The 72,089-nt window shown below is 38.8% G+C and overlaps 2 non-coding genes across 2 annotated transcripts; both read right to left on the bottom strand.

The window, feature by feature from the left end:
• Window positions 1–25,604: 25,604 nt before the first annotated feature.
• On the bottom strand, window positions 25,605–25,710 carry LOC113461650 (small nucleolar RNA R71). Its single transcript, XR_005510241.1, has one exon. It is a non-coding gene; the product is annotated as a small nucleolar RNA R71 (small nucleolar RNA).
• A 5,284-nt stretch (window positions 25,711–30,994) lies between these two features.
• Window positions 30,995–31,101, bottom strand: LOC113461408 (small nucleolar RNA R71). The gene has a single exon (XR_003383667.3). It is a non-coding gene; the product is annotated as a small nucleolar RNA R71 (small nucleolar RNA).
• Window positions 31,102–72,089: the final 40,988 nt, after the last annotated feature.

The following is a 72,089-nucleotide window of genomic DNA, read 5'->3' as shown; positions in this document are numbered from 1 at the left end:
TAATTGGATTAGGATTGAAGAGTTCAATTGAGTCATGGTTCATTCAAATCCTAATTGGATTAGGACTAGCATAGATTGAACCCAATTTGGCTAATCCTAATTGGATTGGGATTAAACCATAAGAGAGGCACCCAATCCTCTTTGGAAGAGGATTAGGGCATCACAAGAAGGAGGGTTCACGCCCCTCCTCCTCTCCTTGTGTGCGGCATGAAGAGAAGGGCCGGCGCCCCCCTTCCCTCTTAGGCAATATGTCTAGGGCTCCTAGATTGTAGGAGCCCTAGATGGCTTTATAAGGAGGCATGAGGCCGGCGCCCTAGCTAAGAGCTCTCTTCCTCCTCTTGCTGCCGCCACCAGCCCCCTCCTCTCTTGGTTCAGCCGCAAGCAAAGGGAGAGCAAAGTCCAAGCGTTGGCGTCATCCTCTTCCTCCAATCCTTCTTCCAACGCAGGGAAAAGAAAGAAGGCTGCAGAAGCTGTGTTCTTCTTCCTTGAGTTCCTTCTTCTTCTTCCTCCTCTCAAGCACTTTCAAGAGTTGAAAGAAAGAGAAGAGATCAGCCATCAAAGGAGTCTTTGCAAGGGAGCTAGCACCCCGGGAGACAAGAAAGCTTTGATCGGTTCTCTACTTCGTGTGGATACCCGTAGAGGCCGGACGTTTGAACGGCTTCAAACGAACCCTCTTCCAAAACCACGAATTCAGATTCGCGGTGATCATCTACCCGCGCAAGGTGAAGATTTGATCTTCCTATTAGTTCTAAAAGTTTCAATTCTTACCTAATTACGAAAGGTCTCGAAACAAGCGTTCATGCGATGAACGTCGAACCCGTGCATGCCGATTCCGCTGCCATCTGAAAAATTTTTGAAATATCAGCGGCATGGGCGGGTTCCCAACAAAGATATCCTAAAACTACACCCTAAAACAAAAATCTATTCACAATCAAACATGCAACTAAACATTACACCTCAATTTCTAATGTTTTTCTTAAATTTCTAGACATCTCCTAACTGGTTTGAAGAGGGCACCTAAGCCTCCAATCCGGTCTAATGAACCGAGTTGACCAGGTAAGCTCCCAGGTAAGTGGAGGGGTCACGATGCATTCGCAAAGGTCCCACTTAAAACCCACTTGCCTCGAACAGATGAACTGTCTCCCTTATATGGATAAAGCTTGCCTAGACATCAACTAAGCCACAGAGCGAAATTGGTGCAACTTTCGGTGGTCTTCGTCCAGCTCGAATGTCCTTAGGGGCCAACGTCTAGTTGATTTTAATTAAGCTTAGGATACTTATGCAATGGGGTAATTTTTGGGCTAAGGACGTGAAAGAGTAGATGCCCTACAAGCCAATCGCAATATGTATTGCGAAGGATTTTTCTTTTGATTTGTCCAAATCATGTACATGACATTTAAATATGAATAAAGGCGTTATGTTTTATCATATGCTGTTGATTATATTTATGATAAACTCCTTAGATTAGGGCAATGGTTTTAAGACTATGATGAGATCATACTAGTGAGACTTAAAATCCTAAAATCCTAATCTTAAATATTCCCAGTCATTGGTACATTGAGTCGGGGATCAATGATTACCGGAAAGACTGGCATGTCTTATGTATGCTCGATGCAGAGGATGATTGATCTCACAATCATTTGTGTGGAGACACTAATACAAAGATATGGGTGCTCATTAGAAGAATGAGTTCACTGAATTGACCTACAAAGAGAAATCTTATGAAGTCTTACTTACATGTCAAAAGATGATTCTCTTAGTGGGAGTTGTGCAACTGATCCTATGACCTGAGATCACCATGGTATCTTGTGCACATGAACCCATATTTTGGTTTACACTCATTCATGACAATAAGTTATGTACGAGGTCTTCTGGATATGGTGAATTGTGTACGAAGATTATGAGTAGGTCAACAAGGAATTAATCACTTCTAGTAAGAGAAGATAGCATCCTATTTATTCTAATCATATGATAATTCAGGAAGCCTTTGATCAAAGCAGAATGAAAATTAGAAAGAGTTTCTAATGTTTCATTATTTGAATTATCATTAAAAGATTGAGAAAAATATGAATATGAAATTGAGTTTGACATATATTCATACTCATATACATATTTGGGATGCAGTTTGATTAAAGGATTGAATTGCATGGTAACTTGCCACTAAAGGGTATTTTTGGTATTTCTACCAAATTCCATATTTTTCGGGTAGACATGACACGTTGCTAGACGTCAATCTTGTCTTATAGGTTTGATCGAATTAAAGAGTTTAATTCGATCACCAATTAGAAAGGATTCTAATTGTTAAGTTTGGGTTCGCGCAGTTTGGACTTAAATCGATTAGAAGAGTTCTAATCAAGTTGGGTCAACTTGCACTCACACCTATTGCTGGCTAAGTATGGAACCCAATGGGTCACACACAAGAAAACTTATTAAGGATCTAATTGGATTAGATCATGTTTGCAAGATAGACATCCTAGCAGGTGTTGCAAACCCTTAGCTCTTGATTCGAATTGAATTCGAATCTGATTCTTAATTGATCTAATTTGATTAGATCATCTTCTAATATGGGTTAGCCAAGAGTTGGCACCTAATTGGCTTGGTTTGAGTCTAATTGGATTAGATTTAATAAATCATTCAATCTAGACCGTTAGATCTTGATCTACCGTTGGATGAAGACATAATGGAGAGTTGGTTTAACCCAATTGGATTGGGTTAGAGGATGGCTATCATAATTGACCATTGGATCTTAATCCCACCATTGGATGAAGACATAATGGGTCAAGTAAATGGCGCCTTGCATTGGAGCCCTTGGATCATCATCATGAAAGATCAAGAGGTGAGGCATGATGGACATGTGATTAGCATGTGATGTTGACTTGGTCAAAATATGGCACCACATGAAAGGACATATCATTTGATACACCTCTTCACTTGATCTGCACCTCCTCTTATTTGATATGGCCCTTAGATGATGTCCTTTCATGAAAGGATGTGTGGATGGAATGCATCCCTTGGAGATGCATCCCTACACCTATTATAAATAGGCTAGCACTCCATGGGTTTCATCATTCCAACTCCACCCCACTCCTCTCTTCTTTCTTTCTTACATTAGTTTCTTTCTTTCTAGCATTGCTTCTAGTGTGTCCTAAGCCAAGACAAGGTGGTCTTCTTTAGGACAAAAGGATTAGAAGTGATTCTAGAAGGTTAAAGAAAAATAGAAAGAAAGGAAAGCAAGCCATTAGAGTTCTTTAAGAATTCTGCATTAAGGATCAAAGTCTTTGGAGCTTAAGACTTAAATCAAGTTTTCGTGTGGATCAACGTTGGAGGGTGAACACTTGGGCACCTAGTGGAAATTCTGCATATTGGATTAGCGTTAGAGGTATTCTTCTATTTCTGTATTTATATTATATTATTTGATTGCTTCCATTAAGGTGATCTTGGCTTATAAGGGTTTTATGTTAAGGAACTTTATCAAGAAATTTTTAAAATTCCTAACTTCCGCTGCGCATTATAACATGCTAAAACCCTTCAAGTGGTATCAGAGCCATCCTTAATTGGTTCAATCAAATAATTATATATGATGTATGATTATTAATTTACTATGAGATAGTAATGTCATATGCTTAATGAAATGCTGAAATATATGATTCATATATGATATGATATGTAATAAAATGTCATGATATGAAATTTTCCATATGAAAATATGTTGAAGCATGTTAATTAGTTGCTTATGATTTATACATGCTATGAGATAGCTATGATGCATGATAGCTTATTTTAGATATGTTAAATGTATGTTACAATTAAAGAATGTGCTAGAGACTAGTAAGCCCTCAATAAAATTATATTAAGTCATAGTGTTGAAAAACTTTGAGCTAACCCATTCTAGAACAATTAATCTAATTGGTGTCTAAGGAAAGCACTAAAGGTGGTTACTTAATTAGGACCTTACTCTCTGAGTAAGGGGAGCCTCCCACCTGCTTACCTGGCCAATTGTTTGATTGCCTATTATGGATAAGTTTAATATTGATATAACACTATTGATAGCCTTCCTTCATGCCTCGATATTATTATGTCAAGATCCATGCTAGTTTGTTGTGCTAACACAAAACTTGCAATGGGGACTGATGTTATACTGTCTTGGTGCATTAAGATGCTTATGGCATATTTTAATATATTGTCTTATTGTGCAACCACAAGGGCAATATTATTCGAATATGACTATATGGAAATGAAGGGTTTGACTTAACTAAAATATTATTGTTTGTTGTGCTAACACAAGGCAATAAGTATTTTAAGAGGACAAGATAAAGTTGAGAATTGCATGAGATGCAATTGGAAAGAGGTTCCTACCTTTGAACTCATAAGAGTTTATTGTGTAAACACAAGGCTTTTTATGATGAATTAGGATCTCAACCCTACTAAGAAAAATTATATTTTCACGTTTATCATAGGAGAGGGCTATGATATTCGATAAAAATAGTAGGAGACAAATTAGATTAAAGTCCTTATCTAGTTGCAAACATGTCATCATGATTGGTCTGCTTATATTAGTTATGTTCTTGCATATGTAGAATTATTAAATGGCTTCTTCACTTTCACTAAGAGGCATCTTAGATGCCAACAAGTTGACCGGACCAAACTCTGTGGACTGGTTGAGGAATTTAAAGATAGTACTTACTCAGGAGAAAATTTCCTATATACTTGAAACCCCTGATCTTGGAGATCTAGGGGATGATGCTACAGAAGAGGAGGTTGCCACACATAAGATGTGGAAAAATGACAGTGTGACTGTCAAATGTATCATACTTGCCTCTATGAGCAATGAATTACAAAGGCAACATGAAGGCATGGACACTCAATCCATACTTCTCAATTTAAAAGAGTTGTATGGAGAACAAAGCAGGACTGCTAGGTATGAGATATCTAAGCAGTTGTTTCGTGCTAGAATGAATGAAGGAACTCCAGTGCAAAATCATGTTCTTATGGTTATAGACTTGATCACCAGATTAAGTCAATTAGGTTTTGCTATGGATAGTGAGCTCAGTCAGGATTTGATCCTGCAATCACTACCTGATTCATTCTCTCAGTTTGTTGTGAACTTTCACATGAACAAGCTGAACACCTCCCTGTCCGAGCTGTTAAATATGCTCAAAACAGCTGAAGGCCATATTAAGAAGGATAAAGGTCCACTCCTTCTTATAGATGGCACCTCTAAGAGAAAATCGGGCAATAAGGGTTCTAAGAAAAGATTGAACCCTAAGAGTAGCATCAAAAAGAAAAAAGGAAAGAAAAACTCCGGATCAAGTACCTGTTTTCATTGCGGCAAAGCTGGACACTGGAAAAGGAATTGCAAGAGTTTTCTTGCAAGTATGAAGACCGATGCAAGAGTTGCATCAAAAGGTATGTTTATGTTACATGCCAACTTGTCATTAAGTTCTTCAAATTCAAATTCATGGGTATTGGATACCGGCTGTGGTTTTCACATTTGCAAATCTTTGCATGGACTACAGAAAATTAAAATTTTGAAGAAAGGTGACTTCGAGCTGTATGGCGCTGGAGGAGAGTCCATCCAGGCTAAAGCTGTTGGAACCTACAACTTGGAATTGCCTTCGGAAAAGCTCCTACAATTAGAAGATTGTTATTATATGCCCAAAATTATTAAAAATGTAATTTCCATTCCTTTGTTGTTAAAGAAAGGTTTTGAAATTAATGGAAAGGGCAATGGTTGCTCTATTTATTTTTCTAATAAGCATCTTTGCAATGGCATTATGGAAAATGGTCTTCTAGTTTTATTACTTAATGACAATGTCTTTCATATTAATAAAAGCAATAAAAGAAAGAGAGAGGAAGTGAATAATACCCTCCTTTGGCATTGCCGACTTGGTCACATAAGTGAATCAAGAATCAACAAGTTATACAAAGAAGAGTTCTTTGATCCTTATGATTATGAATCATTAGGAACTTGTGAATCTTGTCTTATGGGAAAAATGACCAAGTCTCCATTCACTGGACATGGAGAAAGGGCAAGTGAGTTATTAGGACTTATACATACAGATGTATGTGGTCCTATGACAACTCCAGCTAGAGGTGGATACTCTTACTTCATCACATTCACTGATGATTTATCAAGGTTCGGATTTGTGTATCTTATGAAACATAAATACGAAGCCTTTGATAAGTTTAAAGAGTATCAAAGTATGGTTGAAAAACAAACCGGAAAGTGTATTAAAATCCTTCGATCTGATCAAGGAGGTGAATACCTTTCTAGTGAATTTTTAAATCATCTTAAAGAAAAGGGCATTCTCTCTGAATGGACACCTCCGTATACGCCACAACTAAATGGTGTAGCTGAACGGAGGAATCGTACTCTATTAGATATGGTAAGGTCCATGATGTGCTTTACAGATCTTCCTATTTCCTTCTGGGGTTATGCCTTAGAAACTGCTACATATGTGCTAAACAGGATACCTTCAAAATCTGTATCTAGTACTCCATATGAGATATGGAGAGGTAGAAAGCCCAATCTTAAATATTTTAAAATATGGGGCTGCCAAGCATATGTCAAAAAAAATTTTGGACATAAGCTAAGTGCTAGATCAGATAAATGTATATTTATAGGTTATTCCAAAGAAAGTATTGGATATCTCTTCTATCACCCTACTGAACAAAAGGTATTTGTTAGTAGGCATGCCACTTTCTTAGAAAAAGAGTTTATCTTAGAAAAGGGCAGTGAAAGAAGAATTGAACTTAATGAAGTTCAAGACCTACAAATAGAAACACAAGAAATTCTTCAACCAGATGTACCCATTGATGAAGTACAACCACAACACACATCTCCTCTCCAAAGGTCAGATAGAGTGCGAAATGCACCAAAGAGGTATGGGTTTATCATTGAGAATGATGAAGCCCACATCGTCGAAAATGATGATCCTTTGACCTATTCGGAAGCTATCATGAGTAATGACTCTAACAAATGGTTAGAAGCTATGAAATCCGAAATAGACTCTATGTATACCAATCAAGTATGGACTTTGGTTGATGCACCAGAAGGTGTAAACCCTATAGGTTGCAAATGGGTCTATAAGAAGAAGATTGGAGCAGATGGCCAAGTAGAAACCTACAAGGCTAGATTGGTGGCAAAAGGTTTCAGGCAAAAGCAAGGAATTGACTATGATGAAACTTTTTCACCAGTTGCCATGCTTAAATCTATTCGGATTTTGCTTGCAATAGCTGCATACTATGATTATGAAATTTGGCAGATGGATGTCAAAACCGCCTTCCTTAATGGTTATCTTGAGGAAGAGGTTTACGTGACACAGCCAGAAGGATTTGTCTCAAGTGGGAGAGCAAATCAAGTATGCAAGCTTAAGAGATCCATTTATGGATTAAAGCAAGCATCGAGGAGTTGGAACATCCGTTTTGATACAACAGTCAAAGAGTTTGGTTTTATCAAAAATGTGGATGAACCATGTGTGTACAAGAAGACTAGTGGGAGTGCCGTTGTCTTCTTAATATTGTATGTAGATGACATACTAATCATTGGAAATGATATTCCAATGTTACAATCGGTCAAGACTTGGCTATCAAAAAGCTTTTCCATGAAAGACTTGGGAGAAGCATCCTATATACTTGGTATAAAGATCTATAGGGATAGATCTAAAAGGATGCTAGGCTTGTCCCAGTCTAGGTACATAGATCATGTGCTAAAAAGATTCAGCATGGAAGGAAGTAAAAGAGGTTACTTACCTATGAGTCATGGCATACGTCTCTCTAAGAAGATGTCTCCTAAGACATCTGAAGAGAGGAATAGAATGAATTCTATTCCCTATGCTTCGGCAGTAGGATCAATTATGTATGCTATGCTATGTACTAGGCCTGATGTTGCTTATGCCTTAGGCATAACAAGTAGATTTCAGGCTGATCCAGGAGAGGATCATTGGATAGCTGTGAAAAATATTCTTAAGTACTTGAGAAGGACTAAAGATATTTTTTTAGTTTATGGAGGATCTGAGTTGAAACTAGAAGGATTTTCTGATTCTAGTTTTCAATCAGACCCAGATGATAGCAAGTCCACTTCAGGGTATGTCTTTACCCTAAATGGTGGTGCAGTGAGCTGGAAGAGTTCCAAACAACAAACTGTAGCTGACTCAACTACTGAGGCAGAATACATTGCTGTAAGTGAAGCCGCTAAGGAAGCTGTCTGGATAAAGAAGTTCATCTCTGAGTTAGGAGTAGTTCCCGAGATTGCTGGACCAGTCCCAGTTTATTGTGATAACACTGGAGCTGTTGCTCAAGCGAAGGAACCAAGGTCTCATCACAAATCCAAGCACATTCTAAGACGCTTCCATCTTGTTCGAGAGATTGTCGAGAGACAAGACATAGTCATTGAACGAGTAGACACCAAGAACAACCTAGCAGACCCGTTCACTAAAGCTCTACCACAACAGCAGTTCGATCGCCACCTCGATTGTATGGGGATAAAATATAAGAGCGATTGGCTTTAGTGCAAGTGGGAGATTGAAAGAGTAGATGCCCTACAAGCCAATTGCAATATGTATTGCGAAGGATTTTTCTTTTGATTTGTCCAAATCATGTACATGACATTTAAATATGAATAAAGGCGTTATGTTTTATCATATGCTGTTGATTATATTTATGATAAACTCCTTAGATTAGGGCAATGGTTTTAAGACTATGATGAGATCATACTAGTGAGACTTAAAATCCTAAAATCCTAATCTTAAATATTCCCAGTCATTGGTATATTGAGTCGGGGATCAATGATTACCGGAAAGACTGGCATGTCTTATGTATGCTCGATGCAGAGGATGATTGATCTCACAATCATTTGTGTGGAGACACTAATACAAAGATATGGGTGCTCATTAGAAGAATGAGTTCACTGAATTGACCTACAAAGAGAAATCTTATGAAGTCTTACTTACATGTCAAAAGATGATTCTCTTAGTGGGAGTTGTGCAACTGATCCTATGACCTGAGATCACCATGGTATCTTGTGCACATGAACCCATATTTTGGTTTACACTCATTCATGACAATAAGTTACGTACGAGGTCTTCTGGATATGGTGAATTGTGTACGAAGATTATGAGTAGGTCAACAAGGAATTAATCACTTCTAGTAAGAGAAGATAGCATCCTATTTATTCTAATCATATGATAATTCAGGAAGCCTTTGATCAAAGCAGAATGAAAATTAGAAAGAGTTTCTAATGTTTCATTATTTGAATTATCATTAAAAGATTGAGAAAAATATGAATATGAAATTGAGTTTGACATATATTCATACTCATATACATATTTGGGATGCAGTTTGATTAAAGGATTGAATTGCATGGTAACTTGCCACTGAAGGGTATTTTTGGTATTTCCACCAAATTCCATATTTTTCGGGTAGACATGACACGTTGCTAGACGTCAATCTTGTCTTATAGGTTTGATCGAATTAAAGAGTTTAATTCGATCACCAATTAGAAAGGATTCTAATTGTTAAGTTTGGGTTCGCGCAGTTTGGACTTAAATCGATTAGAAGAGTTCTAATCAAGTTGGGTCAACTTGCACTCACACCTATTGCTGGCTAAGTATGGAACCCAATGGGTCACACACAAGAAAACTTATTAAGGGTCTAATTGGATTAGATCATGTTTGCAAGATAGACATCCTAGCAGGTGTTGCAAACCCTTAGCTCTTGATTCGAATTGGATTCGAATCTGATTCTTAATTGATCTAATTTGATTAGATCATCTTCTAATATGGGTTAGCCAAGAGTTGGCACCTAATTGGCTTGGTTTGAGTCTAATTGGATTAGATTTAATAAATCATTCAATCTAGACCGTTAGATCTTGATCTACCGTTGGATGAAGACATAATGGAGAGTTGGTTTAACCCAATTGGATTGGGTTAGAGGATGGCTATCATAATTGACTATTGGATCTTAATCCCACCATTGGATGAAGACATAATGGGTCAAGTAAATGGCGCCTTGCATTGGAGCCCTTGGATCATCATCATGAAAGATCAAGAGGTGAGGCATGATGGACATGTGATTAGCATGTGATGTTGACTTGGTCAAAATATGGCACCACATGAAAGGACATATCATTTGATACACCTCTTCACTTGATCTGCACCTCCTCTTATTTGATATGGCCCTTAGATGATGTCCTTTCATGAAAGGATGTGTGGATGGGATGCATCCCTACACCTATTATAACTAGGCTAGCACTCCATGGGTTTCATCATTCCAACTCCACCCCACTCCTCTCTTCTTTCTTTCTTACATTAGTTTCTTTCTTTCTAGCATTGCTTCTAGTGTGTCCTAAGCCAAGACAAGGTGGTCTTCTTTAGGACAAAAGGATTAGAAGTGATTCTAGAAGGTTAAAGAAAAATAGAAAGAAAGGAAAGCAAGCCATTAGAGTTTTTTAAGAATTCTGCATTAAGGATCAAAGTCTTTGGAGCTTAAGACTTAAATTAAGTTTTCGTGTGGATCAACGTTGGAGGGTGAACACTTGGGCACCTAGTGGAAATTCTGCATATTGGATTAGCGTTAGAGGTATTCTTCTATTTCTGCATTTATATTATATTATTTGATTGCTTCCATTAAGGTGATCTTGGCTTATAAGGGTTTTATGTTAAGGAACTTTATCAAGAAATTTTTAAAATTCCTAACTTCCGCTGCGCATTATAACATGCTAAAACCCTTCAGGACGAGTGATGAAATTCCGACCTTATCTTTTTAAATGGGTTCAGCCCTTAGAATATTTTATGCTGATGCCTTATACTATATGCAACAATCAAGAGATTTTTTTTTTTAATGTTTTATGACATGGCATTAAATTTCATTGAATAGGTGATCAAGCAAATTATTTATTTATTATTATTTTTTTTTAAATTTTATGAGTTGAAGTTTGAAATTTGAATTCTGAAATTTGAAATTTGAAATTTTAGGTTTTTCCTCTTTATTTTTTTTAAATTTTTGAATAATCACCCTTGATCTTTTCTTAAAGTTTTTTTTCTTAAATTTTCAATTAGCAACAAGGGTTAATGAGATATGATAACACTAAAATTCTGATTCTAAAAAAGATTAAATGCAGAAAATTAAAAACAGGAAGCAACAAGATTTCGTATTAATCTAATGGTCTTAAAAATTTCAGAATCTCAATCAAACCGTTCAGATGAAAGCCTTCGCACTGACTATAATCTTTCACCATTAGCCTTGCCTTATAGGTCTCTATCTAGCCATCCAAACTTAATTCTTCTCTTGTAGATCCATTTACACCCAATAGGTACTATACCTTCTGGTGGATCTACCAAGGGCCAGACTTGGTTGGAATGCATGGAGTCCTTCTCTGACTTCATCACTTCTAGCCATCTCTCGAAATCGATGTCTAACATCGCCTCGTTGTAGGTATTGGGATCCTTACCTTGATCCCCATCTCCCATGAGGAACACTTCCTCTACGAGGTGGAGAAGGTACTACGTGTACTGGCTTAATAGGTTATATAGGCACAATGGCTCGTTGCTCTTTAGAGACTTTCTCTTCAAGCTCAATTTTCCTCCCACTGTCTCTGTCAAGGATAAACTATTTTCCATGAAGATAGCATCTAGGCTCACAAACACTTTGTGATCCTTTGGGACAAAAAGTTGTATCCTAATGACTCTTTAGGATATCCTATAAAACGAGCATTAATTGTCCTATCCTCTAACTTGTCCGCCTATTGTCGCTTGAGTTGAGCTGGACATCCCTAAATCTTGAGATTACCAATACTCGGCTTCTTACCATGTCATATCTCATATGGTGTGGTAGGAACGGACTTTAGAGGATGTTGCCCAAGGTGACAATCCAAGAGGGGGGGTGAATTGGATTTTTCTAAATTTTAGTGCTTTTAAAAACTTTCGTAATTAAGTGCGGTGAATGCTTTCATAAATTACTTGAATGAATTAAACTAGAGTAAAGATGAAAGATAATGCAAGAATAAGCGTAAGAACAAGCACAACACAAACACAGCGATATATAGTGGTTCGGTGCACCCCAAGGCACCTACGTCCACTCCCCAAGCGTCCCCTTGGGAATTTTACTATAACCCCTCGGATTACAGTAGGATTGTTTTCCGGGCTCACAATCCAAAACCTTTACAATTTGGTTTTTCGGGATCACCAAGAACCTATGTTGGTTTTACGGGCTCACCAACAAACCTTCACAATTGGTTTTACGGGCTTACCAAGAACCTATGTTGGTTTTACGGGGTTTCCAACAACCTACGTTGGTTTTACGGGCTTACCAACAACCTACGTTGGTTTTACGGGGTTACCAACAACCTACGTTGGTTTTACGGGCTTACCAACAACCTACGTTGGTTTTACGGGCTTACCAACAACCTACGTTGGTTTTACGGGCTTACCAACAACCTACAATGTTGGTTTTACGGGCTTACCAACAAACCTTACAACAAGTAGTTTGACAAACAAAAAGAAAGATTCAAACTCCTAAATGAGCATATAAAACAATATAAACTACAAAGAAGAGTTAGAAAATATTTATCGCTTTGAAGTGGCTTCTCTCTTCTTTGTCAAGGATGCTTCACTTCTTCAAGGAAGGATGGAGCTCTTGATGACTCTTTGAATCTGCTCAATCCCTTTCTTTGATTCTTGAATGAAGCCCTTGGATGAAGCTTGCCTTGCTAGGGTTCTCTCTTGAATGCACTTAATGTATTTTCCCAAAAGCTTGCTTCCTCTGATGAATACTCCCTCTTAAATACTTCTCCAACCTCCAAATAGTCCTTTCTGACCGTTGGATTGAAGAAACTAGCTGTTTATAGCCGTTGGGAGTCCAAAAAGCATTTCTGCACAACTAGCCGTTATGTTCAGCCCGTGTTTGGGTCGGCTCAACCTGTCCTTGGGTCGACCCAACCTTCACTTGGGTCGACTCAAACATTCCTTGGGTCGACCCTCTCAGAAAACACAGAAACTTGAAATTCAGCCTTCTGTTGCCTTGGGTCGACCCAACCTTTCTTTGGGTCGACTCAAACCTTGGGTCAGCTCAACATTTTTCTTGGGTCGACCCAAGGTCAGCTTCAGAAAATTCAGAGCCTTGAATTTCAGCCTTTCTTCACTTGGGTCGACTCAACCTTTCTTTGGGTCGACTCAAGCTTGGGTCGACTCAACTTCATCTTGGGTCGACCCTCTCAGTAAATCCAGAGAACCATTTTTCCTTCATGTTTTGAGGTTCTTGAAGTTTGGGTCGACTCATGCTTACCTTGGGTCGACCCAACCAACTGTTCATCTGTGCCATTTTTGCAGGAGTGTGCCAAATGATTTCTTGATGTGCCGGGGTCGACTCAAACAATCTTTGGGTCGACTCAATCCACACTTTGCTGCATTCTCAAGGTTAGATCCATTCAAATGAACAAGAACATATATATATTTTCAATTTAAACAAATATACTGAGAGTAATGAACTTATAAATGAAGTATCAATTTAACTTATAGCATGCTCTAGATAATTGCTTGTTAATCATCAAAATAACACTATCATCCTCAATCTCCCCCTTTTTGATGATTACAAAATAAAGAGTATAAGCCTATTGATACTTGTCTTTAAAATCAGTTTATAAAAGGGATTAAGTTGCTGAATTTCAGCTTTTCATATATCCTTGTGAAATCTCCCCCTATATCATTCAAATGTTGCCAATTTGACTTTTTGAATTGCTCCTCCTTTCATTTATAATTCATTAGCAATGAAACTTGAAAAATTTGGGATAAAATATGAGTTTCAGCTTATGTATCGGGGTGCTAGAGGTGCGTGCCAAATTCTGAATTTTTATTTGCCAAATTCTGAATTGTGATAGAAATTTTTGATTTGATGATTTTCATTGTTACAAATTGCTCCCCCTTAAATGTATAAGCTTTCTTATATGATTTCCAATTTGTTTGCCCATTTATTCCTCTTTTCTTAACATACTCTAAACACTATTTTTACTTCTCCCCTTTTTGTTATACATATCTTTACTTCTCCCAAAATTAATACTCTTTCTTTACTTCTCAAATGAAGTGCTCTTTCTTTTCTTAAATTGAATACTCTATCTTTTCTTCTCCCCCTTTATATACTCTTTTCTTCTCCCCCTTTATATACTCTTTTCTTCTCTTCTCCCCCTTTTTGTTATCATCAAAAACATATATATGGGAAAGGATGCAATAAGGAACAAACTTCAGACTTCATTGATCAAAATAGGAACATTTTCATACATTAATGCCCAAAATAAAGATAAGTACAATGTTCCTCAATCAAGATTTAAAGATATAAGGAAAAAAACAAGATACATATGAGAACTAGATATCTAGCCTAGGCTCTAAACATAGATCGTGAGACTCTCTCGGATTGCTTGGCTACGGCTCTCTCGGGTCCCATTTCTCCAAGATATTGAAGTAATCTACTGTTTGGAGATGATTGGAGAAGATTTGAGAGTGGGAAATAGGGTTTTCGGAAGAAGACAAAGGGTAAACAGTGCCCTAGATAGCTCACGGGTCCCCCTTTTAACAGTGGGATCCCGACGTTGGGTCGACTCAAGAAACTTCTTGGGTCGACTCAACGTTGGGTCGACCCTATTCTGGGTTGGGTTGACCCAAGTGCAGAATTTTTCTTTTCTCTTCCTTTTTGCTTCTAAAAATTTTCCTTGCTTCCGATCCTTATAAATTCTTTCTGGGACAATGATACATGAGTAAGGAATCTATAGATAACAAGTTTGACTCATGTTTCATAGATTTTTAGAAATTGGAGGAATGTATCATGAGACTACTTGCTCCCTTTTATATTTCTTCAATAAAAAGGATCACATATACCTAATTCTCTCCTTAGCGTGCAGAATCTATCTTCACTCAAGGGTTTTGTGAGTATGTCGGCTAATTGTTTTTCAGTGCATATATGCTCAACACATATGTTTCCATTTTGCACATGATCCCTAATAAAGTGACATCTTATTTCTCTTTGTTTGGCTTTAGGAATGAGATATTTACGATGTAAGCCGGAAGTGATCTCTAAATGTAGATTCCAAGGATAGTTTTGAAATCAAGTGTAGATGGAATCTTTTTCAAGTTATTTTAGGGAGTATCAAGAATAATATTCAAAGAAAGGCACGGATGAAAATCCAACATTTTTTTTTTAATATATTAAGTATATAGCAAAATGAGAGCAATCTAATTAATTTTCAGAGTATAGTATAAGATCAAATATAGATCAAACCTTATATACTTGAAAAACATAAGATTATGTTGAATCCTTAATTCTTAATGACTTTAAAGTTCTTTCATGATATAAAAGTATTGGGGCATAGACAACAAGACATGAATTTATGCAATGTAGGATATATAAAATTCAGGGCTTTGAAAGTTCTTTTAAACCTCTCTTAAAGACTTTCTTTTACTCCTTTAAAGATCATAGCATCAAAATCAATTAAAATGAATTGGCTCATGATTGAAACACTAAAGTGCAAGCCAATAAGAACTCATTAGTAGATTCCAAAGTAAATTTCCAATACTAAGACAAATGGAATCCTTTTCACTTAGTTTTCAAAACAAGTGATTTACCAATTAAGTACAGATAAAAATCCAATTTTCAAAAGATATTCAACGAAGCACAAAGTTTAATACCACTTCACATTTAGTATTCTTTCTCTTATCTTTAGTTGAATTTCAGATTTTAATGATAAACGTGAATAAAACTGAACCTTTATGATATCAAGAATGTAGAGTGATCTAGAATTATTCAAAATTTATAGCAATCACTCTTTTTAATCTTTTAAGAACAAGTTATGCTTCCTCTTAATCTTTGAGAAAATGTACTGAAATATTAATCAGAAAATGATTCATTTGAAGCTCAAATTCTTTCAAAAGCATTTACATTTTCTTTCTTTTAAGAATCATTTGAGTGAGCTGAAATATTTCTAGACTTGAGATCATTCACTCTTTTAATAATATATATACATATATATTTTGATGAAAGTCTTTAACAATGTAGGAGAGGAAAAAATATATAGATGATCATTGAAATATATGTATTTATAGAACTCAATTTCTTAATCAAGGTTTTTCAGCAATATAATATATGAAGCACAATAAATCTTTTCAATATCAAAATAAAATCATATATTAAAAATATTTGTTTGCAATCAAGATCATCAAAAGACACATCATTCAGACCAATATTAGTACACTTTGAAGATAAGAAATGATATGTTTCAGATGCGTATCGGGGCAAGCAATCAAGGCATCAGAATTATTCTATTTTTCTTAAGCTGTAATTTTATCTAGAAATTCATGTTGAGTTTAAGCTTTTATATAAAATCAGATTCTGAATTTCATAAAGATTCTCAAGGAGGCTTTCAAAGTTGTAATTTGAGATATGTATCTTCACATTGTAGCTCATCTTAAATCATTAAGATTGAAAACACATATTTCAAAAACATTAGAGCACATCCAGAATCTTTGTAATTCATATTGAATTTTGGTACAAATTGGAGGACATTATGTACTAATGTTAGGCAAGTTGAAAGATAAATTATAATCAATTCATTCTGCCTAATTTGCAAATTCAGATTATCCTTTTCTTCTTCTTTTTATAAATATATTCAACTTTCAGATTTCAAAGGTGATCATGAACGACAAATCTAAAATTTCTTTCAAAAATATTTTTAGAAAAATTCTTTATGTAATTTTTCAAACATTCAAGCATTGGAACCGATTTAATAAGAAATTTTATTTTTGATCAAGAGAGTACAAGAGAAATCCAACATATCATTGATGAGTATAGAATACAAGTAAAACAATTTTCATTAGGCTTTGAGGCACAAGTTATTTCGAAGTCAAAGGTGAAGCAAAAACTTGTATACAAAGTTAAAGCCTATTCCAAATTATGAGTGTTATAAAGAAAAATAAATTTGCTATTGGTAGAAACATGTTTCAATCAAATTATTCAAGCATGAAGCATTTCAAACTGAATATTGAAAATATATAATTCAAAGTATGCAAAACATAACAAGCATGTCATGGATCAAAATCAATTCTTTTCAAAAAAAATTTTTTTTTTATTTAAATACAATTTAGCACTGATTTTATCCTTAAGGTGTGTTTTCAAGTGATTGAAACTTCATTTGATTTTTCACAACCTTCTTATATATTTTCATTTATTTATCATTCATTCCCCAAATTTTTAATTTCTTTCTTTAACCATTCAATGAACATTTTGATTATCTTCATTTATTTTTCGGTTTTACTTTTCTATGCTCCATATTCTATTTGCTCCCTATCCGGTGGAGTTGGAAGGGGCACGAGGTACTACCACTAGCCTCCCTCTTGTGCCGTCCCTAATATGCCCTACACCGAATAGTTGGGTCAAATAGTGCCGGGTACTACCACTAGCCTCCCCATTGGCACCATCCCTATAATGAGCAATGTAGAAATGTTAAACTGTTCTCTTTAGCAACAAGATATTCACTCCAAACTCTCCCTAGTTAAATATAATTAATTACGGATTTTATCCCTTCCAAAAGAATGTTCACACAAGTCTCACAAATATGCTGAATATATTATGCTTGCGCTGCTTTTACTTAAGATTGGAGTATTTACTTAGCTTTTACTTCTTCTGAGCAATGTTCATTTTCTTTTTTTTTCTTTATCTCTCTCTCTTTTTGTTATTTTCAAGTAGTTACATGAAAGAGCAGAATAAAGAATTAATCTAATATGCTGCATATAAATATATATCATGCAAACAGCATTTTCATTATGCCCAATGATTCATAGCTTATCACAAGTTATTTTGAATTAGAAACTTGAGGCATAAACTTGTGTATTTCATGGTTATGCATTATACAGGCAAAAGTGAACTTCAATTTAATCATACCATGAAACAATTATCATTAGCATGAGAATGAAGCATGATATCAAGAAGATTAGCAATTAAATGTTTAATCATGCTACCATATAATTTTAGACTATTAATTTTGCTCAACTAACTCACAAGAGAAGGGTTTAGATTACCAATGCATTTAGCATTCTTCAAGCCAAATACCTTTTAGATTCTTTACACCCTTGGCTGAAGAAAATCTCCTTTTTTTTTGTTTGCAAGGGAATGTTTATTGTATCTTTCATCGAGGTGTCCTTCAAGTTGAAATTTCTTGCTCATAAATCCTGTATCATTAATGAAATCTTTTTTTTTTTGAAGGAAAGTCATTAGTTTCTTCAAGATACAAAACATTCATACAATATATTTCTTAGCTAGATGACTCAACATAAGATATGACAATAATTGAACATTAAGTCACTTTACTCAAGAGATTGTCTAAATATAAGCAAGCACAAGTCACTTGAACTAAAGAGATAACTTCATTAAGTAAAATGGTTCAAGGACAAGCATGTGAGGCAATAGAAGGATTCATCAAGGTCAAAAATTTTTTTTTTTATTTTCAGAATTAATTTAGCTTAGATTCTATTTGCTTAAGATAATTATCAATAAGATATACAAGTTGAGTTTTAATCAAATTATCTTAAACAGTTGTTTCTATCAAAAATTTTGATTATGATTTAGTTTTCAACACTAATAATCATGTTTCAGGGAGTTGAGCAATCTTCTTTTAGAGCAATTAGGATTTTATTTTGACTTATGAGTGATAGTTTAAAAGAATTAATATTCATGCTTTAAAAGATTTTTATGATCAAGTTAAGCATGACATGTTACAATTAATCAGTAGAATTTGAGATAATTTTAGAGAAAGATATTAATCATGGATACAAAGATTATGCTCAATGAAGTTTTAACATGAAGGCATGAAATCAGCATCTATCATTTATACTAGAGAGAAAATTTAGATTTTGAAAACTTGAAGGAGAAAGTTATACATATTCATTCATTGTTTTCTTATCATCATGCAAGCACTAGAAAATTTCATGCTAAGATCGTGTAGATAAGATTTGTCATACATACAAGGCATTTAATAAATATTCAATAGCCTAACTGAATTTATAAAGTTAAGCATATCAAGACATAAAATGACAATTTAAATTACATTCACAAATGATGAAATAAAATTTATTTATAAGTCACGTGCCATGGCACCCAATTAAGAGTTTCACATGAGTTTCAAGGGCTGCTTTGACACATTTGCAAGATAATCTCAGTTTTTCATTTTAGGTACCCAAGCTTGCTTGGGTCTTTGGGAGTTAGTGCATATGGTTCCTTTTGGAATCCAAATCTGTTTAATTGTAATAATTTTATCATTTGATTTGCTTGTATTAGAACCATAGGTAAAGTTTTTATGCCCAATCTTTTTATGTTTGAAATAAGTTATCTTATTTGATGGTTTGCTTGGCGAATTGATAACCTTTTTCTTTAGGGGTTTATTATTGAGCAAAGGAATCCAACCAAGTCTTGATTTATCAAAAACAGCATGTTGGCTTTCAAACATCGTTTTTAATCTTTCTAAACTTACAGTGAATTTGTTAATAAAAGATTTCAATTGGTTAACTTCTTCACTTAAGTTTTGATTTTCTTTAATTAAATTCTGGTTTTTCTGAATCAATTCTTCCGAATTTAATCTTAAGCGTTCATTCTCAGAGTTTAATTTGTCTCTCATTTTAGCGGAAGAATTTCTTTCTTCTAATATTTCCAGATTTATCTTTTTAAGATTTTTATTTTTCGTAGCTAATTTTCTACATTCACCATACAAATCATGAAAAGCATTTAATAGTTCATCATAAGAGAATTCTTCCTGAAATTCATTAGGTGTGAAATCAGATTCAGATTTTACCTTATCTTCTTGTGCCATAAAGCATAAGTTAGTTACCTCTTGTAGTTCTTTGGAGCTAGTATCATTATTGTTGCTCCTCACTTTCATTTTCTTGCTTGACTCTTCCTTAGTCAAGGCTTTCTTGCTTTTTATCTCTTTCTTCCTTTCTTCTTGCTTCCTCTTCTTCTTTGTCTTTAGGAAGCTTTTGAATTTTTCGGTGTTTGGGCATGGATCCTTGTTTTCATCACCGAATTCTTCATTTGTTGTTCTTTCTTCTGGATTGGGAGATTCAACATCGTTTTCTGCAGGCTCACTGTTAGTATGTAATTGAAGCACATGTGAGCTAATCTGAATATTGTCATAGATATTTTCTAAAGTATCCCAGATTTCCTTAGCAGATAAGCATGCAGAGATTTTATTAAATTCAGTTTCATGGATAGCACAATATAGTATGTTCATAGCATTAGCATTCAATTGTGCTAAGTCTTTTTCATTAATAGTGTGAGAGAGTGAGTGAGGGCCTCTGGTAATGATGTACCATAATTCATAGTTTGAAGCTTGAATGAATATCCTCATTCTAGCTTTCCAATAAGTGTAGTTTGTGCCATTAAATAGAGGTGGTCTATCAATTAATTGTCCCTCTCGTATAGAACATCCCACTTGGGTTGTCATGATCTTTAACTCTTGATTGTGAGATCAATGGGTACTATTAGAGCACCTTGCTCTGATACCACTTGTTGCCCAAGGTGACAATCCAAGAGGGGGGGTGAATTGGATTTTTCTAAATTTTAGTGCTTTTAAAAACTTTCGTAATTAAGTGCGGTGAATGCTTTCATAAATTACTTGAATGAATTAAACTAGAGTAAAGATGAAAGATAATGCAAGAATAAGCATAAGAACAAGCACAACACAAACACAGCGATATATAGTGGTTCGGTGCACCCCAAGGCACCTACGTCCACTCCCCAAGCGTCCCCTTGGGAATTTTACTATAACCCCTCGGATTACAGTAGGATTGTTTTCCGGGCTCACAATCCAAAACCTTTACAATTTGGTTTTTCGGGATCACCAAGAACCTATGTTGGTTTTACGGGCTCACCAACAAACCTTCACAATTGGTTTTACGGGCTTACCAAGAACCTATGTTGGTTTTACGGGGTTTCCAACAACCTACGTTGGTTTTACGGGCTTACCAACAACCTACGTTGGTTTTACGGGGTTACCAACAACCTACGTTGGTTTTACGGGCTTACCAACAACCTACGTTGGTTTTACGGGCTTACCAACAACCTACGTTGGTTTTACGGGCTTACCAACAACCTACAATGTTGGTTTTACGGGCTTACCAACAAACCTTACAACAAGTAGTTTGACAAACAAAAAGAAAGATTCAAACTCCTAAATGAGCATATAAAACAATATAAACTACAAAGAAGAGTTAGAAAATATTTATCGCTTTGAAGTGGCTTCTCTCTTCTTTGTCAAGGATGCTTCACTTCTTCAAGGAAGGATGGAGCTCTTGATGACTCTTTGAATCTGCTCAATCCCTTTCTTTGATTCTTGAATGAAGCCCTTGGATGAAGCTTGCCTTGCTAGGGTTCTCTCTTGAATGCACTTAATGTATTTTCCCAAAAGCTTGCTTCCTCTGATGAATACTCCCTCTTAAATACTTCTCCAACCTCCAAATAGTCCTTTCTGACCGTTGGATTGAAGAAACTAGCTGTTTATAGCCGTTGGGAGTCCAAAAAGCATTTCTGCACAACTAGCCGTTATGTTCAGCCCGTGTTTGGGTCGGCTCAACCTGTCCTTGGGTCGACCCAACCTTCACTTGGGTCGACTCAAACATTCCTTGGGTCGACCCTCTCAGAAAACACAGAAACTTGAAATTCAGCCTTCTGTTGCCTTGGGTCGACCCAACCTTTCTTTGGGTCGACTCAAACCTTGGGTCAGCTCAACATTTTTCTTGGGTCGACCCAAGGTCAGCTTCAGAAAATTCAGAGCCTTGAATTTCAGCCTTTCTTCACTTGGGTCGACTCAACCTTTCTTTGGGTCGACTCAAGCTTGGGTCGACTCAACTTCATCTTGGGTCGACCCTCTCAGTAAATCCAGAGAACCATTTTTCCTTCATATTTTGAGGTTCTTGAAGTTTGGGTCGACTCATGCTTACCTTGGGTCGACCCAACCAACTGTTCATCTGTGCCATTTTTGCAGGAGTGTGCCAAATGATTTCTTGATGTGCCGGGGTCGACTCAAACAATCTTTGGGTCGACTCAATCCACACTTTGCTGCATTCTCAAGGTTAGATCCATTCAAATGAACAAGAACATATATATATTTTCAATTTAAACAAATATACTGAGAGTAATGAACTTATAAATGAAGTATCAATTTAACTTATAGCATGCTCTAGATAATTGCTTGTTAATCATCAAAATAACACTATCATCCTCAGAGGAAATTCTATTCAATAAGTAAATAGCTGAAAATAGAGTATTTATCTAAAGAAACAAGGATAAATCAGTGAAGCTCATCATGGACCGGACCATATCCAATAAAGTCTGATTCCTCCTTTCTGACACTTCGTTGAGCTGAGGTGTACCAGAAGGAGTCCATTATGAAACTACACCATTCTCCTTGAGATAATTACAGAACTCTCCACTAAGATATTCACTTCCTCGATCTAATCGAAGAACCTTAATGAGTTTTTCTGTTTATTTTTCTGCTTCATATCTCAACTCTTTGAACCTTTCAAAAATTTTAGATTTGTGTATCATACACATATCCATACCGTGAGTAATTATCGGTAGATGAAGTAAAAAATTACAACCCCTAGCCTGCACATCGAGTAGGCCACACACATCAGTGTGTACTAGGGTAAGTATTTCAGTGGACCTCCCTGTGTCCTACAAAGGATAATTTAGCCATCTTTCCTCGAAGGCAGAATTTACAAATCGAATATGACTCGAAAGTCAATGAGCCCAAAAGCTCATGTTTCTCCAATTTGTTTATTCTGTCTTCTCCTATATGGCCAAGCCTGAGGTGCCACAAATACTTTAAATTTATCTCATTTCTGGATCTATTAGATCCTATGGTATTCATTGTTTTCTCAGATACATTCATAGATACATCCATATGTATGTGATAGAGATTGTCAATCATAAAACCACGTTGAACCAATTTATTTCTCAAATAAATGGAACAGTAGTCTTATAAAAATCTTTTTGGGCTAAACAAGATACAGAAATTAAATTTCTGCTAGCAATAGGTAACAGTCCCTAAGTATCCTGAGCATTTCTGACATACCTTCTGAAGATCTGTCACCCTTCATGTTCTTTATGCTTCCCATGTATGTAGGACAGTTCCTCTTCCAATGGCCGTCCATTATGCAATGGAAACACTTTTTCTTGCAATTGGCCTTTTTCTTGGAACTTCCTTACTTGGCTTCTTGTTCTTTTTTTGCTTCTTTGCAGGCTTCTTTTTCTTCCAGATAGACTCTCTCTTGGAAGTAGAAACCAACTCGACAGCGAGAACGATGCCCCTTGAACTCTTCAAGGTCCCTAAGGTAGTTACCAATTTATTTAACAATTTTGTTTTGGTGCATACAATCTTGTTCATATGGTAGTCTACTATAAACTGTTCATATGAATCTAGAAGGGATTGTAGGATCAGATCTATTTGCAATTCCTTATACATGGTCATACCGAGCTTCTCAAGCTCCTCTATGTCTTTGATCATAGTCAAACAGTGATCGTGGACAGACTGCCCCTCACGTATCTTTGCCTTGAAGAGCCTCTTGGACACTTCAAAACATGCTGCACGACTCTGATCACCATACAACTCTTGCAGGTGATTTAATATGTCCCTGGCAGTCTCATGTTCTCATGCTGGCATTGTAATTCATTGGACATACATGCCATTGTGCAGCACCTAACTTTATTGTCATTGTTCGTCCACTTAACATGCGTCTTACGCTAATCAGTGATTGGACAGATTGGTAACACAGGGATTCCGTGGTCTAGCACATATCCTAATTTCTCATAATTCAAAACTATTTTGTAATTTGCTGAGCCAGTCTTTATAATTGGGTTTGGTCAAACGGTTGTTCTATAGGATATGAGTTAAAAATCTAGAAGCTGACTTTATAATCCTCAGAGAGTAAAGATTCTAGTTAGAATTTTGTACTTGATCCTAATTTGTTCTAGGGTCTTTTAGAACAAATGTACCTCCCACTATTTTCTCGAATTCCTCACACTCCCCTGGTAGGAAAATGGAAAACCTACACGACTAGGATTTCTAGTGGGTACTGCAGTCCCACCGATTTACATGCCACCTGACCTAACAGTTATTGGTGACACATAAATGGATGAGTGTACAACTGTTGTACAATGCTTCTCAAGCATGTTGCAGTGCTACTTGGTCTCTAAGTCATGAAGACCTCACCTAACAGTTATTGGTCCCATTCCTTAGTTAAGTCAGACCCACCGTATAACCATAGAAATAAAGTCGTCATTGGGTCCTCACCTAACAGTTATTGGTGCCCAACCCCACCTTTACCCCTACAACATCTCATATCTATAGAGAGGTCCAGCCCCCCGATGCAACTTGCCCACTGTGTCCAGCCGAGACAAGTCAACACCAGAAAGACCTTAGCAGCTCTACTACGGTGGAAGACCTATAGACTTAATATTGGTTAATCATATCTTAGTGTTTGCAACTTGAGCTCTTCATAAGAGATAATCGAACAATTGGCCAGGTAAGCAGGTGGGAGGCTCCCCTTACTCAGAGAGTAAGTGATAAGTGCTGAATAATTTATAATTTAGTTATCTTTCCATAGCACTTATCAATGTTCTTAAACTGATAAATACGTATTTTACCATGAAATTGAATAATCATTTAAATAAATTTAAAATATGGTAAGAAGTAGATAATTCTTTTCTTAAACCAGACTCTGAACTTGTCTCCCTCTTGGTTGCAATCTTGTTTTGACCCGGTTTGGTGACCTGATAGAGTTGTAATCAAACTAAGGTTATAATTAAATGGGTTTTGGTCCTGAGTAGATTGAAAGTTATAATTAATTATTTTTATATGGAAAAAATGTTTGATTAACCCTTCTTATTAAGTCATGGTCTTGTTTATTTTATCTGGTTGAGTTCAGTCTGAAGCAGTTTAGCGAGAATTAAATTTAAATGACGTTGGACTCGAGGACAAGTCAATGATCATGACCCACCTCCAATCCAAAGCCAATTCCCCTATTCTTCCCAGATCAGCAGCCATCCAACGGACTTGCCATTCTTTCTTTACTAGCTGAAACAGGGGAGACTTTTATGCCGTTGATTTCAAATCCTCCCCAGCACACCCAGATCCTCGTTTCAAAGCAACACACACAGATCCTCGTTTCAAAGTAACGCTCCCAAATCCTCCGCGATCGATTCCCAGCTCCAAGCCGTGATCGGCTCCCACCAGCCTTCCATTCCTCTTCTCCCGCGATGCATCCCGCCAGGCGTTTTCCGCATCCAGGTAGCTACGACATCGTCTTCATCCCCATGTGATCCAAATGCTCCCATCTTTTTATCGGCTCACCAACGAAGAATCATATAAACACCTAGATGAATTCCTTGAGATTTGCACCACTGTCAAGATTCAGAACTTCACTGATGATGCTCTGAAACTTAGATTATTCCCTTTCTCCCTTAAAGATAGAGCCAAACAATGGCTGAATTCTTTAAAAGCTAATTGATTCATTCTTGGGATCAAATGCAACAAGAATTCCTTAAAAAATACTTTCCCATAGGAAGAACGAACCAGTTTAGACGTGCCATTACAAGCTTCTCCCAAACTGAGGGAGAAGAATTTCATGAAACTTGGGAGAGATTTCGGGACCTAATCCGTAAATGCCCTCATCATCAAATACCTAAGTGGTAGCTAGTGCAATGTTTCTATGACGGATTGACTGAATGAAACCGTCAGATGATCGATGCTGCATGCGGGGGGACTTTCATGCTTCAAAATGAGCATGAAGCATGGCAATTATTTGAAAATCTTAATGAAAACTCCCTCCACCATGCTTCCTGTTCTCGTCAAGTACCCCTGAGTTCTCAAAGAAAAGGGACCATTTGTGAAATAAGTCATTCCATGGACCTGTCTAGCAAGGTAGATGCATTGTTCCATAAGATTGATCAATTGATGATAGGAGGACATATCATTATCTCGTCCCAAGCACAAGTGTGTGCCATCTGTTCTAGCCCATCGCACCCTATTCATGAGTGCCCCTCAGCGCCCCAATTCCCCGAACTCATGCAAGAACACATCAATGCTGCTCAGACACAGCCTAGACCGGGTAATGACCCATTTTCGAATACATATAATCCGGGATGGCGGAATCATCCAAATTTTTCTTGGAGGCAGCAAGCTTCGAATAATGCCCAACCCTACTTCCAAAATTTTCATCTCTACCGTCCCTCAACTCAATTTCAACACCCTCCTCCTCCAACCTAAAGAAATACAGCCTTTGAGGAGAAAGTATTGACTGCCCTTCAAGGTTTGGAGGCAAACACACAACTATTGCACTCTCACATGCAATCAATTGCTAAGCTAGAATCCCAAATGGGTCAACTAGCCAATGCATTAAACAAGCGAGAGGAAGGTAAGCTTCCAAGTCAACCAATGAGTAATCCTAGGGGACAATACGTGGCTCAAGAAACTCGACTAAATCATGAGCAAGCCAATGCTTTGACTACCCTAAGGAGTGGACGTATAATAGATAATAAGGTTGGGGAGGGTAACAATAAGGAAGATGAAGAAGAGGAGAGGAATGTATCACATGAAAACCCAAAACCTTCTTCAGCTAGTCCACCATCTGCCACAACCCACATTCCAAAGGCTCCATTCCCTGAAGCACTTAATGCACCCTCTCCCTTTGGCAAGAAGGGAACTTCATTAGAAGAGATGATGGAGGTCTTCAAATAAGTTAAAATCAACCTCCCACTCCTTGATGCCATCAAACAAGTTCCCTCCTATGCCAAATTTCTCAAAGACCTTTGCACCCAAAAGCGGAAATCTAGGACACATGTGCCTAAAAAGATCCTCCTAACTGAGCAGGTAAGTTCCATTCTCCAACACAACACCCCTCCAAAATTCAAAGATCCTGGCGCTCCCACTATTTTCTGTGTCATAGGAGATAACTCCATTGATCGAGCACTTTTAGATCTAGGGGCAAGTGTGAATCTTCTACCCTATTCAGTCTATGAAAAATTTGGGTTGGGTGAATTGAAACCTACCTCGGTATCTTTACAATTGGCTGATAGATCGGTGAAGATGCCAAGGGGGATGATTGAAGATTTTCTTGTCAAGGTAGACAAATTCTATTTTTCAGTAGATTTTATCGTCCTTGACATGGAACATGTGCCCAACCTAAAAAAATAAATTCCTGTGATTCTTGGTCGTCCCTTTTTAGCGACAGCCAATGCATGTATCAACTGTAGAACTGGGGTAATGGATATATCATTTGGGAACATAAAAATTAAGTTAAATGTGTTTCATGCCGCTGACCAACATGTGAGGGAAGACGAGTGTTGCCTAATTGACGAAATGGATGATCTTGTAGAGAATGCTCTTCCCTATATCGTAGAAAATGACCCCTTAGAGGCATGTTTGGCCCATTTTGACATTGACAACTTTGATATAGACAAGGCCGTAGAAGAAGTTAACATCTTACTCGACAATCAATCTCCTATGAGTTCCCTTGGAAGATCCGACATGAACCCCTTCCCCTCATTGCTAGCACACCACTTTGTCCTTCCATTGATTCTCCACCTAAACTTGAGTTGAAACCACTTCCGACAAATCTTAAGTATGCGTTTCTAGGACCAGAAGATAGCCTCCCTGTAATCATCCCAGCCAACTTATCTACTGAACAGGAGGGTAAACTTTTAAGGATACTAGAAGAGAATAAACATGCCATAGGATGGTCTGTAGCCGATTTGAAAGGGGTTGACCCCTCTGTTTGTATGCATCGAATTCATCTCGAAGATGATGCAAAGCCCACCCGAGAAATGCAAAGAAGACTCAATCCTAACATGAAGGAGGTAGTCAAGAAAGAAGTGGTGAAGTTATTAGATGCCGGAATTGATGAGAGTACAAAAGTATAATTTTTATATTATCTTAATTAGTATTATAGTTAATTTTTATTAATAAAATTAATTAATTAATGTTTTATTTGTGTTTGAGTGAAATTAATCCAAGAGACCTAAGCTAAACCAGCTCTTCAATTCCAAATGGCATCTCATCAGCATCTTTCCGTTTCTCCTGTTTCTTCCCAGCTCATCCAAGCGTGGAGCGTGCGACGGAAAGGGAGGAGGCCAGCAGCCATCGGAGGAGAAGAGTCCCAAGCCGAGTCTTCTTAACTTCCCAAACGTCTGCAACATCCCAGCATTCATCAGAGTCCTTCCGTCTCCCCCGTTTCTTCTCAGCTTATCCACAAATCCAACATCAATGACTGCAGCTCAAACTTCTTCAATGTTCAAACTCCTAACGCCGAGGAGCTTCCCAGCATCTTCCAACCGTCCGTGACCTCCCAGCACATGCAATCGGATCATCCATTTCGGAATAGAGCTTCCAGCCGAGGAGTCTTCTCAACACCCCAACGGCCATCCACGTATTCCATGCATCCGATCGTTTTCCAACCGTTCCCAGCAAATTAATTCCATCCACGAGGAGTGTTCCCATATTCGCAAATCCCTCCACCCCGCATCTCAGCCGCATTTCATCCGGCCTCTTCAACATGCTATAAGAAGGCAGCCGAGCAAGCAACCAGGGGGAGGCGAGAAGGGAGCATCTCCTCTTCCAATCTTTCCAGCCGGACGAAAGGAGGGAAATCAGCCGACGAGGAAGGAGAGAACCACACGGTGGAGGAAAAGGAGGAAGCGAGTGGAAGCCACGGAACAAGGGAAGCCAACATCCATTTCTTTCCCAGCCGAGCGAGAGAGGAGAAGAGGCCACGGAAGGGAGGAAGCAACCGGGAGAAGAAAACAGAGCATCCTGTTTTCTGAACCAAAGAAAAAAAAAAGGAAAAAGGGATTTATGTTTATTTTAAGTTATTCTTTACAATTCCTTTTTATAAAAATGTTTCCATTTCATATGAGTAGCTAAATCTTCTCTAGCTAAGGCTAGGAAAAAGCCTAGCAATTTCTTCATGTATTTCATTTAATCATCAATGGGATTTTAATGTTTTTCTTTTTGATTTATGGTGCAGTAAATTTATAAAAATTATTTCAAACTTATATATTTTCTTTGATTTGTTATTTCTCTCGGGTATAACAGATGCTTAGAAATCCCTGTAGTTTAAAATAGAATTACTGTAATGCTGCCCATAAAACTAAATCTATTTAACTGAGATAATAGATGATTTTAAGAAAACCATGATGAAGTGCTAGGCTGAATCCTGATGCCTTAGTTATATTTTGTCAATTCGAATATTATTTAGCCTTTAGTTTTTGTTCACTGTCAAATCCCTGTGGATTTGATCTCGGTCTCACCGAGAATATTACTTTGCTACACCCTATACTTGGGGTATCCTACGTTTAATTTTCTTTTTTTAAAAGAGCAAGATTAAAATCGTAGTAAGTTTTTGGCGCCGTTGCCGGGGATTTGCAACGTGCGAACGAGAACAAGGCTGAAAATTTCAATTTTTTATTTTTAGTTCTTCAATTTTTCTTTATTTTTAATACAGCTGAAATTTCAAATCTTTTCAGATTCAAGGGCGACACAAAGCAGGACCAGTAACGAGGAAGATCAAGATCACATTTTTGGATTCCCGGAGTGAACGAACTCCGGCCGTGAGTATTTAAATTAATTTTTCTGTTTTGCTCATACTAGTCCTATTTTTCCTAGATAAGAATTTTACTCTTGTTTTAAAAAAAAAAATAAAAAAAAAAATTTATTTTTAATTATAATAATAAAACAATAAAAATAATAAATAAATAAAAAGAAGAAAAAAATTTAGCTAGTTTGCTTGATCAACTATTCAAATGCAATTTAATGTCATGACATAAAATGTTAAAAATCTTCTTGATTGTTGCATATAGTATAAAGCATTTGCATAAAATAATCTAAGGGCTGAACCCATTAACAAGATAAGGTCGGGATTTCATCACTCGTCCTTAGCCCAAAAATCATCCAAGTGCATAAATATCCTAAGCCTAATTAAAATCAACTAGACGTTGGCCTCTAAGGATAATCGAGCTCAATAGGACGAAGACCACTGAAAGTTGCACCAATTTCGCTCTATGACCCCGGTCGATGTCTAGGCAAGCTTTGTCCCTCTAAGTGATTAAAGGGAGACAGTTTCTGTTCGAGGAAAGTGAGTTTTAAGTGGGACCTTTGCTACACGCATCGTGACCCCTCCACTTACCTGGGAGCTTACCTGGTCGATTAGGTTATTAGACCGGATTGGAGGCTTAAGTGTACTCTTTAAACCAGTTAGGAGCTGTCTAGAAATTTTTAGGAAAACATTAGAAATAAGGGTGCTATGCTTTGATACTATTTGATTGTGAATAATTTTAGCAGCAGGGTGTCAATATTCATAGCTTTAGGCAATATTCATACTCATCCAAAACTCTAATATATATATATATATATACAAAATAAATAAATAAATAAATAATAATAATAATATAATAATAAAAAGTCAACTGGTTAATTGGTCAGTATATGCGGTTGTGGCAAAGGGATAAAACGAAAAGATTATTCCGAGTTGAATCTAGGGATAAAAGTTCAGATAATCAAATGGAAGATAATGGTAGTAATCAGGGAGATAATGAATTTCAAGATGACTTACCTATTAGAACGCTTCGTGATTATCTACAACCCACTAGGACCAGTACCCCATCCTGTATGGTTATTCCTACTGCTGCGGGAGCTTTTGACATGAAACCAGGAATAATCCAATTACTTCCAAAGTTTCACGGACTTGATTCTGAAAGTCCCTATTTGTATCTGAAAGAATTTGATGAAGTATGTTCAACACTTCATTTCAATGATGTCACTGAAGAGGTAGTTAAGCTTAAGTTATTTTCTTTTTCTTTAAAGGAAAAAGCTAAGTCATGGTTACACTCCTTAAGGCCTAGGACCATAGCTACCTGGCAAGAAATGACAAGAGAATTTTTAAAGAAATTCTTCCCAACACATAAAACAAACACACTTAGAAGAAATATCATGAACTTTGCACAAAAAGATGGAGAAACATTTTTTCAGTGTTGGGAAAGATTTAAGGACCTTCTCCTTGCTTGCCCACATCATGGATATGAAATTTGGAGGGTCATTAGTTTCTTTTATGATGGTTTGTCCTCCAATATGAGACAATTTGTAGAAATGATGTGTAATGGTGAATTCATGAGTAAGGAACCAAATGAAGCTTGGGATTATTTTGATCTTTTAGCAGAAAATGCACAAGCTTGGGATACAACAGATAAAAATGAAAAATCAAAAATAGCACCTAATGCAAAAGGAGGAATATATCTTATTAAAGATGATAATGATGTCAATGTAAAAATTGCTAATCTGACTAGGAAGATTGAAGCCATGGAATTAAGCAAAGCCAATATAGGAAAAGCACAAACTATTGTTGAAAGTATATGTGGAATTTGTGAGAGTAATGCACATGTAACCAAGGATTGTCCTACAATCCCTGCTTTTCAAGAAGTGTTGCATGATCAAGCAAATTTCACCAATACTTATAAAAGACCATTTCCAGAAACATATAATCCTAGTTGGCGAAACCATCCTAACTTTAGTTGGAGACATGGACCCACTGCCAATGAATCTCAAGGAAATTCTGTTCCTACTCCTTATGTGCCACCACATAGGAAATCCCTTGAAGATACTTTGCAAACCTTCATGCAAGGGCAGACTCAAATAAATCAGAATACAATGCAATCACTCCAAGAACTTAAAAATTCTGTAGGTAGAATTGAGGCTCAACTTAATGTTAGGGAAAGAGGGATATTTCCAGCCCAACCTCAATCTAACCCAAAGGGTCAACATGAGGTCCATGAAGCAAGTTCATCCCAACCTAAATTTGAGCAAGTAAAGTCTGCCACAACCCTTCGGAGTGGAAAAATAATTAACAAAGAAATTCAAACAAAAAATGACAAACCTAAAAAATCTATTGAAAAGAATGATGAAGATGATAATGAACAAAATGATCCAATACTGCATCACAAGATAGTTGCTCCATTTCCTCAGCGCTTGCTTGCAGCTAAAAAAGGAGTACCTGATCAAGAAATTCTGGAAATCTTTAAACAAGTAAAGATTAACATTCCTCTATTAGATGCCATTAAGCAGATTCCATCTTATGCAAAATTTTTAAAAGATCTTTGTACCATAAAGCGAAAGCTTTACGTACAAAAGAAAGCTTTTCTAACTGAACAGGTGAGTGCTATTCTCAAACACAACACCCCACCTAAATACAAAGATCCTGGTTGTCCTACCATATCTTGCATCATAGGAAACTTCAGGATACAATGAGCCCTTCTGGATTTAGGTGCTAGTGTTAACTTACTGCCCTATTCAGTTTATGAACAATTAGGACTTGGTGAACTAAAACCCACCAAGGTTACTCTCCAACTTGCTGATCGATCTATAAAGATACCAAGAGGAGTAGTCGAGGATGTACTTGTCCAAATTGATAAATTTTATTTTCCAGTCGACTTCATAGTATTAGATACCCAGCCTGTCATGAACTGTACCACTCCAATACCTGTCATTCTAGGCCGCCCATTTCTAGCTACTTCTAATGCTTTGATCAACTGTCGAAATGGAATAATGAAAATGTCATTCGGGAATATGACTATAGATTTCAATATATTAACATTTGTAAACAACCAGATAATGACAACGAAAATGATGAAATTCATGGAGTTAATCTGATCGACTCCATTGTAGAAGATGCTCTTGTCCCATCTCTTTCTTCTGATCCTTTAGAAACATGCCTAACTCATTTCGGAAATACAGATATCAACCAAAACTTTAGAGAAATCAGTGCTATATTAGATTCAGCTCCTTTGTTGGATACAGATAGGTGGAAATCTCGTTTTGAAGAATTGCCCACACGCAACAATAGTCCTCTACCATCTAGTGTTCAAGCACCTAAACTTGAGCTAAAGCCTTTGCCATCTGAGCTCAAGTACGCATACCTTGGTCAAGAAGAAACTTTTCCTGTGATCATATCATCCCAACTCGAACAAAGTCAATAACTAAAATTATTAGAAATTCTCAAAAAGCATAAGGGAGCATTAGGCTGGACAATTGCTGATATCAAGGGAATTAGTCCCTCAATTTGCACTCGTAGAATCCACTTAGAAGCTGATGCCAAACCTTCTCGTCAACCTCAACGTCGATTAAACCCAAACATGAAGGATGTGGTTAGAGCAGAAGTTCTGAAACTTCTGGATGCGGGTATGATCTACCCAATTTCAGATAGTAAATGGGTAAGTCCAACCCAAGTGGTCCCGAAAAAATCTGGTGTTACTGTAGTCAAAAATGCCAACAATGAATTAGTTCTAACTAGGGTCCCCACTAGTTGGCGTGTATGCATTGACTATAGGAAACTTAATTCTATCACTAGGAAGGATCATTTTTCTCTACCTTTTATTGATCAAATTTTAGAAAGGTTAGCAGGTCATAAATATTATTGCTTCCTAGATGGCTATTCAGGTTACAACCAAATTGCAATTGATCCTGAAGATCAGAAAAAGACCACTTTTACATGTCCTTTTGGTACATTTGCTTACAAGAGAATGCCTTTTGGATTATGTAATGCTCCTGCAACCTTCCAAAGATGCATGCTCAGTATTTTCTCCGACATGGTTGAGCGCTTTTTGGAAGTTTTCATGGATGATTTTTCGATTTTTGGCTCCTCTTTTGAAAACTGTGTGGACCATTTAAGACTAGTCTTAATTCGGTGTGAGGAGAAGAATCTAATCTTAAATTGGGAAAAGTGCCATTTCATGGTAACTAGGGGAATTGTTCTCGGGCATGTCATTTCATCTGAAGGAATTGAAGTAGACAAGGCTAAAATTGACTTAATTGCTAATTTACCCAACCCAAAAACTATCAAAGACATACGCTCATTTTTGGGTCATGCAGGATTTTATAGGAGATTCATTAAAGATTTTAGCTCAATATCTAAACCCTTATGTAATCTCCTTCAAAAGGAAACCCAATTTGTGTGGTCTGAAGAATGTCAAAAAGCTTTTGATAAACTTAAAAGCTTGCTGACCTCTGCTCCCATCATGCAACCACCTGACTGGTCACTTCCTTTTGAAATTATGTGTGATGCTAGTGAATATGCAGTTGGGGTAGTTCTAGGGCAAAGAAAAGAAAGGAAACCTTATGTTATCTACTATGCAAGTAAGACTTTAAATAGTGCACAAATGAATTACACCACTACGGAAAAAGAACTACTCACCGTAGTATTTGCACTAGACAAATTTAGGTCTTACTTGATTGGATCCAAAATCATTATCTACACTGACCATGCTGCCCTTAAGTACCTTCTTTCAAAAAAGGATGCTAAAGCGCGTTTGCTTAGGTGGATCCTTCTGCTCCAAGAATTTTTTCTAGAAATAAGAGATAAAAAGGGGGTAGAAAATGTAGTAGCTGATCACTTGTCCCGTCTGACTCTTCCAGATTCCTTAGACAATTCACCCATAAAAGACACTTTCCCTGATGAGCAACTGTTTGAGATCACATCTTCACCCTGGTTTGCAGACATTGCAAATTTTCTAGTCACAGGTGAACTACCAAGTCATTGGAATAAACAAGACAAAAGAAAATTTTTGACTGAAATAAAAATTTTTTTCTGGGATGATCCTTATCTTTTCAAATACTGCCCAGACCAAATTATTAGGAGATGTGTACCTAATGACGAATTTATTAGTGTCATTTCCTTTTGTCATTCTGAAGCTTGCGGTGGTCATTTCTCTGCTAAGAAAACAGCTGCAAAAATTTTACAGTGCGGTTTCTATTGGCCCACCTTGTTTAAAGATTCCCATAACTTTTGCAAAGCTTGCGAGCGTTGTCAAAAGTTAGGTGGGATAACTCGTAGGAATATGATGCCTCTCAACCCAATTTTAATTATCGAAATATTTGATTGTTGGGGAATAGATTTTATGGGCCCATTTCCTCCTTCATTCGGAAATTTGTACATCTTAGTAGCTGTAGATTATGTCTCCAAATAGATTGAGGCAATTCCTTGCAAACATAATGACCACAAAACTGTTCTAAAATTTTTAAAGAAAAACATTCTTTCCAGATTTGGAACACCTCGAGCCATCATCAGTGATGGGGGTTCACACTTCTGTAATAAGCCTTTTGAGGCTTTAATGCGAAAATATGGGATCACCCATAAAGTCGCCACCCCTTATCATCCACAGACAAGTGGACAAGTTGAAGTATCAAATCGATCAATTAAGAATATTCTGGAAAAAACGGTTAACCCAAATTGCAAATACTGGTCTTTGCGTTTAACTGATGCACTTGGGGCTTATCGTACTGCTTTTAAAACTCCGATTGGTATGTCTCCGTACCGTCTTATTTTTGGCAAACCTTGTCACTTGCTTGTGGAATTGGAGCATAGAGCCTACTGGGCTATTAAGAGATTTAATTTTGATATGGATAAGGCTAGTTCACTACGCAAACTTCAACTTAATGAACTAGAGGAAATCAGGAATGAAGCATATGAGAATGCTCGAATTTATAAGAACAAAATGAAAGTATTTCATGATAGAAATATTATGAGAAAAATATTTGAGCCTTCCCAGAAAGTTCTATTGTATAATTCAAGACTTCATTTATTTCCAGAAAAATTGAGATCTAGGTGGACTGGTCCATTTATAGTTAAAACTGTTTATCCGTATGGAACTGTTGAGATAGAGAATCCAAACACCGGTAATATTTTTAAAGTAAATGGCCAACGTTTGAAGTTATTTTTGGACAACTTTACCTCAGAAGTTGAATCGACCAATCTGGGAGATCCTGTTTATCAGGATTGATCTCTATATCTGCTAGAGATCCTTTGTTTGTACATAATTTTTCTTTCTTTCATATGACAATTGGTGAGCAACAACAGTGTGCAGTCATTCTATCAGGTAAATTCTAACCTTCAGCCTTATTATCCTTCATACTATCATATTTAATGCATTCATGTTGCAACATTGGGGACAATGTTGAAATTAAGTTGGGGGGGAGAGATTACTATATTTTTCTATATATCATACCAATTGTCATATCATCTCTTAAAAAAAAAAATCTATAAAAAAATAAATAATAATAATAATAATAGTAATAATAATAACAAAAATATATTTTGTTGCATTTAATTACCACTTTAATTTTCTGAGCAAATAAACATGTGCAGCTATTAAGGCAAGGAGCATATTATGACTTATTATAGACCTATTATTAGATCCCCACACAAGTATTCAATGACAATAGGAAAGCCTCAGGAGTTCACTTGTTTTACCTACTTGTTTGTTGATCTTATTCGCAAAAGAAGTACGAGTGTCCTTATCTTAAAGTTCATGATTTGGTTTTCACATAAAGATTGAGTTTGAAATTCCCGGCTAGATCACCTGGGTGCCTTATGTTCTGACCTTGGTTGACCTATAGTCACAATACAGTCACGTTACATAAAAAAATAAAAAAAAAAATAAAAAAAAAAGAAGAGAGAAATAATACAGTTTGTCTTCACTGAGTAACCGGGCCTCTTGCCTACAAAGCAGCGAGTGTTCGCGTAAAAAGGTGAAAATGACTGAAATAAGTGACTAGTCTGGCCTCGTGGCGTAGTCTGGTTCGAGTAATTAAGTCCGAGGGGTGTTTCACCTAATGCCTTGAGCCAACTGGATCAAGAGTCATTGACCCAAAGCTCGTTACATGGACCTTACTAGAGCCTAATGGAGTTGGACTGTTGTAGTCACTATGTAAGAAAAATAATAATAATAAAAAAAAAAATTAAATTAAAATGAGTAAGTTAGTTAAACTTAAACCAAGTGACGTGTGGATGACTGGTTTGACTCCATTGTTTTAGAACTCTGTGTACCTGGGATGTCTAGTTGGGATTGATAGCTTCATTTTTATATGCGAACCATTCTGGATAAATAACATGTAATATTCAGAAAATTTAGTGGATCGGGAGCTAACAAATAGTAGTTAACATTTGTGAATTTGAGTAGTGCACCTAGAACTCAAAGGGTACCCAATTGTGGTGGAGGTATAGGTATTCTGAGACGTCACATTTACATTTGCCTTAAGGGTTGCTATGTATCTTATAACTTAAAAACGATGTTTGCGGATAACATCACTGCAAACCCTCACGAGACAACACTCGTCCACTAGGGTAACCTAGGGGTTTAACGGCTTGTTGCACGTGCTAAGTGCAATCGTAATGCTCTACGAAAGTGAGTATTTATTTTAATTCATGCATATTATAAACAATACTTTTGCACTCTCATTTTATCATTTTCACACTAAATTGCTAGAGACTAGCAATAAGTTAGTTGGGGGGTGTGATGAGAGTACAAAAGTATAATTTTCATATTATCTTAATTAGTATTATAGTTAATTTTTATTAATAAAATTAATTAATTAATGTTTTATTTGTGTTTGAGTGAAATTAATCCAAGAGACCTAAGCTAAACCAGCTCTTCAATTCCAAATGGCATCTCATCAGCATCTTTCCGCTTCCCCTGTTTCTTCCCAGCTCATCCAAGCGTGGAGCGTGCGACGGAAAGGGAGGAGGCCAGCAGCCATCGGAGGAGAAGAGTCCCAAGCCGAGTCTTCTTAACTTCCCAAACGTCTGCAACGTCCCAGCATTCATCAGAGTCCTTCCGTCTCCCCCGTTTCTTCTCAGCTTATCCACAAATCCAACATCAATGACTGCAGCTCAAACTTCTTCAATGTTCAAACTCCTAACGCCGAGGAGCTTCCCAGCATCTTCCAACCGTCCGTGACCTCCCAGCACATGCAATCGGATCATCCATTTCGGAATAGAGCTTCCAGCCGAGGAGTCTTCTCAACACCCCAACGGCCATCCACGTATTCCATGCATCCGATCGTTTTCCAACCGTTCCCAGCAAATTAATTCCATCCACGAGGAGTCTTCCCATATTCGCAACTCCCTCCACCCCGCATCTCAGCCGCGTTTCATCCGGCCTCTTCAACATGCTATAAGAAGGCAGCCGAGCAAGCAACCAGGGGGAGGCGAGAAGGGAGCATCTCCTCTTCCAATCTTTCCAGCCGGACGAAAGGAGGGAAATCAGCCGACGAGGAAGGAGAGAACCACACGATGGAGGAAAAGGAGGAAGCGAGGGGAAGCCATGGAACCAGGGAAGCCAACATCCATTTCTTTCCCAGCCGAGCGAGAGAGGAGAAGAGGCCACGGAAGGGAGGAAGCAACCGGGAGAAGAAAACAGAGCATCCTGTTTTCTGAACCAAAGAAAAAAAAAAGAAAAAAGGGATTTATGTTTATTTTAAGTTATTCTTTACAATTCCTTTTTATAAAAATGTTTCCATTTCATATGAGTAGCTAAATCTTCTCTAGCTAAGGCTAGGGAAAAGCCTAGCAATTTCTTCATGTATTTCATTTAATCATCAATGAGATTTTAATGTTTTTCTTTTTGATTTATGGTGCAGTAAATTTATAGAAATTATTTCAAACTTATATATTTTCTTTGATTTGTTATTTCCCCCGGGTATAACAGATGCTTAGAAATCCCTGTAGTTTAAAATAGAATTACTGTAATGCTGCCCATAAAACTAAATCTATTTAACTGAGATAATAGATGATTTTAAGAAAACCATGATGAAGTGCTAGGCTGAATCCTGATGCCTTAGTTATATTTTGTCAATTCGAATATTATTTAGCCTTTAGTTTTTGTTCACTGTCAAATCCCTGTGGATTCGATCTCGGTCTCACCGAGAATATTACTTTGCTACACCCTATACTTGGGGTATCCTACGTTTAATTTTCTTTTTTTAAAAGAGCAAGATTAAAATCGTAGCAGGAATCATTTATCTAATTTCTGATAGTAAGTGGGTGAGTCCGACACAAGTGGTACCCAAGAAATCAGGTATCACTATGGTTGAAAATACGGAAGGAGAATTGATACAAACACGCACAACCACGAGTTGGCGCGTGTGCATTGACTATAGGAAACTTAATTCAATGACTAGGAAGGACCATTTTCCTCTACCTTTCATAGATCAAATTTTGGAATGGTTGGCTGGTCAAGGTTTCTACTGCTTCTTTGATGGTTATTCTAGATATAATTAAGTACCTGTTTACCCGGACGATCAAGACAAAACCACTTTTACTTGCCCATTTGGGACATTTGCATATAGGAGGATGCCTTTTGGACTATGCAATGCACCCGCAACTTTTCAACGATGCATGATGGCCATTTTTTCAGATATGGTGGAAAACTTTCTAGAAGTGTTCATTGATGATTTCTCAATTTTTGGCCTATCTTTTAGCGATTGTCTGGACAATTTGACCTTAGTTTTGAAAAGATGTAAGGAGACCAACCTAGTATTAAGTTGGAAAAAGAGCCATTTCATGGTTCAAGAAGGCATAGTTTTAGGACACGTCGTGTCCAAGAGGGGCATTGAAGTAGATAAAGCCAAAGTCGATCTTATTTCCAATCTCCCTCCACCCAAAACTGTGAAACAAATCCGATCATTCCTTGGCCATGCTAGCTTCTACCGTCGCTTCATTCAGAATTTCAGTAAAATTTCCAAACCCTTGTGCAATCTTCTTGCCAAGGACACTCCTTTTGTTTTTAATGAAGAATGCAAAGAGGCATTTGAAAATCTTCGCTCGAAATTGACCACTGCACCTATCATACGGCCTCCTAATTGGACCCTTCCATTTGAATTGATGTGTGACGCATCTGACTATGCCATTGGGGCAGTTTTAGGGCAACAGCTAGATAAGGTACCTCATGTCATCTACTACGCTTGTAAAGCACTCTCAGATGCACAATTGAACTACACCACCACTGAGAAAGAATTGCTAGCTGTAGTATTTGCGCTAGACAAGTTTCGATCTTACCTATTAGGATCCAAGGTTACCGTATTCACTGATCATGCTGCCCTTCGACACCTCCTTGCAAAGAAGGATACCAAACCCCGTCTGATTCGATGGATTCTTTTACTACAAGAATTTGACCTAGAAATTCATGACAAGAAAGTGTTAGAGAACCCGCCCATACCACAGAAAAATTTCAAAAATTTCAGATGCAGTGGAAGAGGCATGCGCGGGATCAACCGTTCATCGCATGAACGTTGTTTAAAATCGTTCGTAGATAGATAAGGATTAAAAACTTTTTAAAAACATTAGAAGATCATATCTTCACCTTGTGCGGGTAGATGATCACCACAAACTGATGATCGTGGATTTTGGATGAAGGTTCGCTTGAAGCCGTTCAAGTGCCCGGCCTCCACGGGTATCCACACGAAGCAGAAAACCGATCCAAGCTTCTTTTTCTCCCCGGGGTGCTAGCTCCCTTGCAGAGAAAACTTGGTGGCTGATGTCCTCCCTTGCAGAAGAAGGAGCAACCATGGAAGAAGATCACCAAGCCTTGCAGCCCTTTTTCCTTTGCCTGCGTTGGAAGAAGGAAAGGAGGAAGAGGATGCCGCCAAGACTCCTCTTGGCTTTTCCCTTTGCTTGCGGCTGAAACAAGAGGAGGAGAGGGGGCTCACGGGTTGAGAAGGAAGAGGGCTTCACATCATCTGCCCTAGGGTGTCGCCCACATCCTCTTTTAAGCATGAAGGACTCCTACAAGTTAGTGTTAGATGTATGCCCTAGAAGCCAATCTGGCAGACACATTATTTATTCTGGGGCATAAATTTGTACTTGACTTTATTATTATTGAATAATAAATGGGCATCTTTTCATTCATATTGTTTATGTGTCTATGAATCGTCCAAGAAATTAATAAGATGATGATACATATTCTCAAGAGTTGAGAATTTGAGCCATGTATCATTGGTGATTAATTTTTAAATGCTCCTGATCAATGGATCATCACGAGGATGGTGATCGATCCGATCAGTGCACAGATCGCTTTCCTTATGGATGGACGAGACTCGAGTCCACAGTGTAGGGACACTGAAGTTAGAGTGCAGGTGCTTGTTAGAGAATAAGGGTACTGAGCGTGACCAAGACAAGAAGTCACTTGGATGTCTATCCACTCGTCAGTGACTTACTTGATGTTGCAGTAGTGTGACTGGTCCTTTGACCTGCGGTGCTTCGGCTACTCACAGTGAGGTTATTGTAGTTTGACTGCACATATACATGGTCTCTAGTCATATGGGTCCTTGTTGTGTAGATTGGCTGCAGTAGGTTCACTGTAGGAGTAGGGTATGCACTTATATGGAATCTATCGACCTTGATAGAAGATGAGTGATCCTATGTGATTTATTAGACAGAGTTCTAAGACCTTGGCCAAGGCAATAATATACAGTGGAGAAAGAGTTTTCCACTATCGAACTCAAGTCAAATAAATCTAGACATATGACAGACGACGGGGTTTGACGAGTTATCCATGACCTTCGGTCTATAGGGATCCACGATAGAAGGACTGTATCATACGATAACTGCACCTAGAGGTTCATCATTCTATTCTGCTGGGTGGCCACTACATACTGCTAGGTGTCACTGGTGGATGGTGAGACTCACAGGGATCATCTTGATGGTCGATAAACCCTGATGAGTTGAGTTGAAATTGTTTCAACCCATTGAAAAGAGTTTTCAATAATATTGTGATAGAGATCGCAATATATCTCACTACCAGTCAGGATGGAACCTATGGGGTCACACACATTAGAGGTAATGACCGATCCGATGGTTGAATGTGATTAGGAATCACAAATAATCAATTAGATTGATAAATGAAAACCCGCTAAGAGTTAGTGGTTAGAAGAAGGAATAATTGCAATCGGATTGCAATTTAATTTAATTAATTAAATTTAATTAATTGGACTTGATCATGAGTCCTACTTGGAGTAGGATTCTTGGAGTCCTAATTGGATTAGGATTTCAAATTAAATTAGAATCTTATTTGGAATAGGATTTCTAAAGTCCTAATTGTCTTAGAGCTGAAATTTAATAAGTCCTAATTAGATTAGGATTATTTTAAGTCCTAATTAATTTTAAATTTAATCTAATTAATTTCATAACTCCTAATTGGATTAGGATTGAAGAGTTCAATAGAGTCATGGTTCAATTAAATCCTAATTAGATTAGGATTTGGAGGAAATTGAAATGGGTTCATAAAAATCCTATTTTGACTAGGATTAGACTCATGCAATGGACCCAAATTAAAACCCCCTTTAATTTATTTAAATAGCAGATTTAAATGAACTTGAGGGAGGGGCCCACGCCCCTCCCCTTGGGGTGTGCGTGGGAGAAAGAGGAGGGGCGCACGCCCCTCCTTGTTGGCCAAAACAAAAGATAAAGATGAGTTCCTAAAAAATAGGAACTCATCCTTATCACTTTAGGGATTAAAAGAGGAGGCGTGTGACCCCTCTTCTTCATCCTTTTCTGATGCATTTCGACAGCAACCTTTCTCCTCCATCTTCCTCCTTTGAGCCGCCATCAAGAGAAGAAAAAGAAGAGCCTTGATCGCCCTCTTCCTTCTTCATTTCGGTTTTAAAAGGGAAGAAAAAGAAAAAGGCTGTAGGGCTTTGTTCTTGTTCCTTTTGATCCATCCTTCTTCCTCCTCCTTCCTAAGCATTTAAGAGTTGATTGAAAGGGAGGACTTCTGCCATCAAAAGCCATCTCTGCAAGGGAGCTAGCACCCTGGGGAGATACGTAGGCTTCGATCGAATCATTACCTCGTCTGGATACCCGTAGAGGCCGGACGCGTGTGCGGCTTCCATCGAACCTTCTACAAATCCACGTGAATCAGATTTGCGGAGACCATCTACCCGCACAAGGTAAAGATCTGACCTTCTTAATGATTTTAAAATAGTTTAAAATAATTTAATTCTAATCTATCTACAAACGAATGATTTTAAAATACGTTCATGCAATGAACGGATCCTGCATAGTTTTTCCACTGCAATCTAAAAATTATTTCGAATTTTCATGGCATATGTGGGATCTTAACAGTGGTATCAGAGCCATGGTTATGTAGATGAAGATTAGAATTAAATTTTTCAAGGCATTTTAGATCTGAAATTTAAGGGATTATGCTTGCTGAAATTTATGTATGCAGAATTTTCAGCTTGCTGATTTTTCTGCATACTAATTATTGGATGCTTGGATTAATGATTCTAATACTTTGATAATGTGATTACAAATGTTTAGAATCATATCTTGCATAATCAGCAAGTCATGAGATGAAATAATCAGTTAAATATCAGATCTGAAAATAATTTTTATGCATGTGATGCGTATGGTGATGATCATGGATGGACCCTTTGAATGTGCTGAAATGTTCTGCAATGTTCTGTGATGCATGTAATTTTAATTATCAGATGCCTGCGTGCATCTTAAATTCATGTATTAGAGACCTGCGTGTCTCATGAAAAGGATTGTAATTTATTCTTTTATTTTAATTTTACTTTTTAAAGCAATCTGGGATGTAATCTGTGATGTGTGTTGCACGTCGATGGTTGATCGATATGTACATCAACAAGCTCAACATGCGCGGATCGAGATCAAGGGTTGATTGAAGATGGATCAAGGAGTTGATCACAATTGGACCTAGAGGATCAAGATCGAGTCAAGAGTTGAAGACGATCAAACCAATTGACGTGCATGTGCTTGTAAAATGACCCCATCCTGGATCCATGATCGTCACCATTTAATTTTATTTTTGATAAATGCCTGGATGTTTAATGCTTATGTTTATGTGGGTAGATTTATATTTGCATGAAATGTGAATACGTGATCGAGTGAGACCTAAATCAAAACCTCCCTAATCAGTCGAGGGTGAACCAACGTGAGTTAGTCATATTAGATTAATTGATCTAATTGGTGTCTAGGCAAGCCTATAAGGTGGTTACTTAATTAGGATTTTACTCTCTGAGTAAGGGGAGCCTCCCACCTGCTTACCTGGCCAATTGTTCGATTACCTCTTATGAAGAACTCAAGTTGCAAACACTAAGACTTGATTATGCAATATTAAGTCCATAGGTCTTCCACCGTAGTAAAGCTGCTAAGGTCTTTTCAGTGTTGATTTGTCTCGGCTGGACACAGTGGGCAAGTTGCATCGGGGGACTGGACCTCTCTATTAGACATGAGATGTTGTGGGATAAAGGTGGGGTTGGGCACCAATAACTGTTAGGTGAGGACCCAATGACGACTTTATTTCTGCGGTTATACGGTGGGTCCGACTTAACTAAGTAATGGGGCCAATAACTGTTAGGTGAGGTCTTCATCACTTAGAGACCAAGTATCACTGCAATATGCTTGAGAAGCATTGTACAAGAGTTGTACACTCATCCATTTATATGTCACCAATAACTGTTAGGTGAGGCGGCATGTAAATCGGTGAGACCGCAGTACCCACTAAAAATCCTAGTCGCGTAGGTTTGTCGTTTCTCCATCAGGGGAGTATGAGGAATTCGAGAAAATAGTGGGAGCATATTTATTTTAAAAGTTCCTAGAACAAATTAAGTTCAAGTACAAAGTCTAACTAGAATCTTTACTCTCTACAGATCACAATGTCAGCTTCAAAACCTTTGACCCGTATCCTTGAGACCAATCGACTGACCGGAACCAACTATAAAGACTGGCTAAGAAACCTGAAAATTGTTTTGAATTGTGAGAAACTAGGGTATGTGCTTGAGAACGATATCCCTAGGTTACCAGCACGTCCTACTGATGATCAGCGTGAGACGCATCAAAAGTGGACAGATGACGACATTAGGGTCAAGTGCTACATCATGGCATCCATGACTAACGAACTTCAATGCCAGCATGAGAACATGAAGACTGCTAGGAAAATACTAGCTCATCTGCAAGAGTTGTATGGTGAGCAGAGCCGCACTGCACGCTTTGAAGTGTCCAAGAGGCTCTTTAAGGCAAAGATGCACGAGGGGCAGTCTGTCCACAATCACTGTTTGACTATGATCAAGGACCTCGAGGAGCTTGAGAAGCTCGGTATGTCCATGCATAAGGAACTGCAGATAGATCTAATCCTGCAATCCCTTCCTGATTCATTTGGTCAGTTTATAGTAAACTACCATATGAATAAAATTGAATGCACTAAGACCGAATTGTTGAATATGTTGGTAACTGCTGAAGGGGCCTTGAAAGGTTTAAGGGGCTCTGTTCTGGCTGCTGAGCTGACTTCTGGTTCTAAGAGAAAGTCTACTTGGAAGAAAAAAAGCCTGCAAAGAAGTACAAGAAAGACAAAAAGCCTAAGAAGGAAGTTCATAAGAAAAGGGCAGATGACAAAGGAAAATTTTCCACTGCAACGTCAACGGCCACTGGAAAAGGAACTGCCCTTCATACCTCGGGAGCCTGAAGAATAAAAAGGACACACCTTCTGAAGGTATGTTAGACTTGCTCGTAATTGAAACTAACCTTACGGTTTCTTCTACTTCTAGTTGGGTTATAGATTCTGGTTCTAGTGCTCATTTGTGCACTACTATGCAGGGTCTAAAGGAAAGTAGGAGGCTGGCGGAAGGTGCAGTGACCCTTCGGGTTGGCAACGGGGCAAGAGTTGCTGCTGTAGCTGTGAGCACCTATCCTCTGCGATTACCGTCTGGATTTAGTTTATTACTTAGAGACTGTTATTATGTCCCTGCTGCTAGCAGAAATTTGATTTCTGTTTCATGTTTAGCACAGGATGGTCATGTTATGACATTTGATAAAGACTGCTGTTCTATTTATTTCAGAAATAAATTAGTTGCACGTGGTTTCATGATTGACAGTCTCTATCACTTGCATATTGATGTGTTTGTGAATGTGTCTGAGCAAGTGGTGAATGCCATAGGATCTAAAAGATCCAGAGATGAGATAAACCAGAAGTATTTGTGGCACCTCAGGCTTGGCCATATTGGAGAGGACAGAATGAACAAAATTGAGAAAGATAGGCTTCTCGGCCCATTGACTTCTGAGTCATATCCATTTTGTGAATCCTGTCTTCAAGGAAAAATGGCTAAATTACCTTTTGTAGGACATGGGGAGAGGACCACTGAAATACTTACCCTAGTACACACTGATGTATGTGGCCCATTTGATGTGTCAGTCAGGGGTCGTTATTCGTACTTCATTACCTTTACCGATGACTATTCACGATATGGGTATGTGTATCTTATGAGATACAAATCTGAGTCTTTTGAAAAATTCAAAGAGTTCAGAAATGAAGTAGAAAAACAGACTGGAAAAATCCTTAAGGTTCTTCGATCAGATCGAGGAGGAGAATACCTTAGTGGAGAATTTCGGAACTATCTCAAGGAGAATGGCATAGTCTCACAATGGACGCCTCCGGGTACACCTCAACTCAACAGGGTGTCAGAGAGGAGGAATCGGACTCTATTGGATATGGTCCGATCCATGATGAGCTTCACTGATCTACCTATGTTTCTTTAGGAAGATGCCTTATTATCCGCGATTTATTTATTGAATAGAGTTCCCTCTAAATCCGTTCCTACCACACCGTATGAGATATGGCATGGTAAGAAGCCGAGTCTTGGTCATCTCAAGATTTGGGGATGTCCGGCCCACGTCAAGCGACTACAGGCGGACAAGTTAGAGCCTAGGACCATAAGTGCTCGTTTCATTGGATATCCTAAAGAGTCATTAGGATACAATTTTTACATCTCAGAGGATCATAATGTGTTTGTGAGCCGACATGTCGTCTTCATGGAAAAACAGTTTATCCTTGATAGAGGCAGTGGGAGGAAAATTGAGCTTGAAGAGAGAGTCTCTGAAAAGCAACGAGTTATGAATCCTATAGAACCTATTCATATAGAGCCAGCACACGTTGTACCTCCTCCACCTTGTAGATCTAGTAGGGTCTCCCATCCTCCCGATAGATACTTAGGTATACTAGTAGAGGATACTGAGAAAATGTTCCTCATGGGAGATAGGGAACATGTACAGGATCCCAATACCTACAACGAGGCGATATCAGATATCGATTCTGAGAAATGGCTGGAAGCCATAAAGTCAGAGATGTATTCCAACCAAGTCTGGACCTTAGTAGATCCACCAGAAGGTATAGTACCTATTGGATGCAAATGGATCTATAAAAGGAAGATAGGTTCGGATGGGAAGATAGAGACCTATAAGGCAAGGCTAGTGGCGAAAGGGTATAGTCAGCGCGAAGGCATTGACTATCAGGAGACTTTTTCACCTGTAGCCATGCTAAAATCCATTCGAACATTGCTTGCCATCGCAGCGTTTCATGATTATGAAATATGGCAGATGGATGTGAAAACTGCTTTCCTGAATGGATATCTTGATGAAGATATCTATATGGAGCAGCCTTTGGGTTTCACTTCCAGTGATGGAGATCACAATGTCTGTAAGTTGCAAAGGTCCATCTATGGACTAAAGCAAGCATCTTGGAGCTGGAATACTCGTTTCAATGATGCAATCAAATCGTTTGATTTCATCAAGAACGAAAAGGAACCATGTGTTTACAAGAAGGTTAGTGGGAGTGCTGTCGTGTTCCTTGTACTGTACGTGGATGACATCCTCTTGATTGAAAATGATGTTCCCATGCTAACCTCGGTCAAGGTCTGGTTGTCAAAAGAGTTCTCCATGAAAGACCTTAGGGAAGCATCCTACATTTTGGGGATTAAGATTTATAGAGATAGATCTAAGAGGTTGCTTGACCTATCACAGAAGATGTACATAGAGGAGGTATTGAAGAGGTTCAGTATGGAAAACTCCAAGAGGGGTCTATTACCTCTTAGGCATGGGATTCATCTCTCCAAAAAGATGTGCCCCAACACATCTGAAGAGATTCAACGCATGAGCAGGATTCCTTATGCTTCTGCAATAGGGAGCCTCATGTATGCCATGCTATGTACACGACCTGATATAGCCCTTGCTGTGAGTGTCACTAGCAGATATTAGTCGAATCCAGGTGAAGAGCACTAGATAGCTGTGAAGAACATTCTTAAGTATTTAAGAAGAACTAAAGATTTGTTCTTGGTCTTTGGAGGAGCATCGGAGTTAAAGGTAGAATGATACACAGATTCATACTTTATGACTGATATTGATGATAGAAAGTCTACATCTGGATATGTATTCTTGTGCAATGGTGGTACGGTAAATTGGAAGAGTTCCAAACAACCGATCATTGCTGATTCTACCATGGAAGTTGAGTATATCGCCGCCTCTGAAGCTGCAAAGGAAGCCTTCTAGTTCAAGAAATTCATTGCAGAGTTAGATGTAATGCCATCAGATGTCATCACACTCTACTGCGATAATAATGGCGCCATAGCTCTTACTAAGGAGCCAAGGTCTCATCAGAAGTCCAAGCACATAAAGCGGCGCTTTCACCTTATACACGACTACCTCGAGAAGAAATATGTCGAGGTGCAGAGAGTAGACTCCACGGACAACGTGGCAGACCCGCTCACTAAACAGCTAAGCCAGCAGAAGACTGAAGCCCACCTTGAGAAGATGGCATTTAGATATATGGCTGATTGGCTTTAGCGCAAGTGGGAGATTGTTAGATGTATGCCCTAGAAGCCAATCTGGCAGACACATTATTCATTCTGGGACATAAATTTGTACTTGACTTTATCATTATTGAATAATAAATGGGCATCTTTTCATTCATAATGTTTATGTGTCTATGAATCGTCCAAGAAATTAATAAGATGATGATACATATTTTCAAGAGTTGAGAATTTGAGCCATGTATCATTGGTGATTAATTTCTAAATGCTCCTGATCAATGGATCATCACGAGGACGGTGATCGATCCGATCAGTGCACAGATCGCTTTCCTTATGGATGGACGAGACTCGAGTTCACAGTGTAGGGACACTGAAGTGAGAGTGCAGGTGCTTGTTAGAGAACAAGGGTACTGAGCGTGACCAAGACAAAAAGTCACTTGGATGTCTATCCACTCGTCAGTGACTTACTTGATGTTGCAGTAGTATGACTGGTCCTTTGACCTGCGGTGCTTCGGCTACTCACAGTGAGGTTATTGTAGTTTGACTGCACATATACATGGTCTCTAGTCATATGGGTCCTTGTTGTGTAGATTGGCTGCAGTAGGTTCACTATAGGAGTAGGGTATGCACTTACATGGAATCTATCGACCTTGATAGAAGAGGAGTGATCCTATGTGATTTATTAGACAGAGTTCTAAGACCTTGACCAGGGCAATAATATACAGTGGAGAAAGAGTTTTCCACAATCGAACTCAAGTCAAATAAATCTAGACATATGACAGACGACGGGGTTTGACGAGTTATCCATGACCTTCGGTCTGTAGGGATCCATGATAGAAGGACTGTATCATACGATAACTGCACCTAGAGGTTCATCATTCTATTCTGCTGGGTGGCCACTACATACTGCTAGGTGTCACTGGTGGATGGTGAGACTCACAGGAATCATCTTGATGGTCGATAAACCCTGATGAGTTGAGTTGAAATTGTTTCAACCCATTGAAAAGAGTTTTCAATGATATTGTGATAGAAATCGCAATATATCTCACTACCAGTCAGAATGGAACCTATGGGGTCACACACATTAGAGGTAATGACCGATCCGATGGTTGAATGTGATTAGGAATCACAAATAATCAATTAGATTGATAAATAAAAACCCACTAAGAGTTAGTGGTTAGAAGAAGGAACAATTGCAATCGGATTGCAATTTAATTTAATTTAATTAAATTTAATTAATTGGACTTGATCATGAGTCCTACTTGGAGTAGGATCCTTGGAGTCCTAATTGGATTAGGATTTCAAATTAAATTAGAATTCTATTTGGAATAGGATTTCTAAAGTCCTAATTGTCTTAGGGCTGAAATTTAATAAGTCCTAATTAGATTAGGATTATTTTAAGTCCAAATTAATTTTAAATTTAATCTAATTAATTTCATGACTCCTAATTGGATTAGAATTGAAGAGTTCAATAGAGTTATGGTTCAATTAAATCCTAATTAGATTAGGATTTGGAGGAAATTGAAATGGGTTCATAAAAATCCTATTTTGACTAAGATTAGACTCATGCAATGGACCCAAATTAAATCCCCCTTTAATTTATTTAAATAGCAGATTTAAATGAACTTGAGGGAGGGGCCCATGCCCCTCCCCTTGGGGTGTGCGTGGGAGAAATAGGAGGGGCGCACGCCCCTCCTTGTTGGCCAAAACAAAAGATAAAGATGAGTTCCTAAAAAATAGGAACTCATCCTTATCACTTTAGGGATTAAAAGAGGAGGCGTGTGACCCCTCTTCTTCATCCTTTTCTGATGCATTTTGACAACAACCTTTCTCCTCCATCTTCCTCCTTTGAGCCGCCATCAAGAGAAGAAAAAGAAGAGCCTTGATCGCCCTCTTCCTTCTTCATTTCGGTTTTAAAAGGGAAGAAAAAGAAAAAGGCTGTAGGGCTTTGTTCTTGTTCCTTTTGATCCATCCTTCTTCCTCCTCCTCCCTAAGCATTTAAGAGTTGATTGAAAGGGAGGACTTCATCCATCAAAAGCCATCTTTGCAAGGGAGCTAGCACCCCGGGGAGATACGTAGGCTTCGATCGAATCATTACCTCGTGTGGATACCCGTAGAGGCCGGATGCGTGTGCGGCTTCCATCGAACCTTCTACAAATCCACGTGAATCAGATTTGCGGAGACCATCTACCCGCACAAGGTGAAGATCTGATCTTCTTAATGATTTTAAAATAGTTTAAAATAATTTAATTCTAATCTATCTACAAACGAATGATTTTAAAATACGTTCATGCGATGAATGGATCCCGCATAGTTTTTCCGCTGCAATCTGAAAATTATTTCGAATTTTCATGGCATATGTGGGATCTTAACAGTTAGGAGCCCTTGATTGTTTTCCAAGAGGGGCGCCGGCCCCTCTTGTGTTGCCGCACCAACAAGGGAAAAGAGGAGGGGCGTGCGCCCCTGCCTCTTGGCAAACCCTAGTCCTCCTCTAAGGAGGATTAGGAGGTCTTCTAGTGGCTAAGTCCTGATCTAATTAGGCTTAGTCCAAGGTTTAACCAATTTGGGTTTTATACAAGTCCTAATCCAATTAGAACTTGAATGAACCATAACTTAATTTGAACTCTTCAATCCTAACCCAATTAGGAGTCATCTTGATTCATTAGGTTGATGATTAATTAGGGCTTAGGAGATCCTAATCCAATTAGGACTTATTTAATTTTAGTCCTAATCCAATTAGGACTCTAATTTGAATCCGAAGTCCTAATCCGATTAGGACTCTAGGAATCCTACTCCAAGTAGGAATCCAATTTTAATTCAAAACTTCTAATCTAATTAGGAATGTAGGAATCCTACTCCAAGTAGGAATCCCAGTCCTACTCCAATTAGGTTTCCCAGTCCTAATCCAATTAGGACTCTAGGAATCCTACTCGAAGTAGAATTTGTGTTTAAGTCCAATTAATTAATTTCATTGTTCCTTCTTCAACTGAATATCAATCGAATTGATTATTTGTGATTCCTAATCATGATTCAACCATCGGATCGGTCAATACCTCTAGTGTGTGTGACCCCATAGGTTATACTCTAACTGGTAGTGAGATATATTGTGATCTTTATCACAATATCATTGAAAACTCTTTTCAATGGATTGGAACGATTCCAACTCTACTCATTAGGATTTATCGATCATCGAGATAATCCCTATAAGTCCCACAATCCATCAGTGACACCTAGCAGCATGTAGTGGCTACCCAGTAGAATAGAATGATGAACCTCTAGGTGCAGTTATCATGTGATACAGTCCTACTATCATGGATCCCTACAGGACGGAGGTCATGGACAACTCGTCAAACCCCATCGCCTGTCATATGTCAAGATTTATTCGACTTAAATTCGAGAGCGGAGAACTCTTTCTCCACTGTGCAATCTGCCCCGGCCGAGGTCTTACGAACTCAGTCTTATAAATCACATAGGATCTCTCCTTATCTATCAAGGTCGATAGATTCCTTATAGGTACATACCCTACTCCTACGGTGAACCTACTGCAGCCAATCTACACTGCATGGATCCATATGGCTAGAGACCATGTATATGTGCAGTCAAACTACAATAATCTCACTGTGAGTAGCCGAAGCATCGCAGGTCAAAGGACCAGTCACACTACTGCAACATCAAGCAAGTCACTGACGAGTGGATAGACATCCAAGTGACTTCTTGTCTTGGTCACGCTCAGTACCCTTGTTCTCTAACAAGCACCTGCACTTATTACTTCAGTGTCTCCACACCGTAGACTCGAGTCTCGTCCATCCATAGGGAAAGTAATGTGTGCACTGATCTTATCGGATCGATCACCGTCCTCGTGATGATCCATCGATCAGGAGCGTTTAGAAATTAATCACTAATGATACATGGCTCAAATTCTCAACTCTTGAGAATATGCATCATCATCTTATTAATTCCTTGGACGATTCATAGACACAATAACAATATGAATGAAAAAGATGCCTTTCATTTATTCAATAATAAATAGTCAAGTACAAAATTATGTCCCTAGAATTAACAATGTGTCAGCCAGATTGGCTTCTAGGGCATACATCTAACAATCTCCCATTTGCACTAAAGCCAATTGGTCATATATCTTAGGCCCATCTTCTCAAGATGGGCTTCAGTCTTTTGCTGACTCAGCTGCTTAGTGAATGGGTCTGCCACATTGTCCGCGGAGTCTACTCTCTGCACCTCGACATACTTCTTCTCAACATAGTCGCGTATGAGGTGGAAGCGCCGCTCTATGTGCTTGGACTTCTGATGAGACCTTGGCTCCTTAGCAACAGCTATGGCGCCATTATTATCGCAGTAGAGTGTTATGGCATCTGATGTTATCACGTCCAACTCTGCAATGAATTTCTTGAACCAGAAGCCTTCTTTAGCAGCTTCAGAGGCGGCGATGTATTCAGCTTCCATAGTAGAATCAGAAATGATCGGTTGTTTAGAACTTTTTCAATTCACCGTACCACCATTGCACAAGAACACATATCCAGATGTTGACTTCCTATCATCAATATCAGTCATGAAGTTTGAATCTGTGTACCCTTCTACCTTTAACTCTGATGATCCTCCAAAGACCAAAAAATATATCTTTAGTTCTTCTCAAGTACTTAAGAATATTCTTCACAGCTGTCCAGTGTTCTTCACCTGGATTCGACTGATATCTGCTTGTGACACTCACAGTAAGGGCTATATCAGGTCGTGTACATAGCATGGCATACATGAGGCTCCCTATTGCCGATGCATAGGGTATCTTGCTCATGCGTTGAATCTCTTCAAATGTGTTGGGGTACATCTTCTTGGAGAGATGAATTCCATGCCTTAGGAGTAAAAGACCCCTTTTAGAGTTTTCCATGTTGAACCTTTTCAGCACTTCCTCTATGTACATCTTCTGTGATAGGCCAAGAATCCTTTTAGATTTATCTCTATAGACCTTTATTCCCAAAATATAGGATGCTTCCCCAAGATCTTTCATGGAGAACTCTTTTGACAACTAGACCTTGACCGAGGTTAGCATGGGAATATCATTTCCTATCAGGAGGATGTCGTCTACGTACAGTACGAGAAATACGACAGCACTCCCACTAACCTTTTTGTAAACATACGGTTCCTCTTCGTTTTTGATGAAATCAAACGTTTTGATTGCATCATCGAAACGAGTGTTCCAACTCCGAGATGCTTGCTTTAGTCCATAGATGGATCTTTGCAGCTTGCAGACCTTGTGATCTCCATCACTGGAAGTGAAACCCAAAGGCTGTTCCATATAGATATATTCATCAAGATATCCATTCAGGAAAGCAGTTTTCACATCCATCTGCCAGATTTCATAATCATGAAATGCTGCAATGGCAAGCAATGTTCGGATGGATTTTAGCATGGCTACAGGTGAAAAGGTCTCCTGATAGTCAATGCCTTCGCGTTGACTATACCCTTTCGCCACTAGCCTTGCTTTATAGGTCTCTACCTTTCCATCCGAACCTATCTTTCTTTTGTAGATCCATTTGCATCCAATAGGTACAATACCTTTTGGTGGATTTACTAAGGTCCAGACTTGGTTGGAATGCATGGAGTCTAACTCTGACTTCATAGCTTCCAACCATTTCTCGGAATCGATATCAGATATCGCCTCGTTGTAGGTTTTGGGATCCTGTATGTGATCCCTATCTCCCACTAGGAACATTTCCTCGGTATCCTCTTCTAGTATACCTAAGTATCTATCGGGAGGATGGGAGACCCTACTAGATCTGCGAGGTGGTTGAGGGACATCGTGTACTGGCTCTGTATAAATGGGTTCGATAGGATCCATGACTCGTTGCTTTTCAGAGACTTTCTCTTCAAGCTCAATTTTCCTCCCACTGCCTCTATCAAGGATAAACTGGTTTTCCAAGAAGATGGCATGACGGCTCATAAACACATTGTGATCATCTGAGACGTAAAAATTGTATCCTAATGACTCTTTAGGATATCCTATAAAACTAGCACTTATGGTCCTAGCCTCTAGTTTGTCCGCCTGTGGTCTTTTGACGTGGGCCGGACATCCCCAAATCTTGAGATGACCAAGACTTGGTTTCTTACCATGCCATATCTCATACGGTGTGGTAGGAACGGATTTAGAGGGAACTCTATTCAGTAGATATACTGCGGTAAGTAAGGCATCTCTCCAAAGAAACATAGGTAAATCAGTGAAGCTCATCATGGACCGAACCATATCCAATAGAGTCCGATTTCTTCTCTCTGACACCCCATTGAGTTGAGATGTACCCGGAGGAGTCCATTGTGAGACTATGCCATTGTCCTTGAGATAGTTCCGGAATTCTCCACTAAGGTATTCTCCTCCTCGATCTGATCGAAGAGCCTTAAGAGGTTTTCCAGTTTGTTTTTCTACTTCATTTCTGAACTCTTTGAACTTTTCAAAAGATTCAGATTTGTGTCTCATAAGATACACATACCCATACCATGAATAATCATCAGTAAAGGTAATGAAGTACGAATAACGTCCCCTAGCTTGCACATCGAATGGGCCACACACATATGTGTGTACCAGGGTAAGTATTTTAGTGGTCCTCTCCCCATGTCCTACAAAGGGCAATCTAGCTATTTTTTCTTGAAGACAGGACTCGCAAACTAGATATGACTCGGAAGTCAATGAGCTGAGAAGCCCATGTTTATCCATTTTGTTCATTCTGTCCTCTCCAATATGGCCAAGCCTAAGGTGCCACAAATATTTTTGGTTTATCTCATCCCTAGATCTCTTGGATCCTTTGGCACTCACTTCTTGCTCAGACACATTTACAGATACATCCATATGCAAATGATAGAGTCTGTCAATTATAAAACCATGTGCGACTATTTTATTTCTGAAATAAATAGAACAGCAGTCTTTGTCAAATGTAAAAACATGACCTTCCTGTGCTAGACATGAAACAGAAATCAAATTTCTGCTGGCAGCAGGTACATAATAGCAGTCTCTAAGTAATAAACTAAAACCAGACGGTAGTCGCAGATGGTAGGTGCCCACAGCCACAGCAGCAACTTTTGCCCCGTTGTGAATCCGAAGGGTTATCGCACCTTCTGCCAGCCTTCTATTTTTCTTTAGACCCTGCATGGTAGTGCACAAATGACAACTAGAACCAGAATCTATAACCCAACTAGAAGTAGAAGAAACCGTTAGATTAGTTTCAATTATGAGCAAATCTATACCTTCTGAAGGTGTGTCACCTTTCTTGTTCTTCAGGCTCTCGAGGTATGAAGGACAGTTTCTCTTCCAGTGGCCGTCGACATTGCAATGGAAACATTTTTCTTTGTCATTAGTTTTTTTCTTTTGAACTTCCTTCTTTGGCTTCTTGTCTTTCTTCTGCTTCTTAGCAGGCTTCTTTTTCTTCCAAGTAGACTTTCTCTTAGAACCAGAAGTCAACTCAGCAGCAAGGACATTGTCCCTTGAACCTTTTAAGGCTCCCTCAGTAGTTACCAACATATTTATCAGTTCAGTCTTAGTGCATTCAATCTTATTCATGTGGTAGTTTACTATAAACTGTCCAAATGAATCAGGAAGGGATTGAAGGATCAGATCTACTTGCAATTTCTTGTGCATGTTCATACAGAGCTTCTCAAGCTCCTCTAGGTCCTTGATCATAGTCAGACCGTGATCATGGATAGACTGCCCCTCGCGCATCTTTGCTTTGATGAGCCTCTTGGACACTTCAAAACGAGCTGTGCGACTCTGCTCACCATACAACTCTTGCAGGTGTGCCAGTATGTCCCTAGCAGTCTTCATATTTTCATGCTGGCATTGTAGTTCATTGGACATGGATGCCATGATATAGCACTTGACTCTGATGTCGTCATCCGTCCACTTTTGATGCATCTCCCGCTGAACATCAGTAGCACGTGTTGGTAGTGTGGGGATATCTGAATCGAGTATGTAGCCTATTTTTGTTAGCATCCCACATATGCCATGAAAATTCGAAATAATTTTCAGATTGCAGCGGAAAAACTATGCGGGATCCGTTCATCGCATGAACGTATTTTAAAACCATTCGTTTGTAGATAGATTAGAATTAAATTATTTTAAACCATTTTAAAATCATTAAGAAGATCAGATCTTCACCTTTTGCGGATAGATGGTCTCCGCAAATCTGATTTACGTGGATTTATAGAAGGTTCAATGGAAGCCGCACATGCTTCCGGCCTCTACGGGTATCCACACGAGGTAGTGAGTCGATCGAAGCCTTTGGATCTCCCCGGGGTGCCAGCTCCCTTGCAGAGATGGCTTTAGATGGCTGAGGTCCTCTCCTTTGAATCAACCTTTGATAAGTGCTGAATAATTTAAAATTTAGTTATCTTTTCATAGCACTTATCAATGTTCTTAAACTGATAAATACATACTTTACCATGAAAATGAATAAACATTGAAATAAATTTAAAATATGGTAATAAGTAAATAATTCTTTTCTTAAACCAGACTCTGAACTTTTCTCTCTCTTGGTTGCGATCTTTCATGAAAACTACAGAAAAACATATAAGGAGGAGATTGTGTTGAACCGGTTCGGTAACCTGATGGAGTTGTAATCAAGCTAAGGTTATAATTAAATGGGCTTTGGTCTTGATTAGATTAAAAGTTATAATTAATTTTGTATGGGAAAAGGTTTAATTAACCCTTTTTATTACGTCACGGGTTTGTTTTTAGTCTTGGTTATTTTATCTGATCGAGTTTGGTCTGAAGCAGTTTAGCAAGAATTAAATTTAAATGACATTGGGCTCGAGAACAAGTTCAAGCAAATCAACGATCATAACCCACCTCAAATCCAAAGCCAATTCCCAAACCAATCCCATTCCTTTCCCGCGACCACTATCCAAGCAATCCAACGGTTCTAAAACTTCCGTCACCGCATCACGTTTCCAAACTAAGCAAAATAGAGGAAACCCTTGTTTTAAATTCATATATGCCTATTTTCATGTCAAAATAAAGCAAGAAAAACAACTTTTCCCAAAATTACTGAAAACACTGTTCAATGAACAGTGTTCCGTGAAAACACTGTTCAAATGAACAGTGTTACGAAGACCAAAACCCATCTCACTATTCATCTTCTTCCTCCCGTAATCATCACGGCCGTTTGTCTTCATCCAGGATCCAGCTCTCCGCCATCACCGACCAGATCCCGTGGCGCCTCTTCCTCCTCCCCCGCGTGATCGAAGGAGCTCGTCCCAGCCGAACGCCCCAACGTCGTCGTCGTCCCCGGGTCCTCCTCCATCAACCGCGTGCGGCGTCTTCTCCCCCAAGATCAGCGACCCAGCCGCATCGAAATCCCAGCATCGTCGCCCCGTCTTCCACCCGTGGCGCATCCGGAGCGACTAGATCCTCCGCCACTTCAGCAGTCGGCACCTCTCTCCGCCATCACTGACCAGATCCCGCGGCCCCTCTTCCTCCTCTCCCGCGATCTGCATCCCCGGCAACGGCGCCAAAAATTGATCGGTTATTTCAATTTCAAAAATAAACCACGCAATAGTACGTATCCCGTAGGATAGTGATTACGGGTGTCGGTCTACAGGAATTGGAAACAAGTTATTTTTCTTTTCAAAATAAATCACGAAGAAGAATTTGCTAACTTGATTTAACTAAATTAATCTATGAGTATGAATTGAAATTTATCAAAGTAGATGGATCTAGGGTTTGGAATCCACCGCGTAGCATGGCATTAGGGATTGTGTTCTTAATTTTTATCTTTTGGAGAGGCATGCAAATTGGCTACAAGCCTTTTAAAATAAAAACATAAAGAGTTTTAGAAAAATCCATCTTCGGTATAGCATCAAGTGTCTACCTAAGTATGCTAATCTAGGGTGCAGCACACCTCATCTTCCTAGGCATGGATTATCTTAGACTACTTTAGCAAACACGAATAGTAAATGGCATGCTCAAGGTTTAAACATCATAAAAGAAATATTCCATTGAAGATAAGAATTTAAACAAGCTCCAAAATAATAAAAAAAATAGGAACCACAATGCCCTGATACATTGCTAGGGCTTCATCCAGCCCTAGATTAGACGTTTAGCCAAGCATGGCTTCCGGACGACCTCCCATCTTCAAATGAAATTGATCAACTCCCATTATTCCCAAAATATCAAAACTATTCTCTTTCCTCCCCTTTTTCTCTCATTTTTTATTTCTTTTTCTCTCTTTTCTCTCGGCTGGTGGCTTCTTTTCTTTCGCCATCACCGACCAGATCCCGCGACGCCTCTTCCTCCTCCCCCGCGCGATCAAAGGAGCTCATCCCAGCCGAACGCCCCAACGTCGTCGTCGTCCCCGGGTCCTCCGCCATCAACCGCGTGCGGCGTCTTCTCCTCCAAGATCAGCGACCCAGCCGCGTCGAAATCCCAGCATCGTCGCCCCGTCTTCCGCCCGTGGCGCATCCGGAGCGACCAGATCCTCCGCCACTTCAGCAGTCGGCACCTCTCTCCGCCATCACCGACTAGATCCCGCGGCCCCTCTTCCTCCTCTCCCGCGATCTGCATCCCGGCACCACGCCCCGAAATCAGCCGCCGTGATCCCTTCTTCCCTCTCTCCGCGTGCGCCGGACGGCTATAAAAGGAGGGGGCTGAGGCGTTCGGTGGAGGAGAGAGCTCGGTTGAGAAGGAAAAAAAAACAGGGGAGACCCCTGTTTCGGTGAAGAAAAGAAGCCACCAGCCGAGAGAAAAGAGAGAAAAAGAAATAAAAAAAGAGAGAAAAAGGGGAGGAAAGAGAATAGTTTTGATATTTTGGAAATAATGGGAGTTGATCAATTTCATTTGAAGATGGGAGGTCGTCCGGAAGCCATGCTTGGCTAAACATCTAATCTAGGGCTGGATGAAGCCCTAGCAATGTATCAGGGCATTGTGGTTCTTATTTTTTTTTATTATTTTGGAGCTTGTTTAAATTCTTATCTTCAATGAAATATTTCTTTTATGATGTTTAAACCTTGAGCATGCCATTTACTATTCGTGTTTGCTAAAGTAGTCTAAGATAATCCATGCCTAGGAAGATGAGGTGTGCTGCATCCTAGATTAGCATACTTAGGTAGACACTTCATGCTATACCGAAGATGGATTTTTCTAAAACTCTTTATGTCTTTATTTTAAAAGGCTTGTAGCCAATTTGCATGCCTCTCCAAAAGATAAAAATTAAGAACACAATCCCTAATGCCATGCTACGCGGTGGATTCCAAACCCTAGATCCATCTACTTTGATAAATTTCAATTCGTACTCATAGATTAATTTAGTTAAATCAAGTTAGCAAATTCTTTTTCGTGATTTATTTTTAAAAGAAAAATAACTTGTTTCCAATTTCTGTGGACCGATACCCGTAATCACTATCCTACAGGATACGTGCTGTTGCGTGGTTTATTTTTGAAATTGAAATAACCGATCAATTTTTGGCGCCGTTGCCGGAGATTGCTAGAATAGTTATTTTTTCTATCATTAAAAAAAAATTTAATTAACTAAAAACAAACTTTCAATATATATATATATATATCTAAAATAAAATAAAAAAAAATATGTTCTATTATTGTAATTTTTTTTAATCTTCTTTTTTCTCTTCTACTAATTTATTATTATTATTATTATTATTTTTCTTTTGGTCTTATTTGATCAGGAATCGAAGAGAAGATCTGGGCTATCAAAAAGGAATGCTTTAGAGGTTTGCTTAAAAAAAATTAAATTGCTGGAGAAATTCCCTTTGGTAACCTCTAAACCTTTCTTATTTAAATTAATTATTAGCTTGAAATTTTGTGGTGATTGTTTGATTTTAATTTCAGCAAAAGTGTGAATGCATGCTTGATACACATACACAAATTAATCCGCACATAGTAAGGGCAATCACCCCAACAAGATAAGAGCCGGATTTCATCACCGAACTCTTGCCCAACTTAGGTGAACTCAATCTCACATAGTGTCACTTTAATTAAAATCAATTAGACATTGGCTCCTAGGGACATTCGAGCTTAATAGGACGAAGATCACCGAAAGTTGCACTAATTTCGCTCTGTGGCTTAGTTGATGTCTAGGCAAGCTTTGTCCCTATAAGGAAGACAGTTCATCTGTTCGAGGCAAGTGGGTTTTAAGTGGGACCTTTGCGAACGCATCGTGACCCCTCCACTTACCTGGGAGCTTACCTGGTCAACTCGGTTCATTAGACCGGATTGGAGGCTTAGGTGCCCTCTTCAAACCAGTTAGGAGCTGTCTAGTGATTTTAGGACAAAGACTAGGATTGATATGCTTTTCTCTTTTATTGCATGCTTGATTGATCGAGCACTAGTGTATGCAAGGTAGTCGTTCTAGAGTAAGAAACCTATTACCTTTTGACCCTGAAATAGAACGAACCCTTAGGAACATTCGAGCTAAGATCAAAACATTAGGATCATCCCCACCTCCTGAGATGGCTGAAGAACAACCCAAACTCCTGAGGGAGTACTTTACTCCCACCATTTACACTTCCCCATCTTGCATTCGATTACCTGAAGTAGCAGCTGTACAATATGAAATAAAATCTAGTGTGATCCAAATGCTCTCATCTTTTTATGGGCTCACCAATGAAGACCCATATAAACACTTAGATGAATTTCTTGAGATTTGCACCACTGTCAAGATTCAGAACTTTACTGATGATGCTCTAAAACTTAGATTATTTCCCTTCTTCCTTAAAGATAGAGCCAAATAATGGCTGAATTCTTTAGAAGCCAACTCGATTCGTTCTTGGGATCAAATGCAACAAGAATTCCTTAAAAAATACTTTCCCATAGGAAGAACGAACCAGTTTAGACGTGCCATTACAAGCTTCTCCCAAACTGAAGAAGAAGAATTTCATAAAACTTGAGAGAGATTTCGAGACCTAATCCGTAAATGCCCTCATCATCAAATATCTAAGTGGCAGCTAGTGCAATGTTTTTATGACAGTTTGACTGAACAAAACCGTTAGATGATCGATGCTGCATGCGGGGGGACTTTCATGCTTCGAAATGAGCATGAAGCATGGCAACTATTTGAAAATCTTAATGAAAACTCCCTCCACCATGCTTCATGTTCTCGTCAAGCACCCCCGAATTTTCAAAAAAAAGGGGCCATTTGTGAAATAAGTCATTCTATGGACCTGTCTAGCAAGGTAGATGCATTGTCCCATAAGATTGACCAACTAATGATAGGAGGACATGTCGTTAGCTCTTCCCAAGCACAAGTATGTGCTATCTGTTCTAGCCCATCGCATCCTACTCATGAGTGCCCCTCAGCGCCCCAATTCTCCGAACTTGTGCAAGAACACATCAATGCTGCCCAAACACAGCCCAGACCGGATAATGACCCATTTTCCAATACATATAACCCGGGTTGGCGGAATCATCCAAATTTTTTTTGGAGGCAGCAAGCTTCTAATACCTCCCAACCCTTCTCCCAAAATTTTCAAAACCTTCAAAATTTTCATCTCTACCGTCCCTCAAATCAATTTCAACACCCTCCTTCTCCAACCCAAAGAAATACAGCCTTTGAGGAGAAGGTGTTGACTACCCTTCAAGGTTTGGAGGCAAACACACAACTATTGCACTCTCACACGCAATCAATCGCTAAGCTAGAATCCCAAATGGGTCAACTAGCCAATGCATTAAATAAACGAGAGGAAGGTAAGCTTCCAAGTCAACCAATGAGTAATCCAAGGGGACAATACGTGGCTCAAGGAACTCAACTAAATCATGAGCAAGCCAATGCTTTGACTACCCTGAGGAGTGGCTGTATAATAGATAATAAGGTTGGGGAGGGTAACAATAAGAAAGGTGAAGAAGAGGAACAGACCATATCACATGAAAATCCAAAACCTTCTTCAACTAGTTCACCATCTGCTACAACCCACATTCCAAAGGCCCCATTTCCTGAAGCACTTAATGCACACTCTCCCTTTGGCAAGAAGGGAACTTCATTAGAAGAGATGATGGAGGTCTTCAAACAAGTTAAAATCAACCTCCCACTCCTTGATGCCATCAAACAAGTTCCTTCCTATGCCAAATTTCTCAAAGATCTTTGCACCCAAAAGCGAAAATCTAGGACACATGTGCCTAAAAAGGTCCTACTTACTGAACAGGTAAGTTCCATTCTCCAACACAACACCCCTCCAAAATTCAAAGATCCTGGCGCTCCCACTATTTCCTGTGTCATAGGAGATAACTCCATTGATCGAGCACTTTTAGATCTAGGGGCAAGTGTGAATCTTCTACCCTATTCAATCTATAAAAAATTTGGGTTGGGTGAATTGAAACCTACCTCCGTATCTTTACAATTGGCTGATCGATCGGTGAAGATGCCAAGGGGGATGATTGAAGATGTTCTTGTCAAGGTAGACAAATTCTATTTTCCAGTAGATTTTATCGTTCTTGACATGGAACATATGCCCAACCTTAAAAAATAAATCCCTGTGATTCTTGGTCGTCCCTTTTTAGCGACAGCCAATGCATGTATTAACTGTATAACTGGGGCAATGGATATATCATTTGGGAACATGAAAATTAAGTTGAATGTGTTTCATGCCGCTGACCAACATGTGAGGGAAGATGAGTGTTGCCTAATTGACAAAATGGATGATCTTGTAGAGAATGCCCTTCTCTATATCTTAGCAAATGACCCCTTAGAGGCATGTTTGGCCCATTTTGACATTGACAACTTTGATATAGACAAGGCCGTAGAAGAAGTTAACATCTTACTCGACAATCAATCTCCCATGAGTTCCCTTCCTTGGAAGATCCGACCTGAACCTCTTCCCCCTATTGCTAGCGCATCACTTTGTCCTTCCATTGATTCTCCACCTAAACTTGAGTTAAAGCCACTTCCGACAACTCTTAAGTATGCCTTTCTAGGACCAAAAGATACCCTCCCTGTAATCATCGCGGCCAACTTATCTACTGAACAGGAGGGTAAACTTTTAAGGGTGCTAGAAGAGAATAAACATGCCATAGGATGGTCTGTAGCCGATTTGAAAGGGGTTGACCCCTCTGTTTGTATGCATCAAATTCATCTCGAAGATGATGCAAAGCCCACCCGAGAAATGCAAAGAAGACTCAATCCTAACATGAAGGAGGTAGTCAAGAAAGAAGTGGTGAAGTTATTAGATGCCGGAATCATTTATCCAATTTCTGATAGTAAGTGGGTGAGTCCGACACAAGTGGTACCCAAGAAATCAGGTATCACTGTGGTTGAAAATACGGAAGGAGAATTGATACAAACACGCACAACCACGGGTTGGCGCGTGTGCATTGACTACAGAAAACTTAATTCAATGACTAGGAAGGACCATTTCCCTCTACCTTTCATAGATCAAATTTTGGAACGGTTGGCTGGTCAAGGTTTCTACTGTTTCTTAGATGGTTATTCTGGATATAATCAAGTATCTGTTTACCCGGACGATCAAGAGAAAACCACCTTTACTTGCCCATTTGGGACATTTGCATATAGGAGGATGCCTTTTGGACTATGCAATGCACCCGCAACTTTTCAACGATGCATGATGGCCATTTTTTCAGATATGGTGGAAAACTTTCTAGAAGTGTTCATTGATGATTTCTCAGTTTTTGGCCTATCTTTTGACGATTGTCTGGATAATTTGACCTTAGTTTTGAAAAGATGTAAGGAGACCAACCTAGTATTAAGTTGGGAAAAGAGCCATTTCATGGTTCAAGAAGGCATAGTTTTAGGACACGTCGTGTCCAAGAGGGGCATTGAAGTAGATAAAGCCAAAGTCGATCTTATTTCTAATCTCCCCCCCCCAAAATTGTGAAACAAATCCGATCATTCCTTGGCCATGCTGGTTTCTACCGTCGCTTCATTCAGGATTTCAGTAAGATTTCCAAACCCTTGTGCAATCTTCTGGCCAAGGACACTCCCTTTGTCTTTGATAAAGCATGCGAGGAGGCATTTGAAAATCTTCGCTCAAAATTGACCACTGCACCTATCATACGGCCCCCTAATTGGACCCTTCCATTTGAATTAATGTGTGACGCATCCGACTATGCAATTGGGGCAGTTTTAGGGCAATGACTAGATAAAGTACCTCATGTCATCTACTACGCTAGTAAAGCACTTTCAGATGCACAATTGAACTACACCACTACTGAGAAAGAGTTACTAGCTGTAGTATTTGCGCTAGACAAGTTTCATTCTTACCTTTTAGGATCCAAGGTTACTGTATTCACTGATCATGCTGCCCTTCGACACCTTCTTGCAAAGAAGGACACCAAACCTCGTCTGATTCGATGGATTCTTTTACTACAAGAATTTGACCTAGAAATTCGTGACAAGAAAGGAACTGCAAATGTCGTAGCAGACCACTTATCTAGGATTCTTCTTGAGCCCTCTAAGAATACCTCACCCTTACATGATGCTTTCCCAGATGAACAATTATTTGGGGTACAAGGAATGAAAACGCCATGGTTTGCAAACATAGTAAATTACCTTGCCATAGGACGAATTCCTGATGATTGGTCAACTCAAGACAAGAACCGATTCTTTTCACAAGTAAAGTTCTATTATTGGGATGATCCCGATCTATTCAAGTATTGTCCCGATCAAGTAATCCGTCGATGTGTCCCCGAATGCGAATTTCAAAGTATTCTTTCATTCTGCCATTCACAAGCTTGTGGGGGACATTTTGGAGGTAGAAAGACTGCAGCAAAAGTTTTACAGAGTGGATTTTATTGTCCCACACTTTTCAAAGATGCCCATAACTTTTCCCAAACTTGTGAACGGTGCCAACGGATGGGTACCATCCCCAAACGAGTGGACAAGTCGAGGTATCCTGTTAGATGTATGCCCTAGAAGCCAATCTGGCTGACACATTGTTAATTCTAGGGACATAATTTTGTACTTGACTATTTATTATTGAATAAATAAAAGGCATCTTTTCATTCATATTATTTATGTGTCTATGAATCGTCCAAGAAATTAATAAGATGATGATGCATATTCTCAAGAGTTGAGAATTTGAGCCATGTATCATTGGTGATTAATTTCTAAATGCTCCTGATCAATGGATCATCACGAGGACGGTGATCGATCCGATCAGTGCACAGATCACTTTCCTTCTGGATGGACGAGACTTGAGTCCACAGTGTAGGGACACTGAAGTGATAGTGCAGGTGCTTGTTAGAGAACAAGGGTACTGAGCGTGACCAAGACAAGAAGTCACTTGGATGTCTATCCACTCGTCAGTGACTTGCTTGATGTTGCAGTAGTGTGACTGGTCCTTTGACCTGCGGTACTTCGGCTACTCACAGTGAGGTTATTGTAGTTTGACTGCACACATACATGGTCTCTAGCCATATGGGTCCATGCAGTGTAGATTGGCTGCAGTAGGTTCACTGTAGGAGTAGGGTATGCACCTACAAGGAATCTATCGACCTTGATAGAAGAGGAGTGATCCTATGTGATTTGTTAGACTGAGTTCTAAGACCTTGGCCAGGGCAGTAATATAAAGTGGAGAAAGAGTTTTCCACTATCGAACTCGAGTCGAATAAATTTTGACATATGACAGATGATGGGGTTTGACGAGTTGTCCATGACCTCCGTCCTGTAGGGATCCACGATAGTAGGACTGTATCACATGGTAACTGCACCTAGAGGTTCATCTTTCTATTCTACTGGGTAGCCACTACATGCTGCTAGGTGTCACTGGTGGATGGTGTGACTCACAGGGATTATCTCGATGATCGATAAACCCTAATGAGTTGAGTTGGAATCGTTCCAACCCATTAAAGGAGTTTTCAATGATGTAGTGATAGAGATCACAATATATCTCACTACCAATCAGAGTAGAACCTATGGGGTCACACACACTAGAAGTATTGACCGATCCGATGGTTGAAAAGTGATTATGAATCACAAGTAATCAATTCGATTGATATTCAGTTGAAGAAGGAACAAAGGGAATTAATTAATTGGACTTGAAACAAGAGTCCTACTTCGAGTAGGATTTCTAGAGTTCTAATTGGATTAGGACTGGGAATCCTAGTTAGAGTAGGACTGGGATTACTACTTGGAATAGGATTTCTGCAATCCTAATGAGATTAGGAGTTTTGAATCAAAATTGGATTCCTACTTGGAGTAGGATTCCTAGAGTCCTAATCGGATTAGGACTTCGGATTCAAATAGAGTCCTAATTGAATTAGGACTAAAATTATATATGTCCTAATTTGGATTAGGGTTTCTTAAGTCACAATTAATTATTAATCTAATGAATCAATAAGATTCCTAATTGGATTAGGATTTAAGAGTTCAATTGAGTCAAAATTGATTTAAGTTCTAATTAGATTAGGACTTACCTAGATTGGATCCAAATTGGTTCACCCTTGGGCTAAGCCTAATTGGATTAGGGCTTGACCACATTAGGGCATTCCAATCCCTACCTAATATGGATTAGGGTTTACCATGAGGAAGGGGATAAGCCCCTCCCCTTTCCACGTGGAGAAGGGAGAAGAGACGGTGCCCCCTCTTAGGAAAGACATCAAGAACTCCTAAATGTTAGGAGCTCCACATGTCTATAAAAAGGGACTTGTGGGCGGCACCTAGGGCATTGATGAAGTCCTCTTCCTCCTTGCCGTACGCCTCCCTCTCCTCTCCTCTTGGTTCAGCCGCAAGCAAGGAAGATAAAAGCCAAAGGTGTTGGCGGCATCCTCTTCCTCCCTTCTTCCTTCCAACGCAGGGAAAAGAAAGAAGGCTGCGTGGGGATTCTTCTTCTTCCTCTTCTTCATCCTTCTTCTTCCTCCTCTCAAGCACAATCAAGGGTTGATTGAAAGAGAGGAAATCAGCCATCAAAAGAAGTCTTTGCAAGGGAGCTAGCACCCCGGGAAGACAAGAGAGCTTTGATCGGATCACTGCTTCGTGTGGATACCCGTAGAGGCCGGACACTTGAACGGCTTCAAGCGAACCTTCATCCTAAACCACGATCATCAGTTTGCGGTGATCATCTACCCGCACAAAGGTGAAGATCTGATCTTCTAATGCTATTTAAAAGTTTTTAATCCTTATCTATCTACGAACGGTTTTTAAACAACGTTCATGCGATGAACGGTTGATCCCGCACATGCCTCTTCCGCTGCATCTGAATTTTTTGAATTTTCTGTGGCATGGGCGGGTTCCCAACAGTGGTATCAGAGCCTAGGCTTCGTAGATTAAGGTAAGAATTAATTATCTAAAGGCTTATTAGATCTAAAAATTGAATGATCATGCATGCTGAAAATTTCTGCATGCAGATTTTTCAGGGGTGCTGATTTTTGCATGCTGATTTTTATGTGATAAAATGATGATTCTAATTGCGTTGTTAATGAGATTAAAAAGTTTAGAATCATGATTAGCATGATCAGCAACCTATGTCATGATATAATCAGTTAGTTTTCAGATCTGAAAATTATAATTGTTGCATATGGTGATGATCATAGGATTCAAACCCTTTTGGTATCAAATGTAATGACCTGCGATGTGATCTGCAATGTCATGTAATTTTTCAGATGCTTGCATGCATCTTATTTGATGTTTTGAGAGGCCTGCGTGCCTCCTAAAAGGAGATGTAATTTATTTTTATTTTTATTTTACAATCTGGTTGTATTTGTGTGATGTGATGTACGTCAACGATCAAGTTGAAGACTAGACATGAGATGAACAGGTGATCTAAGCGGTTGATGGCGATTGGATCAAGAGTTGATCAAGGATCGAATCAAGAAGGCTTGGAACCAATTCAAGAGTTGAAGACCAGTTGGTCGATTGACGTGCATGTGCTTGTAATACGACCTAACTAGAATCCATGATCATCACCTATTTAAAGTTTAGCTTTATTTGATGCTGCGATTATAACTGCCTGTGATGTGCCGTTTGCATGTGATGTGAATGCGAGTCGGGTAGATAGGTTTACATGTGATGTAGCAAACCCAATTGAGACCTAAATCAAAACCTCCTTAATCAAGTCGAGGGTGAACCGACATGAGCAAGTCATATTAGATTAATTGATCTAATTGGTGTCTAGGAAAGCATGAAAGGTGGTTACTTAATTAGGACCTTACTCTCTAAGTAAGGGGAGCCTCCCACCTGCTTACCTGGCCAATTGTTCGATTACCTCTTATGAAGGGCTCAAGTTGCAAACACTAAGACCTGATTAACCAATATTAAGTCAATAGGTCTTCCACTGTAGTAGAGCTGCTAAGGTCTTTCTGATGTTGATTTGTCTCGGCTGGACACAGTGGTCAAGTTGCATCGGAGGGCTGGACCTCTCTATAGACATGAGATGTTGTAGGGTAAAGGTGGGGTTGGGCACCAATAACTGTTAGGTGAGGACCCAATAACGACTTTATTCCTACGGTTATACGGTGGGTCTGACTTAACTAAGAAATGAGACCAATAACTGTTAGGTGAGGTTTTCATGGCTTAGAGACCAAGTTACACTGCAACATGCTTGAGAAGCATTGTACAAGAGTTGTACATTCATCAATCTATGTGTCACCAATAACTGTTAGGTGAGGTGGCATGTAAATTGGTGGGACCGCAGTACCCACTAGAAACCCTAGTCGTGTGGAATTTCCGTTTTCCTACCAGGGGAGTGTGAGGAATTCGAGAAAATAGTGGGAGTTACATTTGTTCTAAAAGGCCTTAGAACAGATTAGGATCAAGTACAAAAGTCTAACTAGAATCTTTACTCTCTGAGGATTATAAAGTCAGCTTCTAGACTCTTAACTCATATCCTATAGAATAACCGTTTGACCAAACTCAATTATAAAGATTGGCTCAGCAAATTTCAAAAAAAAAAAAATCGTTTTGAATTATGAGAAATCCGGGTACATGCTAGACCATGAAATCCCCGTGTTACCAATCCGTCCGATCACTGATTAGCGTAAGACGCTTGTTAAGTGGAAGAACAATGACAATAAAGTTAGGTGCTGCACAATGGCATCCATGTCCAATGCATTACAATGCCAGCATGAGAACATGAAGACTGCCAGGGACATTAAATCACCTACAAGAGTTGTATGGTGATCAGAGTTACGCAGCTCGGTTTGAAGTGTCCAAGAGGCTCTTCAAAGCCAAGATGCACGATGGGCAGTATGTCCATGATCATGGTTTGACCATGATAAAGGACTTAAAGAAGCTTGAGAAGCTCGGCATGACCATGCACAAGGAACTGCAAATGGATTTGATCCCGTAATCCCTTCTAGCTTCATATGAACAATTTATAGTAAATTACCATATGAACAAGATTGTATGCACCAAAACAGAATTGTTAAAAAAATTGGTAACTACCTTAGGGACGCTGAAGAGTTCAAGGGGCATCGTTCTCACTGTTGAGTTGATTTCTACTTCCAAGAGAGAGTCTATTTGGAAGAAGAAAAAGCCTGCGAAGAAACAGAAGATCGAGAAAATGCCAAATGAGGAAGTTCCAAAAAAAGGCCAATTGCAAGGAAAAATGTTTCCATTGCATCATGGACGGCCATTGGAAGAGGAACTGTCCTACATACATGGGAAAGCATAAAGAACATAAAGGGTGACAGACCTTCAGAAGGTATGTCAGAAATGCTCAGGATACTTAGGGACTGTTACATATTGCTAACAGAAATTTGATTTCTGTATTTTATTTAGCACAGAAAGATTTTTATTTGAAAAATAAATTGATTCAACATGGTTTTATGATTGACAGTCTCTATCACATACATATGGATGTATCTGTGAATATATCTGAGCAAACAGTGAATACCATAGGATCTAATAGATCCAAAAATGAGATAAATCTAAAGTATTTGTGGCACCTCAGGCTTGGCCATATAGGAGAAGACAGAATAAACAAATTGGAGAAACATGAGCTTTTGGGCTCATTGACTTTTGAGTCATATTTGATTTGTGAATTCTGCCTTCAAGGAAAAATGGCCAAATTATCCTTTGTAGGACACATGGAGGTCCACTAAAATACTTACCCTAGTAGACACTGATGTGTGTGGCCCATTCGATGTACAGGCTAGGGGTTGTAATTTTTTACTTCATTTTACCGATGATTACTCACGGTATGGATATGTGTATAAGACATAAATATGAAACTTTTGAAAGGTTCAAAAAGCTTAGATATGAAGTAGAAAAATAAGCACAAAAACTCATTAAGGTTCTTCGATCAGATCGAGGAAGTGAATACCTTAATGGAGAAGTTCCGTGATTATCTCAAGGAGAATGGTATAGTTTCATAATGGACTCCTCCTGGTACACCTCAAGCTCAATGGAGCGTCAGAGAGGAGGAATCGGACTCTATTGATATGGTCCAGTCCATGATGAGCTTCACTGATTTACCCTTGTTTCTTTAGATAGATGCCCTATTTTCAGCTATTTACTTGTTGAATAGAGTTCCCTCTAAATCCGTTCCTACCACACCGTATGAGATATAGCATGGTAAGAAACCAAGTCTTGGTCATCTCTAGATTTGGGGATGTCCGGCCCACGTCAAAAGACTACAGGCGGACAAACTAGAGGCTAGGACCATAAGTGCTCGTCTTATAGGATATCCTAAAGAGTCATTAGGATACAATTTTTACGTCTCAGAGGATCACAATGTGTTTGTGAGCCGTCATGCCATCTTCTTGGAAAACCAGTTTATCCTTGATAGAGGCAGTGGGAGGAAAATTGAGCTTGAAGAGAAAGTCTCTGAAAAGCAACGAGTCATGGATCCTATCGAACCCATTAATATAGAGCCAGTACACGATGTCCCTCAACCACCTCGCAGATCAAGTAGGGTCTCCCATCCTCCCGATAGATACTTAGGTATACTAGAAGAGGATACCGAGGAAATGTTCCTAGTGGGAGATAGGGATCACACGCAGGATCCCAAAACCTACGACGAGGCGATATCTGATATCGATTCTGAGAAATAATTGGAGTTAGACTCCATGCATTCCAACCAAGTTTGGACCTTAGTAGATCCACCAGAAGGTATTGTACCTATTGGATGCAAATGGATCTACAAAAGGAAGATAGGTTCGGATGGAGAGGTAGAGACCTATAAGGCAAAGCTTGTGGCGAAAGGGTATAGTCAGCGCGAGGGCATTGACTATCAGGAGACCTTTTCACCTGTAGCCATGCTGAAATCCATCCGAACATTGCTTGCCATTGCAGCATTTCATGATTATGAAATCTGGCAGATGGATGTGAAAACAGCTTTCCTGAATGGATATCTTGATGAAGACATCTATATGGAACAGCCTTTGGGTTTCACTTCCAGTGATGGAGATCACAAGGTCTGCAAGCTGCAAAAGTCCATCTATAGACTAAAGCAAGCATCTCGGAGTTGGAACACTCGTTTCGATGACGCAATCAAAACGTTTGATTTCATCAAAAACGAAGAGAAACCATGTGTTTACAAAAGGGTTAGTGGGAGTGCTGTTGTATTTCTCGTACTGTACGTGGACGACATCCTCCTGATAGGGAATGATATTCCCATGCTAACCTCGGTCAAGGTCAGGTTGTCAAAAAGGTTCTCCATGAAAGACCTTGGGGAAGCATCCTATATTTTGGGAATAAAGGTCTATAGAGATAGATCTAAAAGGATGCTTGGCCTATCACAGAAGATG

This window comes from Phoenix dactylifera, chromosome 9, assembly GCF_051530095.1.
Source record: "Phoenix dactylifera cultivar Ajwa chromosome 9, Ajwa_hap1_PhDact_Kaust_v1.1, whole genome shotgun sequence".
Classification (NCBI taxonomy): domain Eukaryota; kingdom Viridiplantae; phylum Streptophyta; class Magnoliopsida; order Arecales; family Arecaceae; genus Phoenix; species Phoenix dactylifera.
Note: the sequence above shows the minus strand (reverse complement) of the source record. Positions and strands in the feature narration are given on the sequence as shown.